The sequence below is a fragment of the Myotis yumanensis genome, unplaced genomic scaffold (genome assembly GCF_028538775.1).
Source record: "Myotis yumanensis isolate MYYU_CA2020_CCGP unplaced genomic scaffold, mMyoYum1.0.hap1 SCAF_2, whole genome shotgun sequence".
Taxonomy (NCBI): domain Eukaryota; kingdom Metazoa; phylum Chordata; class Mammalia; order Chiroptera; family Vespertilionidae; genus Myotis; species Myotis yumanensis.
In genome coordinates this window covers 87,638,681-87,710,769 of record NW_027223753.1, presented here as the reverse complement: position 1 = coordinate 87,710,769, position 72,089 = coordinate 87,638,681, and positions in this window count along the sequence as shown.

Sequence of the window (72,089 nt, the reverse complement as noted above, 5' to 3'; positions counted from 1 at the left end):
GCAAGAGTGCTAATTACCTGTAGCACACTACATCTGTGTTTTCAAACTTTAATGGGAATAAAAGTTACCTGCAATCTTGTTAAAATGGCAGATTCTGTTTTAGTAATTCTGTAGTGGAACCTGGGCTTCTGCATTTCTAAATATTTCTCAAGTTAACTTCACATGAGTAGCAAGATACATATTTTCCAATAATAGCTCTGAGTTAAATAACATCCTCAAAACCATATCTGTGGTCATAATTTGGAAAGGGGAAGAAAAGCATTTTGTTTCTCATACTATAGCATAATTATCACAATTTCATGAATAATCATTCCTTTTTAAGTTTGTCATCATAGTAAGCACAGGTTTTATTTTCTAATGCCTACCAACAAAAGTTATTACTCTTGTAATATTGCTAGAAACAATATTTTACAATTTTTGAAGGAAATAATATTACTTCACTATTATTTTTATTATGTGTTTAATATTCTTTTGGGCATCATAGTCACTTAACTGTTAAGTTGTCATTGAATGCATGTCATATAAACTTATACTTATTGATAAATCTGAATATTTGGGTCTATTTTAAGTATTCGTGGTCTTTTTTAAACTCTAGAATGAATTCCCAGAAATGAGAGCTGAGAAAAGTTATGGGCATTATTGTGATTCTTAGTTCTTATTGCCAAATCAGAATAATTGGTTATTATATCTTCTAACTGCAATAAATAAGTTTGGATCCTATAATCTAAGTGTTTACTAATTTAATTGATGACAAGTTATGACCTGTTTTATTTTAATTTACCTATGATTCTTTGATTAATAAGGAGGTGAGGCAGTTTTTCATCAGCAAATGTAGTGGTAAAGAACCAATTTCATGACCATTTGAGTTCAAATCTTGACTGCCAATTACTAGATGGTATAATTAACTTCTCTGTGATTCCTTCCTGGTTTGTGAAATCCAAATATTTACAGCACCAAAGTCATATAAATATTCTGTGTATTAAATCAGATAATGCATATAAAGATCTTAGGATAGTGCTTAGCATATATAGATGGTTAATAGTTCTTATTTTTATATTTTCAGTTGTAAATTGTCTATTTGTGTTCTTTGCTTGTGCGTTTTGTTACTACTGAAAATGTCAATACTAATTAATTATTAAAAGTCAAGGATGGAAGCAATTATTTAGATTTGTACTGTCCAATACTGTAGCCATTAGTCACATTGGCAATTTAATTAAAGTGATTACAATAAAATATATAATAAAATTAAACTTTCAGTTCTTCAGCCATGCTAACCACATGTCAAGTGGTGTAGCCACATGAATCAAATGGCTATTTTGTTGGATGGTGCAGATTTAGAGAAACTTTCTTCATACCTTAATCAATAAAGAAAAAAAAAGTAAAAAAAAAAACAGAAATAAAAATTAAAAGTATCATATGGCAACTGGCTCAGATTCTAGGTGATGATGAATTTGCAAGAGCCAGCCAAAAATTCTTATTCAATTTACCTGTAGACCATGGCCATGAATATTTTGTTAATCCTCACCTGAGGACATTTTTCCATTGATTTTTAGGGAGAGTGAAAGAGAGAGGGAAAGACAGAGAGAAACATCCATGTGAGAAAAACACATTGATTGGTTGCCTCCTTCATGAGCGCTGACCAGGACCCGGGCCGGGGAGGAGGCTGCAACCAAGGTGTGTGTCCTTGACCACAATCGAACCTGGGACCCTTTGGTCCATAGGCTGACACTCTATCCACTGAGCCAAAATGGCTAGGGCATGAGTATTTTTCATAGTTGCCAAAAATTTTGGTATACTCTATGGTCATGAAAGATAAAAAGGGAACTGTCCTTGTTAGAGACTGAATATGAAAACTCAGAAGCATGCTGTCTTATCCACCAGGCTGTTTTCAATGGAAAGTAGGAAGGAATTAGGATCACATTTCAACCACTCTTGAATATGTCAACCAGAATCATAATTTAGCTGATACACAATTCCCAATTTAATTAATTAAAATATACTTATTTTATAAATCATATACCCCAGAGAAAGCGTCCTGGAACATTCTTCTTGATGTGAGGTTTAAACTTAACCATCTGAGAAATGGCTGTCTCCAATTAGGTTAAAATATTTACCTATCCAGTTAGAGTGCATAGTTCATTTGGTAAGAATGGAAATGCTAGGAAATATTCACATGAACAAAAATTATCTTGTATTCTCCTTAGATTCAACTTTCCAATATACTAGAGGTTTCTCACTTTGTGAGAGAGAAAAGCTCTTCTTATTGTGTTTCCTTTTCTGCTGGTGCAATTATCTGTATCTCAAGAGAATCCTGGTATCAGCAATTACTCATTGGAAAGACAAAGTTGGATAAGTTTTCTCGAGCAGATATTTAAAATTCATTGAGAAAGATGATGATCCCGGACACTTTTTAAATTGTCTGGTAATCTATAGGCACTCACAAAGGATATAAAAATAAAAGCCTGAATAGAACAGTCTTCTTCCACTCACTGTGCTCACTTCTTCTTTAGCCAAGTTTAGCTGAAGTTGCTGGTGGGGTTAACTCCTTGACTGTTCTGTCAAATGTTAGGCTTCAGTACACATACGTGTGTATATATGAACAACTGTTTTTTAATAACCTGCCAAGAAGCTATAATCTTCCATTGTGGCTCCCCTGGGATTTAATTAGAATAGTTTTCCACAGCCTGACATGTTTATGAGGCATAGGTAAAGAGACAGTTCATAAAACTGTCAATTTTCTAAGAAATTAAAGAAAAATTGGACTGCTTAGTGCCTTGGCAATTCTGTGCTGCTTATACTAGTATTGCAAACAATGAAATCAAAGGAAACATAACAAGATACTGATGCATTAGATATGGGCAGGTTAAAAATAATGTACAAGGACATTTGTCAATTTGAATGCATAAGGAGGCAAGGGGAGAAAGCAAGACATAATATGGGAGTAGCCTGACTTACTTTGGGGTATTTAGGAATAAGGAGGTGAACACTGAGTAACAGTTTATTTGCATCTGGAAGATTTATAACTTTGTTGAATAGGCAAGATCAATAGGAGAGTTCTCAGACAAGATCAATAGATGAATTCTTAGGAGGATATAGAGTCTCCTGAGGGGAATGGTAAGGTGATGAGCAGTGCTTTCATTTGGAGATTCCTCATTTAAACTATCTTTTCCTCCTTAAGGTAAGGATTATTAATCTAACATAGACTTTGTATTGAGACTCAAGTTTGTTGAAACAGATGAAGCAATTGTGCCCTGGTCAGGCCTCTCTCTGAACTCTGTCTTTAATAAATGTACTCACTGTCTTTTCCTGGGCCTGATCTTCGGCAGCTGCTCATGATCATGTCACTAAATTTGCTCATGTTCTGCACCTGGCTGACAGTAGGAAACAGAGCACTGTGGTGCACCACATAATTTAAATTATGAAACACAGCCTGGGAAGGGTCTTAAGATTACTAGGGAAGAGTTAATATTTAAGAAGGGTCTACTTTACCTTTGGAGCTATATTGGGCAATTTTTATGCATTTTTCCATAGAATTCTCCTAACTACCCTCTAAAGTATGTACTGTTACTCTCATTTTACACTGAGAAAAAGGACACATAGAAATGTTAAGCAACCTATTGAAGGCTATTCAGCCAGTGAGGGGCAGAGTTAGGATGAAGGAATCATTATTAATACTTTTTTCATAACTTCATATTAACTTTAGAAAAACTATAAAGTGGTGGAATATGTGCAAAAATATGTAAGTTTGGAAGAAGAGGAGTCCAATATGGAGGGCTGTCGAAGTGGCAGTGGCTTGAGGAACAATAATCATCACCCTGTCCTGAGTCTCCTGGAGAAGGGTGACATCCGGGGAATGCTAACACTCAGTACAGGGCTGGACTGGTTAAAAGCAGAGCTTGGGACCTGGATATCACTATGGTCTTCTCACTTGTTCCTGGAGACCTCCAAGCGTACCATGTTGGTAGTCTAGCTCATGTTCTAGGAATTTATTTACCCATCCATCTTCTCTGTTATCTAGTGTTATTTTCTAGGCATTGTGCAAAGGACTTGGGGTTCAAAATGAACTAGAGGCAATCATATTTGTACAGTGGAAGGTCATAAAGTGGGGAGTCAGATGAACTTGAATTCAAGATTCTGACTCTGGTACCTACTAGCTATGTGATGTTGCTCATTACTGGACTTCATGTCATTCAGTTTCATCCCAGGAAAAAGAGAAATATACAACTTATTTCAAAGTTAGTTAGGTACTTAACATGATTAGTTTTATCCTTCTTTCTTGTTCCACAAGACATCCTAAATTAAGAGTAGATGCAGACATAATAGGAAATGAATATAAGGTTATAATATCCTATCTAATAATAGACAAACATGGTAATTAACCGTACCTCCAACACGCTTCCCATTGGCTAATAAGGGCGATATGCAAATTAACTGCCAACCAAGATGGCGGCCGGCAGCCAGGCAGCTGAAGCAAACAGGAGGCTTGCTTGCTCCAGTAATGGAGGAAGACAAGGTTCCACGCCTGCCGCAGCCCGGCTCTGAGCTTCACTCTAAGAAACAATGTTGCAATTATAGAAGCTAAACAAATCCCCAAAACCTGCTTTCAGCCAGCCAGGCCTCAGAGCTGGAGCTGTAACGGTGTTTCAATTATAGAAGCCAAACAAACCCAGATACCTGCTTTCAGCAGCCAAGGTCTCAGAGCTGGAGCCGAGCCTCAGAGCTAAAGCCAGCTCTCAGTTCCAGTGACAGCCATAGAAGGTAAATAAATCTCAGAATAAAAAAAAAAGAAAAAAAGGAGAGGTTGGGAGCTTCAGTCACCTGCCAGCCTGAAAATGGCCCTCAGCCCCTCACCCAGACTGGCCAGGCACCCCAGTGGGGACCCCCACCCTGAAGGGGGTGTGACCAGCTGCAAGCAGCCATCATCCCCTCATCCAGGCTGGCCAGGCACCCAAGCGGGACCCCCACCCTGGTCCGGGACACCCTTCAGGGCAAACCAGCCTGCCCAAACCTGTGCACCAGGCCTCTATCCTATATAGTAAAAGGGTAATATGCAAACTGACCCTAACAGCAGAAGGACTGGGAATGACTGGTCACTATGACACACACTGACCACCAGGGGGCAGACGCTCAATGCAGGAGCTGCCCTCTGGTGGTCAGGGCGCTCTCACATGGGAGGAGCTCTGCTCAGCCACAAGCCAGGCTGATGGCTGCCAGTACAGTGGTGGTGGTGGGAGCCTCTCCTGCATCCTCAGCAGCGCTAAAGATGTCTGACTGCAGTTTAGGACTGCTCCCTGCTGGCAAGTGGGCATCCCCCAAGGGCTACCGGGCTGCCAGAGGGATGTCTGATTGCCATCTTAGGCCCAATCCCCCGAGGAGTGGGCCTAAGCCAGCAGGTGGTCATCCCCTGAGGGGTCCCAGACTTCGAGAGGGCACAGGCCGGGCTGAGGGACCCCTCTTACCCCCCGAGTGCACAAATTTTTGTGCACAGGGTCTCTAGTCTATAATTAAAGTGTAATAGGCTAATTAGACCAGATGTCCTTCTGGACAATCTTCCAGATGAAGCTGGTGCTGTGAGGGCTGAGGCAAGCCTCCACAGCTGCAAGGCCGAGCCCCTTGCATGAATTTCATGCATCGGGCCTCTAGTTAATTTATAACTGCTTGACAGAGGTGTAAACTGGACTTTATAAGAAAGAACAATGGATGGATTCTGCTTGGGATGTTGAGGAAGTCTTTGTAAAAGAGAAGATATTATGGAGACTAAGGAGAAGGAAATTTATGAGTAATCAAGGGAACATGGGTCATCTCATATTCTTGAAACATTTGTGTGTGTGTGTGTGTGTGTGTGTGTGTGTGTGTGTGTGTGTGCATACCTGTACTCATACACTTATGCAGTGGAGGTTGAAGAAGTGATAAAATGGAGAAACACCAGAAATTGAAGATAGGTTGGGTCCCAAGGTTAAAAGCTCTTTTATTTTAACACTTTATTCTACTGGAATGAAAAGCCACTAAATCAATAAAATTGGAAGAAGATATTTGTATAGCTTAAATATTACTTGAGTGGGTATTTTTATCCTATATAATAAAAGCGTAGTATGTAAATTGTCCCTTTGACTGGGATTTCCTTCGGGAGTTCGACCAGGGGGCGGGGCTGGCCAGGGAGAAGGGAGGGAGGCCCCGGCTGGCAGCCAGAAGCCACTATGGATCCTACCAGTGCATGGATTTCATGCACTGGGCCTCTAGTATGATGATAATAGCATTGTTCTGAGCCACTTAAATTATGTGTTGATGCCATCAACCCTGTAGGTGAAACAAAACCCAACAAAAAAGCCAACACTGCGAATTTCAAGTATAAGAAACATAAAACAGTGCTGGCAAAAGATATAAAACCAATGAGGTAATTTAATTAATTCTAGAGTTACTTCCCATGACAGAACCCCATTGAGTTGTTGAGAGAAAGAATTTGGGAGAAAAAAGTTTATAGCAGAACATTATCTTGGTTTAAAAAGACATTAGGAATTTATATCAAATCAGAGACACTAAGGATTAATAAAGACCATAGTATAGCATTTCTAGCAACAACAATTGTGTATGAATTCACAAATTAAGAGGCCTGCCAACATTGAAATTATCTCCAGAGTTAAATGCCTTTTAATTATAGTCTATGTAAAAACTATACTTAATGCAATGTTATACTTACAATTTTGTAATGATGATAATAATTTAGATGTTGTACCTTCTTCCATGTAAGGGTCTAAAAAGGATTCATTATTATTAATAAACTAGAGGCCCAGTGCATGAAATTCATACACTTGGGGGGGGTGCAGCCTGGCCTGTGCCCTGTCACAGTGCAGGAGCCCTGCGATAGATCACCCCAAAGAGGTAGGCCCCACCCCCCCATCTGGGGCTCCTTGATGGATTGCCCCAAAGAGGTAGGCCGGAGCCGGGGGTCTTGCCTCCGCACCATGCAGAGCTGGGAGGAGGCGGGACTCCCAGGCAGGACTCCCAGGCAGGCTCCGTGCAGCACACGCAGCGTCAAGCCCAGCTCCGTTCACCTGTGTGCACAGCCATCTTGTGACTGAATGAGGGCATCACAACATGACAACTACTTAGGCTTTTATTAGTAAGGATTAAAATTCTTAACAGCATCCCAAGGATAAGCTAAATGAACTATTCAAAACTCAACGTTCACTGTAAAGCCATTTTAGGTTTCATTTAAAACTACTGAAAAGTAAATAAGTGATGGGGAGGAGGAAAATAAAATGTGTTTAGTTGGAATTGATCAGATTACTCATATTAACTTATTGTATATGTATCATTTCCAGCAAGTTTGCCAGAGCAAAGTTGTCCTGATTTAAAAAGAATAATGATCTCACAGAATAGTGACTATATTATGAGTATTAGGTGTCATCTATCTACATATGGCAAATAATGGAGTCCTTTTTTTTTTTTTAAAAAAAAGGATATTTTAAACTTTATTGAATAATGTGATAATACCTAACAGTTTTTAAAATTTTTTACTGGTACAATATTACAGATGCCCCCCCACCCCCACCCCAATGCCCCTGTCTTTGCCCACCTTAAATGAAATGTTTTGACATCAATATGTGATATGAAGATAGGGACAATGACATCTTTTGTTTTAACTCCTGACCAAATTATAACTTAGTTCTGGATGTACATTTATTATCTGACTATTATACAAATAACTCATTTGCAGTTGTAAACTTTTAACACAGTTTACTGTTTTTAGTGTAATACTTGGCCAAAAGTGAATTACATTTGTACTGTTTATAACTTATTCCTGCATGCAGAAAATATGGAAACATGTATTCAAAGACTGTTACTGTTCTGAGTTTATTTAAAACAGAAATTTATTCTCCCCCTCCAAAAAAATTATTTAGCTTTTAAGAATGATTTTAAAACAAGATGAAAACCAGTTAAAACTTTTAACCTGGTCATGTATTTTCACTGTTTTGAAAAAAAAGTTTCAAAAAACAGTTCTTGCTATTCTTAGATATGCTTTTAACCCACAATACTAGTATAAGATACAAATGTATTACTCATTGATTTATATTATTTTTAAGCAATGGGTTGCATAAAATTGATATTAAATGTAACAATAAAATATTTAACATACTATAACTGCTAATTTGTCATACTGTAATAAATGATACTGTTCTTACAATTCTCAGCCATTCTTAGGGATTAAATAGCAGAATCCACTTGTAGAGTGTTTTCTCCTTTTTTCTTTTTTGGTTTATGTATAACCTTTTTATTTCTATTTTCCACAGAGCGCTGTATTTATTTTCAATATCCTCTGTTGTGTCCCTCTATGGCTTTTTTAATCAATTTTTCTGAAGGTTTAGAATCATTGCTACTCCTAGGAAAAGTCTAAGTCATTAGATACACATTTTGGTGATTTTCTGTTATAAACCATTAAGGGGAGACGACTCAGGACATTATATTTTTATTTCTTGTATCTTTATCATTTTTCAAGTTATTAAACCACTTATTTGTTTTTATTTATTCAGAAAATAAAACCAACTAAATAATGGATCAGTCTCTCTAGTTCTCTCTCTCAGTGAAAATGAACGTTTATAGGCAGAAATAGAATAACATAGAAAAGACTAGAAGTTAAGGAGAGATGTGTTAGGGGTCACCAAAGTAATATAGAGAATTCATTCAGATCAAAGGAAGTTGGGAGTTATTTGACAGTGCTTAATATGAAGCAGCTGCTTTGGGAAGTCTTCTATAATAATTTATTCCTCTTTTGACTTGCAGAGTACTGAGCTGTCGCCGAAGAATTCAGATCATTGAATGTGGCCACCCTTTCCTGATTTCCTTCGCCTATTTAGTTCAGGAGATGTGATGCAATGTGATGTGTCAACGTTTGCATGATCAAAGTGTCAGTCTCTATAAGGACTCCACTCCTGAATCCTGAGGTAAAATACTACAACATATATTTTTGGTGGCGCAGGAATAGTGTTGCCTTTGCTGCATTTCCCACGGCTATTGTAGATGGAAAGCAATGAATTCAGAGTTTTCAGGTTGGTCAGGCTGTCTTCTCAGTGAGTTTTGCCTCAGGTGTCCTGGAAATGCCACATGAAAATTATACTTCATTTGTTCTCGATGTTTGCAGGTAAAGGGCCTTGTTATAGGGCTGAAATCTCTGCCACAAAACCAACCTTACCAGTTTCTACTAACCATAAAAAATATCCATCAGAATTTTCTAGAAGTTATTTCAAGGATGGCCTTCTGTTTCATGAATTACCAATGATGGGAAGCCTGGTTTTTATCAACTATCCAAGTAAAGTAATAAATTCAAGTCATTATCTAATAGTAAACAAAAATCAGTAACAGGTCAATGAACAAACTTTCAATCACCAAAAGATGATTCTCAGAGAATATTCATGATAACTCCTACTAGATATTGTGAGAAATAGGGGGGAAATGATGTAGTTTACAGTGAAAGTAATCACTGGCCTTCAAAGTAATTACAAAAATGTCTGAAATTCAAAAGGTAGGAGTTCTATTCTCTGTCACTGACATCAGAGACTCAAATGTGATAGACTTGTAGGAAGAGACTTGCAGATCATCTGGTCAACCCCTTTTCCTCATTTACCTCCCTTTTCTCAGATTCAAAGAGGTGAGGTGAATTGCTCAAGGCATCCAAGCTTCCCACATCCCCTCTCTTTCCCCAACAAATAGATATGTTAGTATCCTCACAAGTTATTCTTTTCTTCTCTCCCATTTCAAGAAAGAAGTGTTCTTCCTCAAGTGTAAAGTGCAAGGTTAACCCTCCCATGGAGCCCTGGTCCTATCCTCTCCTTCTTATTCTGGGGTCTTCCACTATCAACGACCTTTTCTCCTTTATTTAACTTCTCATCTACTTCCCCTTAAAAAAATCAAATTGCATCTCATTTAAATTGCCATCAGCTTTGTGATCTTTGGAAAATATTTTTTTAACATCTTATTATGGGAAATTTTATGTATATACAAAAGTGGGGAGAATAAAATAATGATCCCCATTTATGCAACACTCAACTTTAACAGTCACTAACTCAGCCAATTTTGTCTCATCTATACTTCCACTGATTGCCTCATGTCAGATTATTTTGAAACAAATCCCAAATATTATATCATTCCTAGTACTTATCACAAAAATAAGAGACTCTTTTATTAAACATAACAACAGAGTTATCGTCATCCTATAAAATTAACAATATGCTTTAATAACCATTAAATGTATAGGTACTATTCAAATTTTCTCAATTGTCTCAGATAATTTCTAGAGTGTTTGAATCAATATTAAAATAAGATTATACCTAATTATTTAATATATCAATTATTTAATATATCTCAAGTCTCTCCCTTCTCTCTTTTTTTCTCTCTGTCTCTCCCTTTCTGTCACTCATCAATTAATTTATTAAAAGTCTGTATCATTTGTTATTTGAAGTTCCTCATAGTTTGAATTTTGGCAATTGTCTCTTATGATGCCATTTAGCAGGTTCTGAACCCTATGCTTCCTACAAATTGATAGCTGGGTCTGTAAGCTTGAATAGATGCAAGTTTTTTTTTTCCCCCAAGAAATACTATTAACTAGTGTTCTATACTTTAATTGGGAGATTATAATATCCAGTTGTCTCTTGTGTGGGATTGCAGCCAGTTTACCAGTTAGAGTGTTATACCACTGGGGATATAGTCAGGGGGTGCAGCCTCTTCTAGGGTGCAGAAAATAAGGGGTGCATTGACTATAGAAGTTTGAATCCTAAAGAGGATTTAAAATCAACAATAGCCAGCCGACATGGGTCAGTGATTGAGTGTTGACCTATGAACCAGGAGATGACTGCTCAATTCCCAGTCAGGGCACATGTCCAGGTTTCAGGCTCCATCCCCAGTATGGGACATGCAGGAGGCAGCTGATCAATGATTCTCTCTCATCATTGATGTTTCTATCTCTCTCTCCCTTTCCCTTCCTCTCTGAAATCAATAGAATATATATATATATATATTTTTAAAAATTCATCTGAAAGCTAGGTAAACAAGGTATACTATTTATTTTCCTCTTTTATTTACATTGAAATCAGGAGACACATAATAGAAATGTGATCATTTCATCCATCCATCCATTTTTTCATCCCCCAATCCATCCATCAATCCAATTCATCCATCCATCAATTTATTCAATTATCGCTTTACCAAGCACTCAGAATTGTTCCACACAGTGGAAAGAAAATCAAATCAGCCTTGGAATTACATATCTAATATTAAAATGATGTTTTGCTACTTGTGTGCTCTTGGAAAACATACTAACCCCTCTAAACTTCAATATTCTCAAGTGAACAATTAGATTAATAATACCTTCTTTTAGGTTGGTTGAACACAAATGTATGGAGGACAACAGATTTTTTTTTTTCCTCCCAGAATAAGGTATGAGTATAGCCAAACACAAGTTTGTCTGGGTCTCTATTCAGCTCCTTCTGGTTTGGCTTATGAATTGGTACTGTCTAGAATAGGGGCATTACAGACTATAGAGCTGGAAAAGGCCTTAGATCTTAACCTGTCCAACTTTCTTATTTAATAGATGAGAACATTTTGGTCCAGACACAGTAAAATAGACTTGCCTTAAAATCAAATCTGCTAAACTATAATGTATTTTATTGTTTGCACTTTTATTTTTCACTTTATCCATTTCTCCTTATTTCACAATAAAAATGAGTACCTTTACTTATCTGTCTTTAGAAAATTACCTTTCTTTGACATTCAATACTCAAGAAAGGTATACTTTTTTATAATCCACTTTATTCTTTTTACAGTATCTTAGGATATTGAAAATATCCCATTTTTACAAATAAATCAATAAATTTAAAGAAATGCCAATCTAAATATCCAAAATACACTTTATGAAATTTTATAAGTAAATTGTAATGATTATTTAGAGGAAAGAAGGCATAGAAATATGCCAAAAAAATTTTAAAGGACAAATGAGGGGGAGCTTTTTCTACACATCCAAAAATACAATATAAAACTGCAGCAAATAAAATAATGTGGTTTTAGCATAAAATTGAATAATAAATAGATCTGTATAATAGACTAGATTTCAGAGACTATGTCTATGATATAAAGAATAAAGCAAAAATTGGTCCTATGCATATGTGATGAATATTGCAATCCAATGTGCATTTAATGTAGCGTGTGTGTGTGTGTGTATGTTTGTGTGTGCATAATGTCAAGGAAGGACATCTTCAGAGTGAAGGAAAGAAGTTTAGAGACACTTTTATTCTTTTTGCTCTCTATGGATCTTAATTTTTAATATTTTAAATTTTCTATTGTGTTTGTAATTATATAAGAAATAGTCCAAAGCATCACCACTGAATTGCACAGTTTTAAATTTTTTTTGGCAAATTGTATGTTTATGTGTGCATTTTTGCAAGCCAAATCACATTATAAACTAAGTATGGGAATTTTGGGGTTTTGAAAAATGTGTGGTTCTTTTTAAAAAAAGTACAAAGCATTCCCTTATCTCTCCAGTTCTCAGTTTTAGGATTTGGTACATTTGGTTTTCTTTAATCGTGCTTATTTCTGATAGTTGGGTGACCTAATGTAGGTTAACCACATAATGCTGACTTATGAAAGATGAGGCCTGACATGGAATCTGTTACCTGCTTCTACTTAAGCTTTTGTTGAAGAAGGTTTTCTGAAGCTGAAATGAATGTTGAAGCCTTGAAGACCCAGTGGAGCAGGAAATGATGAAGTTAAGATGTATAAATATTTTTTTCTGTCACGTTGTGTGGATAAAACTGGTATGGATAAATAACAAAACTAGTTAAAAAGTATAATATTTTAAAAGAATGAAAATTATATGTGGAAGACCTATTCCTCAAATAACACTATGAAATTATTTTAGACATGAGGAAACTATAACACAAAGACATTGGTAACTTGCCTAAATTCATAGAGCTAGTAAGTATTGATACCAGGATTATAGCCCTAGGCAATCTCATTGCCTCATTTACTCTCTAATTATAGCCAATAATGCAATAAATATTCTTAGGTATGTTTTCTTATATCCACATCCAAGGCTTCTCTGGTGCTTGGATGTGGTCCTAGCATTAGGGAAGCCTTGGTTCTAAGGCTGGTTTGAAATCTTGGGAGTTTCCAAGGTGAAATTTAAAACCAGTCTCTACGTAAGGAGAGCAAGAAGAGATTGAAGATAGAGGCTCTAGTTTGGTAGTTGGCAGTTTCAAAAAAATAAGAAAATTTACATGCAAGGCTTGTAAGTTGGATCAACTGTAAGACAAACAGATATCTGCACCCACCCACCAGAATCTTAAGAGTTTATATAGAGGTTTTAACAGGGCTCAGTCACGTATTTAGTCCAGATGTTCTGAACAACATATTGCTCTCTCAAAGATGTGTCCTTGGAATGGTTCTTAATGCAGAACTGTAGGTGGAAAGTAACATTCTAAGGGCAGGGGAGAAATGAGGGGCCTCCTATGGCCCAGGCTGAGCTTAAGAGTCAACCAGAGGTCATGTCCTCTTGATGACCTCCTCCACTATGAGGGTTATACCCTTTTGCAACTCTCCTAGATTTCTACTATTTCTTCATATCCTTTTTTAACTTTTTAAAACAACTTTTAATGTTGGCCAGTCTGATTAGTGTGGAAAGGTATTTTTAATTTTTATTTCACTTACAACTAGAGAGGGTTTCTTTTGAGCCATTTCTGTAGATTTTATTTTTATATTATGAATACTAAACCAGATATTCCATGTAAAAATTGCTGGGTTCTTTGTTCTGTTCCTTTGGTCTATTTTCCTAGCCCTAAATAAGCACACATTTTCGGTTACATAAGCGTTTTTTTCCTTCTTCTGCTTCTTTCCTCTTCCTCCTTCTCCTGGAACATCTTGTTTCTGATAGGTCAAATTCCTCACCACTTTCTTTTTCAAAATAGTATTGACCATTGGTGGCCTTTTAGTTCTTTCATATAAACATTAAGAGAAAGTTATCAAGTTCCAGAAAATAAATTTCTTTCATTGAATATACAAATTAATTTGGGATAATGCTAGCCTGTACTTTCTGCAAATGTTGGAAGCTATAATTAAATTTCTTACTGTATCTTAATAGTTGGTGGATTTCACTGTGTGGTGTGTTTTTTGTTTTGTTTTTTGTTTTCAGTAGCTGGTTGCCAAAAGGTTAATAACTTTTAAAGTAATTACATATGTGCATAGCATAGCCTCTGTCAGATGTCAAGTGCTGTGGCTAAAGTTTAAAAAAAATTATTGTTGTTTTAACAAATATTGAGACATTTATATGTTGATGCTATTGTTGGTATTTCTCTAGAAGGATATAAATGTAGACACCAGGAAGCCACATTTGGGCACTGATAACCACCATTATTTTACTCAGGGCCAGGTGCTTGAGCTTATCTGCTAAGTTACTTGGCACCGATCAGTACACCTTTGGTGATCATGAGCAAAGGCTCTGCTGAGCTGGAGCTAGATGTTGTAATGCATATTTTAAGCATTTGCTGATGTTGAATGATTCCAACTTAGTGATTAGAATTGCATTTTGTTGTATATATTTCAAAGTTATTTACATTTAATATATAACCCAACGTTATGTCAATTCAAGTGTATATTATTTCAGATAAACAGGCTGAAAAACCACACAAAAACTCTGCAAGTTTATATAGATTGGCTTTGCTACTTTCAAACCCAAATAGAGAAGAAACATAATTCTGGAGTTGGATCCTTTTTTTTCAGACTTATGAACATCCTGCTGTTGGAAAATCAGAGGTTACCATACACATGTCAATTATCCTATATAAAAAAATTTGAATATGCAAATCAACTGAACAGTGGAACGACCGATTGCTATGATGTGCACTGACCAACAGGGGACAGACACTCAATGCACAGGATCGGACTCCCTCCTGTCTGAATCAGGTCTGCAGAGATCGGGCCAAACTGGCTATCTGACATCCCATGAGGGGTCCCAGATTATGAGAGGGCACAGGCCAGGCTGAGGGACCCCACCGGTTCATGAATCCATGCACTGAACCTCTAGTTTAGGTTATAAATGCTACCACTCCTTTTAAAATGAATCTTGGGTCATGGCTTTCAGACACTTTCTACCACATGCCAAATACTGTGTTTGACCATTTCATATCAATTACCTTATTTCTCCTCCACAGAAATCGCATACATTAGGTATTTATCTCTAATTTATGGATGAGGAAACTGAGACTTAGAAAAGTTTCCTAAGTCCTGTAGCTGGGAGCAACAAAATTGGGGTTTCAAACACAGTTCTATTAAATTCAATTCTGTGTTATTTCATATTATCCCATGTGTTATTCCATTGGCTAGGAATTGAATTATAAAAAGCAAGAAATATATATATATATATATATATATATATATATATATATATATATATTTATGTCAGGTGCTGATTCTTGAATTAAGTCCTAACTTCTAAAATTTAAGAGCCCTGTCTTTTAGCCAGCCAATGATGGTCCAACACAATGCTTATTACTCTGTGGATTTTGTTACTTAACTTGCTGAGACACCTAAATTATAAAGCAACTAGAGGCCCAGTGCACGAATTTTGTGTGAGGGTCTCTAGGCCTGGCCTGCAATCAGGGCCATCCTTCCCGGCTGCCCACAGCCGGCCCCAAAACCTGCTGCCACCCACCTCCCACCACCACCCACCCCTGGCTCCGCTTTTGCCATAGGGTGATCAGTGTCTGACAGCTGGGGGATGGGACTGAGAGGTCGGCTGTTACTGCCAGCTCACCTGCCCTGCCCCTGCTGTGGGTTGCCCTCTGTGTGTGGGGCGACCGGCGGGGTGGGGGCCTTGGCCTGGCACGGCCCACATCCCGTGCCACCCACTCCCGGTTCCTTGTTCATCACCAGGCAATCAGAGCACGCTGGCCAGGGAAAGGAACCGAGAGGTGGTCAGTGCACCTCATAGTGACTGGTCCAGCAGTCATTCTGATCGTTCCACCTTTAAGGTCAATTTGCATATTATCCTTTTTTTATATAGGATAATATCAGACAATTGAACAATTCTAATGTTAGTTGCATTTTAAGGTTATCTCATTTCTCCAAACATTACAGATTTAGCTGCCAGTTTTGGAGGCTTTAGAAAATTCTAACTTTTAACACTTGTCTTTATTTATTTTTCCCATCACCATTTATCCCCTCTATGCCCTTTTCCACCTCCACCCCCCCCTCACAATTACCACATGGTTTTCCATATCCACAAGTTTTATCTCTCTCTCTCTCTCTCTCTCTCTCTTTATTTATTTATTTTTTGCTCAATCCCTCCATTCCCCACCCAACATCACCCACTCCCAATAAGTTCTAAATGCAGGGTGGAACAAAAGTAGATTTACAGTTGTTTATATGGAAAACAATACAATAATTAATAAATAATAATAATACAAGAATAAACTCTGTGTTTCACATACTCACAACTGTAAACCTCCTTTTGCCAAACCCTGTATAGACAGATTAGCCATGCACAGGGTTGATACTGGCAAACAGGAACCCTTTAATTAGTGTTTTCACTTTATATCCTATTTGACTTTGAGACTGAAGTAAATAGATTTGAAAATGAGATAATTTTGAGATAGAATATTCCAAATTTCTGTATTAAATTCTAAATTTTAAAACAAAGCCTATAGCACCAAGAGATTTTAAAATGTTTTTTTTTCACCTTTAGTAGTAGAAGAGTACAATTAAAGACCAATGCTCTTTTGAGAATTGATATAATACTAAAGTGAAAGAACCAGAGGAAATATTGAAAAGGATGGATCAATTCATGAGGTTTAAAGAACAAACTTTCTTTTTTTAAATGTATCTTTATTGTTGAAAGTATTAAAGATGTCTCCCCTTTTCTTTCCCCATTGCCCCCCGTCCCGGGCCTTCACTACACAATTGTCAGTGTCTATGGGCTGTGCATATACCCATATAAGTTCTCGTGGTTAATCTTTGACCCCCACCCCCACCTTCCCTCTGAGAATCCTAAATCTGTTCCATGCTTCTATGTCTCTGTATCTATTATGTTCATTAGTTTATTTTTGTTTTTTAAATCTTTATTTTTCAAAGTATTACATATGTCCCTTTTTCATCAGTTTATGTTGTTCATTAGATTCCACATATGAGTGAGATCATGTGATACTTACCTTTCTCTGACTGGCTTATTCTTTTCATATAGCAACTTTCTTGTGGTTGACTGTAAGAATAATACCAAAGGACAAAGGGAGTTACAGCAAGTCCATGCTGGCACCTTCTGCATCCAGTACAGGAGCTACGGGGTTAGGGTCACTTTAATGCACATTATTGTCAATTTTACAACTTTATTTTCACTTTGCAAATATAAACTGATAAATGAAATGTCAAGCCCCAGACTAAGAAGTCTGCTTTAGAGTCAGAAAAGAGCTGTGCTGGAAATCAGTGGCAGAATTGCTCTCTGGACTCTGTGACTTGCTGTGTGACATGGGCATGCATGTGCCTTGATTTCCTCTGTGTTGTTTTCTTAGGAAAGACTCCTTATGGAATTGCTTTACATGCCATAACATGACCATTCATGTGCTCTCTCAGGTTTTCTCAACTCCAAACTCTGTGATTCTGGGTCTGACTTGACACTAGGGTACAAGAGATAAGAAATGAATGGCCCTGACTCCTAGTTTCAAATTGGAAAACAATAAAACTTTTCTTTTAAGTGAACCTAACCGGATGTTATGTATCTTGCAAAAACACTAGAAAGAATAATAATTGTCTTGCCCTTTTCCCTTAAAAAAGGGACAGATTTTAATGGACTAGAGAACTTTGGATACAAATACTAAATACTAAATATCTGGGTTCAAGTTCTGCTTCTGTTACATACATATGACTTTATTTTTTACTAGAGGCCCGGTGCATGAATTCATGCACAGGTGGAGTCCCTCAGAGTGGCCTTCAGGGATCGGGCCCCAGCCTCACAGCCCTGCAGCCCCTCCTGGCACCCCATCTTGGCCTGGTGCCGCCTGCTCACCTGCTCCACCATCCCGCCATGGTCCCGCTCTCATAGGGGCCCATCGGAGCCGGCTGGCACCTGCTGCCAGCACTGCATCACCAACACTCACCATGTTCCGTGCTGCCCCCTGGTGGTCAGCACACGTCATAGGGAGTGGTGGAACTCCCAGTCTCCCTGTCAAACTCTTAGTCGAACGACCGCCCAAGGGGACAATTTGCATATTAGGCTTTTATTATATAGGATTTTTCAGCAATATAGTTGTTTATTATCATTATCAAGTATTATGTACTGTATATAATTGTATGTGCTATACTGTTTTTTAAATTTAACTTTATTGTTGAAAGTATCACAGATGTCTCTTCCCCCCCACCCCTATTGGCCCCATATCCCTCCTCAGGCCTTCCCTGCCCTATTGTCTATTATTGTCTGTACCTGTGCTATGCATATATGGATATAAATTCATTGGTTAAACTCTTCCTACCCCCCAACATAACTCAGTCTGTTGCATGTTTCAATGTCTCTCAATCTTTTTTGTTCATCAGTTTATTTTGTTCGTTAGATTCCACATATAAGTGAGATCATGTAATATCTTTTTATTTGGTTTCTATCTGGAAACCAAAGGAATTATATTATATGACTTAAACTCAATAACCAAAATCTAAAAACAATTTATTTTAAATTCTCAGTTATTTTGTATGAATTGCAAATAAAAGTTGGTAGAACACTAGGGTTAGCTGGTGAGATGGGGGTAAGATATATCTATATTGAGAAAATCAAGAAATACTAAAGATTATAATTTAAGCAAGTTGTCAGATAATTTACCATATGTTTGGGCACCAGTCTTTGAGCCATCCTCAGACTGCAAAAATATATCTTAAATTCTTAGGATTATAACAGATGTTTAGAAAATCAATTTGTTCAAGAGCCTTTCAATGTTATTGCTTAGATTTGCTGGGACATTTTAAATATATATACTTCACATGGAAATTATTTAAAATCATAGGGTAGACCCTTGTCAGCCTGAAATAGTTTGTAGCTCTGCTTGGAAGCTGGGGTATGGATTGTGAGTCCTTTAGTCTCCTGAATGTCCCAGGGTTATATAGGTAATTGTTTTAAACCATGCTTGAACAGCACATGGTTTGAGTATAGAGTAGGCAGAATTTGACCCTGGGAAGACAGACATAATGTTAATTTTTTTTTAAAAAAAAATAAGAGCACTTGAAGAAAGCCAGAAATAAATTTAGAGTTACTATAAACAAGGCAGAGTCTTACTCATCACAGGGAAAAGTCAGGCTCATTAAGGAAGGTAATTATTACCTCTGACATACAGAACTGTGCGCTGCTTTAAATTAAGGTTCTTAACGAGGCATTTCATTGTATGTCCCTAAATGAGGGGTTTAAAGAGTCATCCTTTCTTCCAAAGTCAGTGTAAATGGGAGTTCTACATTCAGTAGTTTTTCTGGAGAAGAATATTTCAGGAAAGAAAATTTGGGAATATTAACTACACAAACATGCACACAATTTTAGGACAGATTGCTGATGAAAACCATCCAAACCACGCGATTGCAAGGAAAGATGTAAACTTTCCCATGTGCTAATGATATGCTAATGATATTTATGTTAGACAGATAACTACAGCAATGTCTTTGTTCCTTTTCCATTAAAGAAACGAAGCAGCTTGAATAAGCAGTTTCACGGGAAAGTTGTAAATGTTTATATTTTTCCCCATTTTAATTAGTTTCTGTTTATTTTACTTCCCTTGCTCAAAAAGCATTTTTCTTTTTTCCCTCCTCCTTTTCTGTTCTGTATTGCTTACAGGATTTGGGATGGACTGACTGAATTTTATTTGAAATCTTAACATACTCTAATCTTCTCATAAGATAAGAAATTGTCTCAATCACCATAAAAGAAGCTATACCTGGCTTTAAGCAGTCCCTTTATCAAAAAATCTATATTGAACACCAATGACAAGAAAAATAAATTGCTTTCAGTTGAATACATTTATTTTAAAAAAGATGTACTTTCTGGCTCTGCTTTTCAAAATTTAAAGGTATCTCACCAAACCACAATGCCATGATAGGAAATGGAAAGGGGGTGTTTTTCAAATCTAAAGTTTGCATTCTACTCTTTTTCCAAGCATATAGCTAAATTCTAGAAAACCTGTAACCCATGAACATGATTTCCCTAAGGATTTTTACCTGTTCCATCTAAGAGTAAGTGATAGTATAGCAATTTTGTAACCTCATTTTCCCTATCAGAAAAGTAGCAATGTCTACTGAACACCCAGGAGATATACCAGTCTAAGATAGAATCTATGATCTGTACCTACTATACAGAAAAAAGCTTAAATCGCTGTAAACTTCAGCATGCAAGAGCATTTGAGTGGGACCCATAATATTACTACCTGGTTAAAATACATTTCCAGTTAAATTACAAAGTCCTATTGTTATTCACACATACCTTATCATGGGACTTTTAAAGTTAGTTCATGTCCTTGGTAAGTATTCCAAATGTTCTCCAAAGTCTTATATCCTGTGACATGAACTATTATGTCAATGTTTGATGCTATCCTAGCCTTAATCAGATTCCATAATGATGTCATGCTTAGAATATGTTTAGTCTGTTTTAAAAATAAATACATCATTTTCTGATGTTTTACATGCTATCTTTCCAATCTTGACAATTGGTAGTCTTTATTCTTCTTTGTGGTCCTCTTTGCCTTATTTGTAGATTATAGGAGAGATGTCCTTCCATTGGCCATTTTAATTAACCCAGTTTCTCTAATCATTAAAAATTGAAATTCAAAATATAAAATTTGTGTTAAATGTCATAATTATCAGGGAATTTGAAGTAGTGATGAATATATTCAGAATATTTTAAAATATAGATAAATGCATAAGCACATGATCTATGTCCAATATCTCAGTTATTTGATTTTTAATTGAGTTTACCTCTATTTCCGTATAATCTATTCATTTAAAGGTACTCATTACTTTAATCACTGGCCACATCTTCAGTTCTAAATTTGGGAGGGCACCTAAAAACCAGAAGTTCAGGGAAAGCATGCCTCAGATATATATCTTCAAGAATATTTCAGTCAACTGCATATTAATAATAATTTCATTCAATTTCAATATTCAGTCATTGAGAGATTTTATTGATCTCTCCCATTCTCCCCACAGTTATCACATCCTTAATCTAAATCATATCCTTGTCTAAATCATATGCCTACATTCCTTTATAGGTTACATTTCTCACCTGTGAGCTGAAAGTGTTGTAAGTGCCCTTATTATATTTTGGGATTATTGAAGGATTTCTTTGATGATGTCCATTTATAGTCATAGTTATGGCTGTAAAAGCTAATAGCTCAGGGGGTTCTAATTTACAGATGAGATTATGAAAATTCTAAAGAGTTTAAGATGAATCCCAAATGAATATCAAATTTTATTAATAGTTTACATGAAAGAAGAAAAGCATGATTAAATTTCATGATTCTCTATCTTCTGATTTGTAGCAATAAAATACATCTGCATTTATGACAAAGTATCTAAATTATTGAATATAATCTAATGTGCTTTTTCAAAGCAGACTGCCTTACAGTTATCAAACCTGATAGTGAAAGCTCATTTCCATGTTTTTGGAATTTTCATTTCTTAACAGTTTCTAAGGCTATTTTGGCAGCTACATTTTAGAGCCATTCCACGAACATTAGTTTTTGAGATTTAAAAAAAACACACCTGTATTTTATATTTTTCTCACTTCCCAAGCACAGTTGGTGAAGCTTGAGAAAATCTAAAGTAAACTCTCCCAAAGACCTTTGATCACCCTCACATGTAACTGTCCTTATATTGGGCAACTGCCATATCACTTGTCCCTTCACTTTTGCTCTGCGTCTGTCTCTTAAGTGCTTTCAGGACCTCACCTACAACTGCATCTCAACCATCTATGGAAGCCCTTCTCTCTTTAACATAATCAGCATTCATTCTCCTGAAAATCAAACAAAATCTCATTACTTAATATTGCTATTACTCATTACTACTCTCATGGCACCATCATTTTCCTTCTTTCTTTTCTTGCCAAATTAAAAAAATATTCCTTAAATCATTGGTGTATTGATTCATTTTTGTTTTGTTTTGTTTTTATTTTATTTTTGCATATATATATTTTAAGTTATCTTTGTTGTTGAAAGTATTTCAGATTTCCCCTCCACACCCCCCATTGACTCCTTCTTCCTGCTCTTGCACCTCCCCAAGTCTTCACCACACTATTGTTTGTGTCCATGGGTTATGCATATGTGCATATAAGTTCTTGGTTCATCTTTTCCTCACCTCCCCTCTACCTCCCCTCACCCCCTTAAATACGATGCTTCACTAAGATGTCTATTCAACATCTGACACTATGCTAATGCACTGGAGAAAAACCTGTGTGTATGCCGTTGTCCCTGCCACCAACATACACTTAGCAGAGTGCTTAGCATATATTTAGCATATAGCCAATATTAAACAAGCATGCCTTCTTCTGTTCACTACCCCCTCCTATTTTCTCTCCATATTCACCAAGTCTTTTTGCTGTTTATTTAAATTTGTTTTATTGGGGCAAAGCCATTCTTTCTTTGTGTAAATGTCACATATGCAAATTATAGGCAGATTTTAAAAAATACTATTTATAATCATACTATCTTAATACAACTGTTTATTTTTTATCATTCTTTCCAGGAGTTGCTTAGATGTATACATACTCTCATATCATAGCTTATATTGAAATCATTGTTGCCTTATACTCATGTATGCTAACTTTTGCTTTATCCTTTCCAAAAAAAACACAATAGAGAATAGTGAAAACAGAGTAAATATTAAGTGAACTTTACCATGAGACAGCATCTCAGTATTTTTTTAAAATATACTTTATTGATTTTTTTAACAGAGAGGAAGGAAGAGGGATAGAGAGTTAGAAACATTGATGAGAGAGAAACATCGATCAGCTGCCTCCTGTACACCCCCCACTGGGGATGTGCCCACAACCGAGGTACATGCCCTTGACCGGAATCGAACCTGGGACCCTTCAGTCCGCAGGCTGACGCTCTATCCACTAAGCCAAACCGGCCAGGGCACACCTCAGTATTTTAAAGACCATGATTTTATATGTTTCCTTATGCACATACACATATAGTTTCATATGCACTGAATATTATTTAAAATCTTCAAATATTTAAAAATCATACTTATGATATTCAAAATCATTGTGAAAATAAAAAAATGTCAAGTAATCAAACCTATATTGAGTTAAATCAAAATTCCTCCCATTGGGTCACCATCCCAGCTTGATGTGGCTCCTTCTAAGCCATTTTCAAGGCAAAAACATATACATAAATAAATATCTAAATATATAATTTTAACAAGGAAACTGGGATTATACAACTATATTTTTCTGTAACTCACTTAATATAACTTAATATCTTAAATATAGTACGACATCAATGAATTTCTATATACTTTATTCAATGTTTTCAATTTTTTTATTTAGCTAATATATATATATGTTACCCACTACCATAAGGGCTTAAAAATAAAAATAGCAGTTTATGGCCCCATCCCACCCTAAAATGCTCTTCAGAAATTCTTTTGGACATTCCTTTTGAACTAAAATCTGTTTTTCAAAATAACACTTATTACTGCTATTTTTAGACTTCCTTATTTGAAAGACTGTCTATTGATTTCTTACAACAGAAGAATGCAATTTATTGTTTCAAAGAAGCTTCCTAACCCCTGTCATCTTCTATTTCCCAATCTGCTATATTTCAATTGCAATTTTTGTGATATTCACTAGTCACTGTTTACACCATTATGACTATATGCATATTTTTCCAGTTAAGTAATGCAGAGTACTACAATTACACCCTTTCTTATGCTGCTCTGAAAGTTAATAATTGCCTTATTTTGTATTGTTTCCTTAATATATATATATGATTTATCTTCAGATTCTCTGACAGGACTATCACATACCTATTAATATACTGAGGTTTCCTTTGAAGACATCCACCTGTGAACATTCAAGATCTTTTTCCTCTGGTGGCCTAAACATTTGTAATGATAGATTTTAGTTGCATTCTTTTTCATTTATTATTTCACAGACCCTTCAATCTGGTAATCAATGTTTTGGGTTATTTTTAGTTCTGAGAAATTTACTTGAATTATATTTTAAAGAATTTCTTCCTTCCGTTTGTTGTTTTCTTGTCCTGTAACTCCTAGATTGATTCTTTTCTTATACATTTTTTAATTTTCATACATGTCTGTTCTATCTTCTAAGAGAGTTCTTCCATTTTATCTCCCAGTGCTTACATTTATTTTTTAGCTTCTCTTGTGCTAGTTATTAATTTCCAAGAGTTATTGTCTTATGCATATTTTAAAATAGTATCTGGTCCTCCTTTGTTTAATAAATCATCTCTCACTTTATTAGTTTTTTTTTTCCTAGCTCATCAATTCCAAGGATTTTTTTATTATTTGTTTTTTTTTTTTCAGTTTTCCTTCTTTCTTCATGGTCTTATTTTCTCTGTTTCATTATTGTTGTCTTTCATGTTGGAAGCTTTAAAAATGTCTTTTATCTCTGGCTCTCTGTTCATATTTCAAATGCTACAGTGATATACTAACAGGAAGTTCTAGGTGGGTGAATGGGTAGGTTTGTTGAATGTATGGGAACTCAGCCTATTGGTTGGAGGCTTCCAAATACTAGTCTGTATTGGTATTACCTATTGGACTGGGATATATTCCCAGAAAAATAAAATCCCTTCTCTAGCCTAAGAGGTTAGGGTAAGGGTGACTAGAGGAGAGAGTGTAATTTTGGCTCGGCTGCCAGGGTTCTGAGTGCTAGACAAGGGAAAGAGGGGGGAGGGGTAAGTTCATAGTTTAACGCTATCATTTATTCTCCCTCTTCTTGGTATTTTATTATTATGCTCAACTGTGTCTGTTAGCCCAGAGCTTTTCAAGTTCAAAATATTTCCACTTCCATTTGTAGGGTGGCAGAGATGTAGGAATCATATGGAGGAGGGCACCTGGGGTGTGGTTACTGTTTATATTAGTAAAAACCAATCTCCCTTTACTTCTTCCCATCTTATGTCCTTGACTTTATTTTATTTTGTTTTTAAAATTTTCCCCCATTAATGCTCACTTGAGGATATGGGTGGGTTTTGTTGTTGTTGTTGGTGGTGGTGGTGGTGGTGGTGGTGGTGGGTGTGTGTGTGTGTGTGTGTGTGTGTTATTGTTGTTGTTGTTTTTAGAGAGAGAAGAAGGGAGAGAGAAACATGGATGTGAAAGAGATATTAATTGGTTACCTCCTGCACGCACCCCCACAGGGATCCAACTGAAACCTGGGTATGTGCCCTGACGGGGAATCAAACCTGCCACCCTTTGGTCTACAGGGCAATGCTCCAACCAACTGAGCCACATGGGCCAAGGGTGTCCTTGCCTTTATATGTATCAGCTGCCTCAAGTTTTTGAGATATTTTGGATTTGCTTGGTAAGAATTAACTTGGTTCCACTTGAAACCCTTAATAGAGTGGAGAATAGTAATACTTACAATGCTTACCACACAGCTACTGATTTTCAACTTTCTGAAATTCTTAAAATTTCTCATTTATTATGTTTTCCCCAATTTTTTATTTTGTGGTGTTTTTAATTTTTATAGTCATTTTAATACAATTTTATGAGAGCAAAGATAAATATCTCTGTTTACCTTGCCATGATTAATCAAATGTCTCCATTCCATTCCTTTCTCAAAGGTTAACACATGGCTTCTTTCCCCTCAAATCATTGCTTCACTGCCTTTTTATTGATTTCAGAGAGGAAGGGAGAGAGTGAGAGATAAAAATATCAGTGATGAGAGAGAATCATTGATCGACTGCCTCCTGTCCGCCCCCTACTGGGGATCGAGCTGGAAACCTGGGTTTGTGACCGGGAATCGAACCAGAGACCTCCTGGTTCATAGGCCAATGCTCAACCACTGAGGCGCGCCAGCCGGGCTTCACTGCCTTTTGAATTTCTGATCTTTCCACAGCCCTTGATATCACTTATTTTGCCAACAGAAGTTCATTGCCACCAAGCTAAAGCCCTGGTCTGAGGTGCAGAAAAAGGAGAGACTTTATTCAGGTAAAAAGTTTGCAAACTAGGGAAATGCAGCTCCTAGAGGAAGCCAAAAGTGTGCTCCCCTTAGAGAAAGAGGAGGCCCACTTCTTTTATAGAGGAAGTGGCTGCCCTGGTTCCCTGATTAGCCCTTTTAAATGAAAATATGGAATCCACATTTGCACCGTTTGATTGTTTGCTATAGGGCACGGCTACTGTGTTTTGGCCAGGTTCAAGCCTCGGACTAATGAAAGGACAGGGTCCTCTCATTGCCACGTGCAAGTCCCAGCTGGAAGGGCAGGGCCCTCCCAGCACAATTATAGCCAATGGCTGTGGTTGTAAGCTTGAACCTATGGTCAGAACACGTGGCCCCACGTGCCTTGTGCTAGAGTTCAGGTGCATGTAGTTGAGTAGGGTTGGAGCTCACGAGAATGCTATAAACAACTTGATCATGCCCCTACTTTGCCTTGTGGCATCTGCTATAAAATAAAGACACGGCTTGTGGGCGCTGGCATTGTCTCCTCATCAGGGAGCAGCATCCCACCGAGACCCAGCTTTCATTCTCTTGTCTGTTTTTCTCAATCCTTTCACCCGCCCCCCCCCCCCCCCCAGCCCCACTCAGAATCACCTTTGTCCGGAACAGTTTACAATTGCACTGTCCTGATTGGTTGGAATCGTGTGTTCTGATTGCTCACTATGCAGCTACTCTGATTGATTGGTAAATTTGCAAATCTGTATATCGCTGTGCAACTTTTATTGGACAGGGAAGGTCTCAGCCCATTAGTTGAAATAGATTCCAGAAACTCTCTTTTAAGGATTGACTCTCAGCAGGAACACAGTGCAGGAGGCTGGCAGCTTAGTCTGTGGATTTTTCCTGAAATGAAGAGTGCATAGGGGTCTCTACCAGCAATAGCTGAGAGACTGTGATTATGAATTTGAGCTCAAATAAGTAAAAGGAGTAATTCTTGGAACGTATATTCCTTTTCAGGGCCAATGCCATTTACCTTTGAGTTGCATGACTTCTAGTTCTCCCTCCATGTCAATTCATTCTTGGTCTCTTTTGCAGGCTTCTCTTCAACTATGGTAGCGTTTCCAAAGGCCCTCTTTGAAAGGGCCTTCCTTCTTCTCACTATGTCCTTCTTACTTTTAAGGATTAAATTGTATAACATAAAAACCACTGATTGTACTGTGTATCTTAAAACAGGAGCTCAGTAAACAATCCTTGGGACTTACCTTACATAAACTTTTACTTATTTTTATTATAATAATTAGCAAACTGAGCTATAATTTCTTTGAGTTCCAGCTCTATGTTTAATTTGCCTTTGTGTTTTCAACATCTAGAACCATGACTAACATGTTTGTGCATAAAAACATATAACACATTCTGTGAAGAAAAAGAGTATCAAAAAAGCAAAAGAAGAAATTGATATCATTTGCTAAATTTATAATTTAACCATGCAACATTTAGAAATAACTATGATGTTTCTTTGGTTTGATAATGAATGTAAATTATAAGAAAACACAAACATACATTTTTGGGGACTCTGTTACAGATATGGGAGAAAATCTTACCAGATTGTTTTTATTTAAATTCTTTTTTGGTTGAAAGTATTACATATGTCTTCTTTTCCCCCATTGACATCTCCCCAGCTACCCCCACCCCCCAGCACCTGTCCCTGCCCACTACTGTCAGTGCCCTTTGGTTATGCTTATATGCATGCATACAAGTCCTTTGGTTGATCTCTTATCCTCCCCTGCCTTCCCTTCAAGGCTCGGTGGTCTGTTTGATACTTCTATGTATCTGGTTCTATTTTAGTTAATCAGTTTATGGTGTTCATTATATTCCACAAATGAGTGAGATCATGTGATTTTTATCTTTCTCTGACTAGCTTATTTCACTTAGCATAATGCTCTCCAGGTCCATCCATGCTGTTGCAAATAGCATGGATAGACCTTTCTTTCTTACAGCAGCACAGTACTTGGAAAACTACAGGACTTTGAAAAAAGAGATAGAGGAAGATATAAACAAGTGGAAGAATATACCATGTTCATGGATTGGTATACCCAAAGCAATCTATAGGTTTAATGCAGTCCCCATTAAAATACCAATGGCATATTTCACAGACTTAGAACGAACTCTCCAAAAACTTATATAGAATAAAAAAAAAAAAAGACCCCAAATAGCTACAGCAATCCTGAGAAAGAAGAACAAAGTTGGACGGATCACAATATCAGATATCAAGCTATATTACAAAGCCACTGTTCTCAAAACTGCCTGGTACTGGCACAAGGACAGACATATAGACCAATGGAACAAAACAGAGAACCCAGAAATCAACCCAAGTCATTATGCTCGATTAATAGAAAGGAGGCAAGAACCTACAATGGAGTCTAGACAGTCTCTTCAATAAATGGTGTTGTGAAAATTGGACAGATCCATGCAAAAAAATAAAAATAAAACTAGACCACCAACTTACACCATACACAAAAATAAACTCAAATGGATAAAGGACTTAAATGTAAGGTGAGAAACCATAAAAATCTTAGAAGGATCCCTAGGCAGCAAAATACCAGAATTTTTATAATGACTTATAGAGAAGCATTTGAAGTTTTAATCAGATTTTAGACAGTCTCACTGCTGCAATTGGTTTTACTCTTCTATATATGTAGCACAAAGTATGTCACAAAAACATACACACACACACATATGCACACACAACACCACCACTACCATCACCCACAAAATAAAACTTTACAAAATAACTACAACCTATTAGGAATAATCCTTCTGCCTTGATTTGAACAACATGGCTGGGCCTCTGGGCACCTCAGATTAGCCATTTAATGAGGCCTCCTCCATGAAAACGGCATGCCATTGGGTGAGGCAGCTCCCATTGGGCCAGATACATTCACAGAGGGGATGGATACCCTGGTGTTTCCAGTGCAGAGATGATCAATGGTGCAGTTCAGTACTCTTCGCGGGAAGCATGTGACTTGTGTCCATCTGACAGAAGCAGATCTTGGAAGAGATCTTTTCATCCTGGGGATCATTTTCATCTAGTGAACTTTCCTTTGCCATCAGCAAAGCAGTGTTTCAATTAGTCAAATGTGTGAGAAATAAAAAGTGATTATATAAATAAAGTTTATCATTTTAAAATTGCATTAAAATGGCTTACCAAAGAAGAAATCACATAGAGAGCAGGCTGACAGCTGTGGAGTAGAGAGACTGAGAAAAATAAGAAAAAAAGAGCCCTAGCTGGTTTGTTTCAGGGGATAGAGCATTGGCCTCTGATGAAGAGTCCCAGGTTTGATTCCAGTCAAGGGCACATGCCCAGGTTGTGGGCTCAGACCCCAGTAAGGGGTGTGCAGGAGGCAGCCAGTCGATGATTCTCTCACATCATTGATGTTTCTATCTCTCCCTCTCCCTTCCTCTCTGAAATAAAAAAAAATAAAAAAAATAATAAAAACAGAGAGAGAGGAAGGACTCTGACATGAACAACAGTGGTGATTGTGGATAGATGTGGAAGAGGGTATGAGGGTGGAATAAATGATGATGAGAAATTAAATTAAAAAAATAAATTCCACATATAAGTGATACTATACCAAGAAGAAGAAGAAGAAGAAGAAGAAGAAGAAGAAGAAGAAGAAGAAGAAGAAGAAAGATAATACCTCCCCACTGTCCCCCAGGAAGAAGCCATGGAAATCACTCCTAGAGGGTAAGGATGGCCAGCTCAGGTTCCTCAGTGCTGTGAACAGTAAGTTGTAGATCTCATGAAGCAAACCTACTATTGGATTTATTAAAATGTCAACATCAGGAAAACAAATATAGGACACATTTCCCATCTATATCTACTGAAAGCATTTGAGTGCACTTTTTAGTTATTTCTCATCCAGGCATCTTTTCTCTTTGAGGTGTTTTGCCATCGCTTCTTAGAGACAAAACAAATACTTAATAACCTAATAAAGACACCTTTAAATATGCTTCCTCCCCTGTTAGTGGGAATGGCCTGGGTAGTTTGGCAGAAAACTTCTGGGAAAGGGCAAGTTCATAATAATCTGTTAGAGCAAGTGAGTTCTGTGAAAGGAGATAATTAGAAAAATCTTTAAAATTCCTGCAATGTGAGTTTATTCCCAGACCAAATCATACTCATCTCTCAGGCTAACCAACTTGCTACAAGCCTGGGGAAGGTTTTCTCAGGATGACGTGGTGGGTCTTCCTCGATGACTCTGGAGCCATTGCATAGAGAACATTTAGCGGCCTCCGAGGGCAGTCAGTCTTACTGACCCTGGTCATTTCACTTTACAATTTTGCAACCAAATCATTCTGCATATACATTATTCCCAGGGTATTATTTTTCTTAGCCAGGTCAGGGTAGTGAGGATTAGCTTTAGGATAGGTCCTGAACAGTCTTACTTTTTAAAGATTTATTTCTGAAAAGAAGTCCTAGACTAAACTAAGGCCCTGATCTTTCAAACAGTTTGCTCAAAAATGTAAAGAAACATTTTTACTTTTGCTTTCTCTGCATATAGCCCTCTATGCAACATTCATAGGTATTAAGAGACATCAGTGAGAAATGGCTATGACCAAGAAAAGAGAGGCATTTATACTAATTTTTATGATTATTAATTTGTCAAATTTTTTTTGGATTAGTAGGGAAGCCATGGGTTTAAAGGTGGGCAGTATATTCTGTCTCCTGTTTTTCCACTGGCATAGTCTATAATTTGGGAGTTGAATCAGCACCAACAGGTTGTTAGAGTTAGCATTCAACACTGACCGGTACATCCATGTGGAATATTTAGTAGAAGACCACATATATCTGAGGAAGGGGCTCAGAACACTCTCTCCTGAGGAATTCAACTTCATATCAGCAGCGGAAAGTGGATATAAGAAAAATGCCATGTGTGTGGAGAGCATTAGGAAAGGTCATATATTTCAAAAAAGAATATTGTTTACAAGGAGTGTTAATAGGTTTCAGGGGAAATGTTAATTTTTTTTTTCCTGGATGAAATAGCTACTGTAAGTTTTTAATGGTTAATCATTCATTCCTGATTTTTTATATTAAGCATTTTATATTACTTTATTGACTTAACTTTTATGCTCTTCTTCATTTTGACAGTAAAGAATGACCAGGCAATACTCTTTGAAAATTGGAGACCATTTGCAGCTGCTCTGTGTTGAGGAAAGTGAATAATAGGGTGCCCTCAAGGAATTTCAAAGGTATCACTCAACAGAAACTTTTGTGTCTGAAGAAAACTAGATCATTTTATCATGGTAGGCATGCTGATATGTTTGCTTTAATAAAATGCCATATTTCTGCCTTTAATCTCTTGTCAACCAGCTATTAAAAAGCCCCAAAGTGCATGCGTGCAGCACATGTAAACACTTGTGGTTTTGAGGTTACCACAGAACACACTAATAAAGCATGTAATTTGTGTTTTGTGCACAGACTGTAATAATTTATTGAGTGATAGAAAGAAGCTAGGAAAGGATTTGCTCTAACTTTAGCCAGCAAGTCAATTTAAATTTAGGGCTCTATGCAGAGACGCATGTGTACACATGTTCATACAATGAAATCATGTTTAAAGAGCATCAGTGGGGGGAAATGTAAATTAATTTCACACACCAAACACATTCTATCAAGTATTCTAATGATGCTCCTTTAAGCTAATCAGCTAGGCAGATGTGATGCAAATTCTTTCCAGAAGGAATGTGTGTGTATATGTGTATCCCACACTGACAACACATTGGCAAAGTGTAACTTAATTCAAGTAAATGAAGACAAATTATGATAGCAATTACTCTTTGAAAGGTTATGAACATTATCTCTGTAGCCCCTGGAAAGAGGACAGGAAACAGTTTTGTTCCTGTTTTTATATGGAATAACAAGTTGTGGAAAGGTTGAGCTACTTCTACAGAAGAGCTCCTTGTCCAACTAGCCTCTACCTTGCTTATTTGAGTTGCTGACATCTATTTATGCAAGATCCTAACGGGGAAGGATTGTATGTTACTCAGCTTCATAGTTCCGCTGTTTCCTCCAACAGAGAGTCAGTGCAGACCATTTGAACAGAACGGTCCTGAGTGTATGGAAGAAATGAGAACCTTACTGTATACATGCCAATTTCTGGGAAACTTAGGGAAATTCTGTAGTTTGGAAATAAAGCTACACTTCATTTACTCCGACAAACAAAAACATGCTTAGTTTAGAGAGAATGTCTATTCTCAGAAAAAAATGTGTGTTAGGAATTCTAAATATGTTTATTCCAAAAATATTCAAGACTTCTCTCCTGGAAAACAATTCAACTTATTTTATGATTTTTAGAAAATTGTATGTATGAATATATATATATATATATATATATATATATATATATATATATTTAAATTTGAGGGCCAATTAAAACAAATTATTTTGTCACCTTTAAGAAATAACCCAATTCTTCATTTTTTATATTTACTTACCTAATCAACCAGTTCTGACTTAAAACTAGGGTCTGAAGAGCTTCCTTTGGCTAATGGAGGACAGAGAGGCATTTTGAAAATCTCTAAGAAGACAACATATAAAGAGCCATGTGTGCCTGAGGGTCCCCGTGTTTGAAGTAGAATTGAAATTGCACCCAGTTATGCAAAGCCAGTCAAACCTAGAAAGGAGTTTCTATAAGGGACTAAGCCAGTGTTCCAGTCTTCTGAGAAGTAAACCTGAACCCAGTGGTCATTCTATCATTTCTGTGGTCTGAGCTACTCTACTGTGTAATCATTTGCTCAATAACAGGGACATGCAGTGAGAGGAGGCAGAAAGAAGAGGGGAGGGGGGAGCTCAATAGAAGGAAAAAGATAACAGAAAGAAGAACTGGAAAGCCACATCATTCAAATGTTCACTTGTGCATGTGAAGTAGTATTTCATTGTAGTAACAGAGGTACTGGAGTCAATGTTAATAAAAAGTTAGGAACAAATATTTTTAGATTGATAACAGTTATAATTTGGAAGATTTTTTGATTGGTATAAAATGTGACAGATATAAAAAAAAGTGAGATTAGCTATTTAAGTAGCTAAATCAAATCAAGCTTAATTGGGACTCTTTTGCTTGATATCCTCTTTTAGTATTTATCTTAGATTTCTGTAGATGTCAGATCATCTTTCACTCAGTGTCTTTTAACTGAGCCAATTTCACACACAAGGAAGGGCGAGTAGATAGAAAAGATTCACAGTCAAAACAAAGACATTTCCCCAAGTCACATTTAAATCTGCAACTCTGTAAGGCTGCAAAGACTCCTGCATATTAAAACTTACTTTAGTTTAATATGATCACCAAAGCAGCTATTGAAACGTTTTATATTATATGAAAATGGGCAGCTTTGAAGAATAAAGACAAAAGTGAATCAATATAGAACATTAAGTATAAGATATATTTTAAATTAAAATTATTTAATAATCAAGTCAGCATTCATTTTCTTATTTAGAATTTTCATCATTGTTTTTAACAAAAATGTCTCACATAAATGCTATAATTTCTTTTTAAAATGGTTAATTTAACATTACCCCATGATTGCAATAGAACGGCAAATGAAACCAAAATGCAGCATTGCTATCACAGAACAATATTCAAGTTGTAAGTCTACTAATGCCACATAAACGTAAGACTTGTCAAAACCAGATTTTTCCTTAGTAAGACGAATAAAGGAAAGACAATGTCTTTAATTTTTTATTCGCACTGAGCATTCATGCACGTATATTTTACAATCAGAGCTAGAACTAACGGAAGAATGAAAATCCAGAGTTAAGGTAGAGTGCCGCATGTCCACGTTCTAAGACAGTTCGATAATGTCATTCGTTTGTCAATATCTTGTAGTAATCATTGATTTTTTAATAAGAACTTGTGCATTTGATATTTTTGGATCACAATCTTTCAAGATTTGAAATTAAATAGATGTTAAATATTTAGGTTTGGTTTCTGACACATATGACCTATATCTTGCTGGATGCAACCTCTGAAATACAATTACTAACTGCATTTGTTACTTTCTTTAGTGTTTACCTTTTCTATTTGAAATAATCATTATCTCTGAATGAGCATTTACAAAAATCACTCTAGGGTCCTAAATTTTGAGGCCAAACTGGTTCAAAATATTAATAAACTCATGTGTAAAACTTTCTGAATTCAGTATTTAAAAACTTCATTCATTCATTCACTTAATTCATTTATTCTTCTATGTTCTTTTGTTAGGTTCTAAATAAATACTTGCTGAATGCAGAAGAATAAGTGAGTATGAGTGGAATTATATACACCTGGAATATACCTCATATATGATAATATCATTAGCTCTAAATAAACAAAAATAATCAGTCTAGATGTTGGCAATTATGTAGTAAGCATAATAGATTAACTTCTTGCCCTCGTGGGAATCACATTGTAATGGTGAAATTTTGACAAAAATATGCATTTCAAACTAAACTTCAAGGTAATTGAGAAGATAATCTTTTTCTCTTTTAGATGCTCATGGTTTCCTTTGCCCTTTGCCAGGAACAAGCTGTGGATGCCTGCAAGATTAATATTGGCTCATGCTCAGCTTTCTAGGTGAGGGCTCTGCTGTTTTGGCAACAACTTAGCACATGCCAATGACCGTCTGTGTATAGATGTCAGTACAAGGCATGTGTTATTCTTCTCTGAGATTAGACTGAAGTTGACCATATGAAAAGGGGAGAAAACAATCTTTTTCTGTAACATCTACCATGGCTTCCTCTACATTTTTTTATATTAGTAGTAGGTACACTGGCTGCTTCTGGAAATGGTATTTTATTTTTCTAATAAGGATATTTGTGCCCCAGACGCCTGCTTGGGATTTCACTGACTTGCATCACAAGAGCAACATCACGTATATGGGGGCTCAGGACTCAGACATGTGGGGCCAACCTAAAGTAGCTTTATTTGCAGGAAATAATAAAGAGTCTTCCTAACAAAGCTCGCCCTCAGGATGGGGAAAATCAAAGCACAGAAGTTGAAGCCAAGGAAAGTGCCTCATGTTCAGAAAGGGTGATTCTGCGATTGTATGAGGGTTTGTCATCCAAATCACCCCTTGGTCCAACCCTACAGGATCATGCCTGAGTGTTAGGAAGGGAGCTATGGAAGAGGGACACAACCTCAGAAATAAATGTTTCTATGTTGCAGGAGCACAGCTGCATGGCTGTAAAGGCCTTGGAGTGGGTGACCATGTGGTAGCAACAGGCTGTCCCTAGGTAGCAGAAAGCTCAACTCATAGGCCCTAGAGGCCCATCCCTGACTTAGAGGCATCAGTGGCTACAGTCAGGTTCGCTTTGGAGAGTTTCTGGTTACACAAAGTAAGTGCAGGGAAATGTTAGCAGCATCAAAACCAAGGAAAAATCATTAAGAGGTACAAACCTCCAGTTTGTAAAACACGTCATGGGATATAGTAGGTGTACCAGTTAATAATGTGGATTTTGTAATCAAAGAAAACATGATAATTTCAAGAGAAACATCAAAAGTGCTTTATTCAAAGTAATGTCTATCGCTAGCTGCACATATCCCCCATCTTTCAGGTAATTTGTGGATGCCATCCCAATAGAACTTTCCTTGTTTTGAGGCAAACCATTCAGAGACCCAATTTTCCACTTCTTCACACATTTTGAAGTGCTGTTCAAAATGTGCATGTGCCATTGATTGGAACAGGTGGCAATCTAAAGGAGCAAGGGCTGCTGAATACGGCGGGTGGGCTAATACTTCATAGGCAAGATCTTTTAACATATCTTTAACTGGTTTTGAAGTGTGTGATGGTGTGTCATCATGAAGCAAAATTACTTTGCCATGTATTCTGGAACATTCTGGTTGTTTCACCATCAAAGCGTGGTTCAAATTGATTATTTGTTGTCGGTAGCGATCAGTATTAATGGTTTCACCTGGTTTTAGAAGCTCATAATACACCACACCTTCCTGATCCCACCAAACACAGAGCATTGTCTTCTTTCTGAAGCAATTTGGCCTTGCAGTCGATGTTGATGGTTGACCTGGATCAACCCATGATTTTATGCATTTGGGATTCTCAAAATAAATCCACTTTTCATCACCAGTCACAATTCAATGCAAAAAAGACTTTCTTTTTGCCCTTGAAGGAACAGTTTACTGATGACTTTTCAGTTTTCCATTCGTCTTTTCGTTCAGTTGATGTGGCACTCATTTTCCTTCCATTAAAATCTTTCCCATTGCTTGTAAATGTAAAATCTATAGCAAATACTCAATTATTAAATTTTTAATTCACTTGAATTAAACAACTGAGGTCCTCAGAACATCACAGAGATCCTATTCATCCATCTACAATTGCAAGGAAAGAAAATCATAATCAGTGTTGCAAGGTCCATTGTTAGCCAGAGGTTCTGACTAAATGCATCTGTGCTGCTTTTGATTAGGACAAGGACAAAGCTAAGGGGTGAACTTGACCAAATGCTCGGGAAGCACTTATGAAACCAAACTGTAACTACTTTGTACAAACTGGTAGAGTTCGTCAGAACCTCTGATGCGCAAAGCCTGCTATCAGATTCACTCATGTGGCGATTTTCTGAAATGTTTGTATTAATGCACTGGTTGCTTCTGCTATAAAAGATTTCCCTATTCCTTCTCCTTTAGCCCCCACGCTATGTTACATGTCAGGTATGACAGTGCAGAGAGCACTTCCTGATTTTAATGATTTATATTTTCAAAGTTGTTTGGGAATCAAACCCATGGTCTCAGCAGATAATGTTATAAAGATGGCTAAATTTGAAGTTAGTCCACTGAAGCGATCTGTCAGATTTAGGAAGGATACCACAGGCAGTCTGAGGAAGTGGAGAGATGAGTTTGGTGTCATGAGAACAAGGTTCTCACTAAATCATGTTTCATAAACTTCATTTGTTAATAATAGTAATGCCATTAATCATGCTCTAACTCTTTGGATGTGCCAGACATGGTTATTGGTATTTTATGCATTTTTTAATACTTACAGTTCTCTAAGGTAAGTACTACAATTTTATTTAGAGAAACATGAGACACAGAGAGGTTAAATAATTTTCTCCATGTCTCACAGCTGGTAAATGGAATTAAGATTTTTAAAATGGAAAAAAAAATTATCCATCCTCAGATTCAATTTAAAGATATGTGTGAAAGCACTCAGAAAACTCTTAAGGGTAATACATATTGTGGGGGTTATTTTGGTTTGTTTTTTAGTTCCAAGTAAAAATGCCATAATGAATAAGATGGAAAAGGAAAATTTTCTCCCTTTTTGGTGAACACAGAAACAACCCTAAACACGAAGTTGACATGAAGCTCATCTTTGGAAATTTCACTTTGCCCTGTTAGCATTTTATCTGCAAACCTCTGAGTGTCTTGGGCCCCTCCTCATGTTCCTCTTGTGCTTATGAAGATCCCCACGGAAGGCCTGCTTGAATTTCTAGGGAGGACAGAGTGATGGGAAGGGAGAGATAGAGTTCAGGTTTTCCTAATGTTCTCACATGAGTGAGAGAAAAATACCAAGTGCTAGGTCAGTGGCTGATCCTGAGTTTTCCCTGGGTAATTCCCATAACCACAGCAGCCCCATCCTGAGCAAGGCCTTGGGGAGTGGAGTCCAAGGTGCAGAGAGGTGGTCATGGGGCATAAGTTAGGAAATAGCAGAGATATTTCCAGTTATTTTTCGCCACCTGAGTTAAAATGTAAATATCTTCTGATTATTTAAGAAGTCAAATATGAAGGCTGATTTAGAGGACATTCAATTTGAGAATAAAGTTGCTCAAATTAAAAATTTAACCAATTATAGCTCATACTAACACTTGACATCCAGAGACTACATGACTACATTTTCAACTTCATAGATGCATAATATTTCTTCTCAAGAGGAAGACATAATCCTCTTCCAAAACAAGTTCAACAAACACAACATATGCTACTTAGATATTTTGAACACTGTCCCATTTCACTGTGTCACCTACTTGAATCAAGATAATTTTAAAATGGAAAAAAAAATTATCCATCCTCAGATTCAATTTAAAGGTATGTGTGAAAGCACTCAGAAAACTCTTAAGGGTAATACATATTGTGGGGGTTATTATCTACTGAAATCAAGATAATTCTCTTGGTTAGTGCCAGTTCAATGTGTGAGAGTAAAACCCATTACATGAGGAGAGAGCTTTAAGACTAAATTTAATATTTATTTTCTCAGACAATCTTAATTGCTGAAAGGAGAAAACTCAATTTTTGTCTCTGGGTGATAGATACCAATGAAATTTTTTAACGTGTGTATGAAAATGAACATTTATTACAAACCATCTTCTCTAATCTTTCCTGAGAGGAAAATGGCTCACTATAAAATATGTCTATGTTTCTTTTCTTGGATTCACTGGTAAACCTTTGAATACCTCTACTCGGTTATTTCTGAGCACCATATTAAATGTTCAAAAATAGTTGCCACAGATAAGGTAGGAAACATGGACCTAGAATGGTTTCTCCCCCACCCTCTTTTATCTTTTTGACTAAATGTTTATTTTATTACCCTAGCAATAATTAAAGAGCAAAAGACCAAAATAAAGTTGAAATAAAACAGGCAATTTTCTTCATTATGAAAGTGGTGAAAAATCCTCAAATGTAAATTAATATGTTTAAATAAATTCTGGTGTAAAATTAGTGGCTATCATTGTAACCAACAAGGTGACTAAAGGCCATATGAAAATTTATAATGCTCTATGGAGGAACACCATAAGTTATTGGTTTTTATAGTGCATTTTCAAGAATGAAGCTCTCTTAAGGATTAATAGGCATTTGAAAAACAATATTGGTTTAGCTAAGTGAAATTTCTCAGAGAACTGTTACTAGATGCCCAAGAGACATGATGGCCTGGGTCAGAGTAATCTAGTCAATTTTGGTCATCCAGACTTCCTGAGCTCAATGCTCATAACATGTTGCAACAGCTTTAAGTGAGAGGAACAAACAAGCTCATGAAACATCTATGTGTGGCCACCCGGAATACCTGAATTAAGTATTAAGGGTGCAATGGGTTAAGTGTCCAATGCTACAAATTTCTGAAAAGCTATGAGTAACATTCTCAGGATAAAGCAACAATGCCTAAGTCTTCATGGTAAACTTCAGCCTACCAAAGTCCTAGACATTTGCCTACTAATTGCTGGGCACAAATCTAGTATGACATTTTCATACAAATTTCTGAAAACGTATTATAATACTTATTTTAAATGTTTTGTTTTTTTCCTGCTACAACTTTAAGGCTACTCTTTTTCTATCAAATTTGTATGCAAAGGAAAGAGTAGATTCTTATCTTTCACCAGGGAGCCTTTTGGGTATATAAATAATAGTCGCAGCCATGTGTTTGATTGATGCTCAGACCATGGTAGCATTTTGCATGGCTATTGGTGTTCAAGGTTTAAGTGTTGCACGTCTCCTAGTGGGGCTATTATATTTTAAGTACCGTTCTTTTATTTCTCCTTCCCTCCTATATTTGATCTCAGATTATACCATAAAGGTAACCAGCTGCAAAAATGAATGAGTGCCCAAAGTCCTATGGAGTGGATAATCTGAATGGGCAGATAAGATCATCAGAGCAAGACCAGAGGGCAGTGTATGGTTTGTTTTATGCTCACCAGAGTGCTCTTTCCTTTCACACCAGCTAGTCCTGTTAAATTGAGAACACAGTGTTCTGAACGTAGAATGTAGTTATAATGTGTAAGCAAGCCTATTTTGCTTAATTATGAAAACATAATGATGCCAGAAATCTGATAAGCTATCAAGATATTAAAAATCAGGTTTGGGGCATGTCTATTTCTGATGCTTCCAATTCCATTGGAGAAAGGATGAACTGATAGGTTAATCTGGAAATCCCTCTAGGCAAATGCAGTCCTTTTCTCAGTTCCCTTCAACACCAGGATCATTTCATAGCCATGGATTATTTGTGCAATACTTTTCCTCCCTAAATGAGTTAGTGAAACTAAAGTCTCTACATTTACATCTTGCTTCTTACATTGATCCATTTATCTTTTCCCCTCTTTTTTTTTGGAGGAAGTTAATCCAGGGAATGGTGTCTTTGTCGGTGACAGCATGATTAAAATAAATCTAAATTTGGTGGGAGGGGCAGAAAATGTCTGGAGACATGTGTCCTTATCCCATCTCTGCCAATAATTAATTGTGTGATTTAGAAGAGGCAATCAAGTGTTCTCCCTCCATTTTTCTTTTTTTCAAGAAGGACTATTTTTGTGGATAAATTCTTAGGAAAGAGGATAATGCGTTACATATGGATGACAAAATATACTCAGCTGTGAAAACAACTCATTTGTTTCCACACTTATATTTTCTATTTCTCCACTCAATTCACTCATTCATCTTTCAACAAATATATATATTTGTATTCCAATTTTGTAGTAAGTTCTGTGCTAAGCACTGGAGATAAGGCATTCCATCTATCAGATAATTCTTTTTCAATAAATATAAACAAATATATGGATCAAATAATAAAATGTTAGGTGCCTTTGTAGGTTCCTTTCAGGCTACTTTAGGAGTGCATGGCAGGCCTGTCTATTCCAGTTGAGAGTATCAAGAAGTCCTGGAAAGGGGCATTTAGACAGAAACCTAAAAGAGAAGAATTAGTCAAAAGGAAGTGAAATGTCTTATACTGAGGAAACTGGTTGTGCAATAGTGTAAAGGTGAGAGAATTTCTCTTAGCTAAGAAACATAAGGTAAGAGAAATTCAGAACATGAATAATCTATATATATAAAAGCCTAAGTGACCAGTCAATTGCTCGACCTCTTGACCAGTAGCTATGATGCACACTGACCATCAGGGGGCATATGCTCAATGCAGGAGCTGTCCCCTGGTGGTCAGTGCGCTCCCACAGTAGCGGGAGCGCCGCTTGGCTGACTAATGGGCACCTGGGCTCATGGCTCCTGGTCCTAGCATTGGGACTGACTGGGCATGAGCCCACGGCAGCTTCTCCAGCACCTCAAGAGGAGCGAGGCTGCGATGACGAGTGGCTGTGAGGTCATGGGCATGCTGATATCACCCTAGACAGGTGCAGAGACCGCAGCAGAGCGGCAGCCAGTCTACTGAGTGGTGGCAGCAGCAGGCGCAGCAGGGGCCAAGATGAGTAAGAGCAGTGCAGTGCCCAGCCCTGGCTCAGGCTCCGCCCTGGCCATCTGCTGCTTTGGGCGCACTACTTTGTGCTGTGCGGGATCATCGTGGACAGCACTGGAGCCTGACAAGCTGGCGGGGAAGGCCGGGCTGCAGCAGCACGGAGGTCCACTGATCCCCACAGGTCAGGCCGAGGACCCCAACGGTGCATGAATGTGTGTACTGGGCCTCTAGTAGCATATAAAAGGGATAGTGGTGAGATGTGGAGCGTCTGATTGACCATGACAATGAGAGGACTTTGAAAGGTTGAACTAGAAGAGCTTAATTAGGTCTAAGTTTGAGAATATTATCTCTGGATGTGGAGAATAGAGGAAGTAGGTATCTTTAGGTTGCTTAATAAACATTGGTTGGTGCAAAGTACTCTTCAAAGCCTGAAGACATAAAAATCTTCATATTCTCACACAACAGTTATTGGAAATGGATTCTTGGTCTAAATTTTTAATGATATTTTTTCAGAGACGTGTATTATGGAAGCATTTTTATTTTTTCCATGACACCAATAAAAGTGCTCAAATGAGAGGCACACCTTCATGAGCACATTAGGTTATTAAATAATTTGTTCATTTGTCATTTTCACCTTATCATTATCACCATAGCAGCATAGATAGTCCCATAGATGAGTTACATAGGTAAGATGAGCTTTGGTGACACACAATGCCCATTAAGTTTATGTATAGCTCCTCCCCCTTTTCTATTACTTTAAATATTTGTATCAAGACTGTAGCTGAGATCTAACCGGTTTGGCTCAGTGGATAGAGTGTTTGCCTGTGGACTGAAGGGTCCCAGGTTCAATTCCGGTCAAGAACATGTACCTTGGTTGCAGGCACGTCCCCAGTAGGGGGTGTGCAGGAGGCAGCTGATTGATGTTTCTCTCTCATCAATGTTTCTAACTCTCTATCCCTCTCCCTTCCTCTCTGTAAAAAAAATCAAATATATATATATATATATATATATATATATATGACTGTAGCTGAGAATTACAGTTTAGAAGTCCCCATATCTTGCATAATTGGGGACTGTTCTCCTAGTTATCTTACCTTCTTTGGAAGCTGATTTATTTTCTACTGCTTTATAAGTACTACATGTGGTAATTAGTTTTGGTACACAGTATATTGCTGATTCATTCGGTATCTGCTGCAATCTATATTCCTTATTTGGCTTTCTTTAAGTCTTGGATCTGATCATTTCATATTATTTCAATTGTTTGGACAATGCTGGTCCCTGATAGGGCAGTTCAGTGTCTCATTCTCATTCATCTTCAATAAATGAGAAAATAGAAAACAAAGAGGCTGGAATGACTTGGAAGTGGTCTTTCCTCCCACCCTTATTCTTATTTTTTCTACATAAGCCCCAGTTTGTGTTTCCTGACATCCCTTTTCCCAGAGACAGAAATAGTGAAAACATGGAACCAGTATGTGACCATGTAAAAACAAAATAAAGAGAAAAGATTTAAGTGTAAATAGGACTTAGCCCTCACAAAATAATAACTTTCTATGAACCTTTCTGGAATTTTGCATATATTAATTCAGTTATTAACAACAAAAATCTTTATTTAGAAAACATTTAAAAATTTTTAATTGAAAATGGGTATAAGCTCATTTATTTTAGGTCTTGTATATACTTCAACAACAACAACAACAAAATTGTAACATAAAGTTATGTGAAATGGAAATTATAATCTTGATTTTTTATTGCTTCATTTAGTTTATTAGCCTGAATAATTCCATATAAAATATAACTAAATAACTCTATCTATCTATCTATCTATCTATCATGTTATATACAAATTACATAAAGTACTGAGGTTCAAAATAGAAAGTTAGGAGAATTTCATATACTGCAAAAGCTTTCTTTATTCAGCAATCTAGAAAATGATGGGCTGAGGGTTTTTTAAACAAAATAATAATTTTAAATAATTTAAAACATTTAATATACTTTACATAACCATTTTACACATATAAGGCCTTGGGTTTGGTAGGAAACATCAAGATTATTTAGTAGTACAATCTTACCAGATGAATGAGTACTCTCTGTAACATTCATAATAAGAGTTCACTTTATATTTCTAGTGATGAGAAATGTACCCTCTCCCTTGAAAGCCAGACATATTTTCAGACAAAATAAATTTTAGACAGTTTTCCTTTACAAGGAGTTACTAATACTATCTTTCTGCAATTTTTAACTGTTTGACTTTCATTCTGCCCTCCAAGGGTCCCAATAAATAAACCTAATGTCTGTTACACCTGATGATGCTTCAGATATTTGGAAATGTCTCTTACATTTCCATTATTTCCCATCTCCTATTAAACATCCTAAATTTTTTCAACTGTTATTCAGACTTTTGTTCGTCAAAGACCTGTTGAATCCAGACACACAGACCTGACACAATGATCCCTAGGTAGTGGAACCAGAACAGTGTAGTCATCACCTTCTTTGCTCTTGAAATAATGAGAAAACAAACAAACAAACCACAAAAAAAAATGTTTTTGTCACCTTTTCTAATTTGCAGAAAAGGTATCTGTTACATTGAAGTGTCCTTACACTTGTGGTTTTGTAGTTTCTTATTCAAGTTTTTACTTCTTTTAAAAAGATTTGCATTTTAAAAAGTATACAAAAAATGGGCAACGGACCTAAATAGATACTTTTCGAAAGAAGACAGAAGGAAGGCCAAGACACATAGGAAAGCATGCTCCAAGTCACTAATCATCTGAGAGATGCAAATCAAAATGACAATGTGGTACTGTCTCACACCTCTCAGAATGGCTATCATCAACAAATGACAAGTGCTGGCGAGGATGTGGAAGGAACCCTCATGCACTGCTGCTGGAAATGCAGACTGGTGCAGCCACTGTGGAAAACAGTATGGAGTTTCCTCAAAAAACTAAAAATGGAACTCCCATTAGACCCAGTAATCCCACTTCTAGGAATATATCTCAAGAAACTAGAAACACCAATCAGAAAGGATATATGCACCCCTATGTTCATAGCAGCACAATTCACCATAGCTAAGATTTGGAAATAGCCTAAGTGCCCATCAGCAGATGAGTGGATTAAAAAACTGTGGTACAGAGCCCGGATAGCTCAGTCGGTAGAGCATCAGACTTTTAAAAAACTGTGGTACATCTACACAATGGAATACTATGCTGTGGTAAAAGAAGAATGAGTTCTTACCATTTGCAACAGCATGGATGGAACTGGAGAGCATTAAGCTAAGTGAAATAAGCCAATCAGAGAAAGATAAATATCACATGATTTCACTCATTTATGGAATATAATAAACATAAACTGATAAACAAAAACAGATCTAGAAACAGAGAAACATCGACCAAACCGTCAAACCTTAGAGGGAAGGTAGGGGAGGGTGAGGGTAAGGGGGAGAAATCAACCAAAGGACGTGTATGCATACATATAAGCCTAACCAATGGACACAGACAACAGGTGGGTGAAGGCATGAGTCGGGGGGATCGAGGGGTAATGAGGGGATAAGGACACTTATGTAATACCTTAATCAATAAAGAAATTTTTTTTAAAAGTATGTGATAAGAAACCAGCCTAGTAAGCTTGGCTCAGTGATTGAGTATTGACCCATGAATCAAGAAGTCTTAGTTCAATTCCTGGTCAGGGCATATACTAGGCTTGTGGGCTCAATCCCCAATAGGGGGTGTGCAGGAAGCAACCAACTGATGATTCACTGTCATCATTAATGTTTCTATCTCTCCCTCTCCTCTCTTCCTCTCTCTGAAATCAATAAAAACATATTAAAAAAAACACAGAAAAAGGGAATCATATTAGGTTTTCATACAAATCATTGCTCAGATTAAAGAGCTTCTTATAGGAGTTTGTTCTTTTAGGTTATTAAGTTGAAAATAGAAACATGTAAAATGTACTTTTAAACATAATAATTTATAATATAATTTTCTTCATTTTTGCTATTTTATCTTTGAATATTTTTAGTTATTATTTTAATTTATAAGGGAGTCAGTAATTTCTTTTATTTTCTCTATTTTTCCCAACCACAATTGAATTCCTTCCTAAAGTCAATGTATATTTTTAAAACTCTGAGTTGTATTATTTTTAATCCAGCAAACTTGCCTTACTAACTTTAAATGCAATCAATCACAGATCTAGCTGTTGTTCTTAAATTCACACCTGAATATTATTTCTTCAATTGTGCTTTTCATTTCTTTCTTTATTCTCTTCCCCAACATTCTTTCACTTTCAGGATTTATCAACCCGTTGCTTAATTGTTTCAAGTTACATTCTAGTAGCTGTAACACAAATCTAATTTAATGGAATAAGAATATTCTCCATCTTATCTGACAATTAGGGAATATAGTGTCCTGCTCTCCTGGATTATACCTACTTTCTACATGGGAGAAAGAAGTGAAGAGGTATTTAAATGAGAGAGGGAATCTATTATAGGTAGACCTCTTAGTGAGAAAAATAAATATGCAAAGAATGTTGGCATGCACTGGATAAATTGGTAAGAAAATTGGTTTACTTTATTGTATAGTCTTACAAATTTTAGGTGCTTTGTATACAGGGTGTAGAAAAAATAAGTATACACATACATGCACTAATTAAAGAAAAATAGATTTTTTTTGAAATTTCTGGATACACTTTCTAATTCATTTTATGAGGCCAATATTACCTTAATAACAAAAACAGAAAAATATAAGAAAACTTGCAGACCAATATCTATCATGAACATAGAAGCAAAACCTCAATAAAATATTAGCAAATAGAATAGAACAGTGTATAAGGAATTATATACCTTGATCAAGTGAGTTTATCTTAGGTATGCACACTAGTTCAACATCTGATAATCAATTAATGCAACCTATTATATCAACAAGTTGAAGGGAAAAATCATATGACCCTATCAATAGATACAGAAAAGACATTTGACAAAATCCAATATCCATTCATAACAAAACAAAAACAAAAACAAAAACAAAAATAAAAACAAAAACAAAACAAAACAAAAAAACCTCTCAGCAAACTAGAAATAGCTAGATCTTCAACTTGATGAGTAATGCTTATTAAAAAAACCCTACAGCTAACATCAAACTTAATGATGAGAAACCAGAGGCTTTCCAGCTAAGCTCAGAAACAAGGCACGTACAAACATATGTCTCCTGTATAGGGCCTTGACTGGTGCAGTTCAAACCCATGTTTGTTAAAGGGTTGGGAATCTATGTGGAGGGCTGACTTAAATTATACATAGAGTTTTTAATGTGCAGGCAGATTGTACCCCTGTTGTTCAAGGGTCAACTCTGTATGGAAAGGCAAGAAAGAAACTAGCCAACACAATATTGAAGGAGATAAACAAAGTTGAAGAATGGACACTACCCAACTTCAATACTTACTATAAAGCTACAGTGATTAAAACAGTGTGTCATTGATCAAAGAATAGTCAAATAGATCAATGGAATGGAATAGTGAGCCCCGACATAGACCCACATAAATATAGCCAAATGATCTTTACAAAGGAGCAATGGCAATGAAATGAATAAAAGTTAGCCTTTTTAAACAAATGTATAGGGACAACAGTACATCCATATGGAAAAATATACATTTAGATACAGACCTTACATTCTTTCCAAAATTTAATCCAAAATGGATTATAGATTTAAATTTAAAATCCAACGCTATATAAATCCAAGAAGAAAACATATGAGAAAATCTAAATTACCTTGGACATGTTTCTGACTTTTTAGATACAACACTAAAAGTACTCATAAAAGAAACAATTGATAAGCTGGACCTCATTAAAATTAAAAACTGCTGTTCTGTGAAACACATTGTCAATAGAATGAGAAGACAAGCCACAGACTTGGAAAAATATGTGCAAAAGGCATATCTAATAAAGGATTGTTATCTGAAATATGCTGAGAATTGTTAAAACTCTACAATAAGAAAACCAACAATTCAATTTAAAAATGGACAAAAGACCTCAGAGACCTCATCAAGAAGATATACAGATGACAAATAAGCATATGAAAAGCTGCGCAATAGCACACATCATCAGGGGACTTCTAATTAAAACAACAATGAGATACCACTATACACATTAGAATGACCAGAATCCAGAAGATTGATTGACAACATCAAATGCTGGTGTGTATGTGGAGCAACAGGAACTCTCATTCATTGCTGGTGAGAATGCAAAATGTCAAAGCCAATTTTAAAGACAGTTTGGCTGTTCCTTACAAAACTAAGCATATTCTTACCATACAACCTAGCAATTACGCTTCTTGGTGTTTATTCAAATGAGTTGAAAAGTTATGTACACACAAAAACCTACACACAGATGTTTAGAGCAGCTTTATTCATAAGTGTCAAACTCAGAAGCAACCAAGATGTCCTTTAGTAGGTGAATACATTTTTAAAACCTAGGACATGCAATAAATGTAATATTTTTCAGCATTAAAATGAAATAAGGTAGCAAGCTTGAAAAGATAAGTAGGAAATTTACATGTTTACTACAAGATGAAAGAAGCTACACAGTGTATGATTCCAACTCTAGGATATTTTGGAAAAGGCAAAATGATGGAGACAATAAAAAAAGATCAGTGGTTATCAGGGATTAAGGGGAGGGAAGGATGAATTGGCAAAGTACATAGGATTTTGAGGGCAGTACAAACTATTCTATATGATTCTAAAATGGTGGGTACAGTTCATTACTCATTTGTCCAAATCCATAGGATGTACAAACACCAAGTGTGAACCCTGATATCAACTTTGGACTTTGGGTAATAATGATGTCGATGTAGCTTCATTGATTGTAACAAATGTATTACTTTGGTACTGATAGTGGGGTAAGTTTTGCATATGTGGGGAGCAGAGGATATTGCTCTGAAATTGCTCTAAAAATAAATCCTATCTAATAATAGACAAACATGGTAATTAACCATACCTTCGCTATGCCTCCCATTGGCTAATCAGCGTAATATGCAAATTAACCGCCAACCAAGATGGCAGCTGGCAGCCACGCAGCTGAAGCGAGCAGGAGGCTTGCTTGCTCCAGTGATGGAGGAAGCCCAGGTTCCCCGCCTGCCACAGCCCGGCTCTGAGCTCCAAAAGCAACAAAGTTTCAATTATAGAAGCTAAACAAACCCCAGATACCTGCTTTCAGCTGGCCATGGCCTCAGAGCTGGAGCAAGCAGGAGTGGCTCTCAGCTCCACTGATGGCGACAAAGTTTCAATTATAGAAAGTAAATAAATCCCAGAATTAAAAAAAAAAAAAGGAGGGGCTGGGAGCTTCAGTCACCGGCCAGCCTAAATACAGCCCTCAGCCCCTCACCCAGACTGGCCAGGCACCCCAGTGGGGACCCCCACCCTGAAGGGGGTGTGACCAGCTGCAAACAGCCATCAGCCCCTCACCCAGGCTGGCCAGGCACCCAAGCGGGACCCCCACCCTGATCCAGGACACCCTTCAGGGCAAACCAGCCGGCCCCCTCCCGTGCACCAGGACTCTATCCTATATAGTAAAAGGGTAATATGCAAACTGACCCTAACAGCAGAACGACTGGGAATGACTGGTCACTATGACACACACTGATCACCGGGGGGCAGACACTCAATGCAGGAGCTGCCCTCTGGTGGTCAGTGCGCTCCCACATGGGGGAACTCTGCTTAGCCACAAGCCAGGCTGATAGCTGCCAGTACAGCGGTGGTGGTGGGAGCCTCTCCTGCCTCCTCAGCAGTGCTAAGGATGTCTGACTGCAGCTTAGGTCTGCTCCCCGCTGGCAAGTGGACATCCACCGGGGGCTGCCGGTCTGCCAGAGGGATGTCTGATTGCCAGCTTAGGCCCAATCCCTCGGGGAGCAGGCCTAAGCCAGCAGGTGATCATCCCCTGAGGGGTCCCAGACTGCGAAAGTGCACAAGCCGGGCTGAGGGACCCCCCCCCCCCCAGTGCACAAATTTTTGTGCACCGAGCCTCTAGTTATATTTATAAGAAAAAATAAAGAATTAGTAGTAGCAACAACAGCTTGGATGGCTGTCAAAGGCATTATGCTGAATGAAACAGGTAATTATAACAGGTTATATAAATGCAGGCTCCCATTTATATAACACTAGAGGCCTGATGCATGAAAATTTGTACAAGAATGGGCCTTCCTTCCCCTGGCTTCCAGCACCACCTTTGCTCCAGCTGAAGCCGCCTTTCCACCTTCGTTTGGGCCCGGAGCCACCTTTCCGTCTTCCCATGCTGCCCAGAGGCCCAGAGAGGCTGGGGAGGTGTGGAATGCGTAGCGTCCCACCCCCGGCTGCTCGGCACCTGCATATGCAAATTAACCCACCATCTTTGTTGGGTTAATTTGCATGCTCACTCCTGATTGGCTGGTGGGTGTCATGAAGGTACGGTCAATTTGCATCTTTCTCTTTTATTAGTGTAGATTATGTAGTATTTTAAAAATGATGAAATTATAGAAATACAGATTAATGGTTGTTAAGATGTAGGGATATTGGGCAGTGGCACTGGGTATTACTATAAAGCTGTAGCATCTTCATGGTAATAGAATAGTTCTGTCTCTGGATTGCATGGTGGTTATAGGAATCTTCACATGTAGTAGAATGACAAAGAACACACACATTGATGTAAGTTTCCTGGTTTGAATATGGCACTATGCTTATGTGAGTTGTTACTATTGGCAAAAACTGGGTAAGTGTATATGGGACCTCTTTGTATTATTTTGCAACTTTGTTAAATCTATAATCAATTTGAAATCAAAAGTTAAAAAACAAAATAAAACAAAAGAGGATGCTTCAGGTCTTGGCTAGAGGTAACTTGAAAAGATTTGAGGGGCCCTTTGGAGCACTCAACAGGGGTGTTTATAGAAGAATAACCAGCATCCTACCGTGTCCCAATGAGCATAGTATCAGGGAAGGAAGCTGGCCATAGGCCTGAAGCCAATGTGTCTTTTCTGAGGAATGTAGGTAAATAAAAGCTGTAACCAGTCTCATATCCTCAAAATGCCCCTGCTGTTAGTTTATTACCTGGAATGGTTACTGGGCATAATTCTTTGCCCTATATTTTCTATTAAAATCTGCTATTTTTGTGTCCAGTCGTCCTCCTTCTCCTCTTCCTCCTTCCACTCCTTTTTCTCTCATTTTCAGATTTATTCAATTTAGAAGATTCATCTGATTGAACAACAGGATGGACTTTAGAAGATAAATTGCTTCCTGGTCAGGATTCCCAGAATGGCACAAATTTTTATATTAAACCTTTGAAAAAGAAGAAAAAAACTAAATCCCAGTATCCATTACCAGAAAGCAAGTGAAGGCATCTTAAAAATATAATTATCGCCGAAACCGGTTTGGCTCAGTGGATAGAGCATTGGCTTGGTCCCAGGTTCGATTCCGGTCAAGGGCATGTACCTGGGTTGCGGGCACATCCCCAGTAGGAGATGTGCAGGAGGCAGCTGATCGATGTTTCTAACTCTCTACCTCTCTCCCTTCCTCTCTGTAAAAAATCAATAAAATATATTTTTTTTTAAAAAAAAAATATATATATATAATTATCAATTAAACCAAGAAAGACCAGAGCAGTGCTCAAAGAATCCATGTTTGCAGGAGAGAATAATCCTATAATTGCCACTTGTCAGAAAAGGTCTCTGTATGTGTGGGAGAAAGCCATTATTTAAACTATGGAGCATTAAAGATCAAAGGTGTTCTGTCAAGGATGTTTAGTTGCTTTAAAACATATAAATATATAAAAAAAATACAAGACTTGTGACCAAGATTTTAGCAGACACTGAAGATAGTAAAAGAGAATTTCTCTCTTTGAAGAAAGAGAAACACACTTTCTTTGTATTTCTAAGTCTTTTCTATCACATAAAGAACAGTCCTTTGTGATGATTCATGATGCAAAAAGAAACATTTCCTAGCAGGAGGTAATTGTACTGCATCTGTCTCTTCATCATTTGCTTGTTTCCAATACGGGCTCCTTTATTTAGATTTGCCACATGGCTATGGACATGCAAGTAAAGTGAAAATTCCATTATTCCATTTGCCTCTAAAATCCCACAAATATCTTCATGCCATATATTTTTAAATTTTAAAGCCACTTAATATGAAATAAAAATACTGTCAAAATATCTCCTCTTATTTTCCATCTCTATTTCCTTTAAACTTGGTGCTCTGGTAATTCGATTTACTCATGGCTGTTTGAGTCACCGTGTTGTCTCATACCACCACGTAAGGGCACATTTCCCCCCTCTCTGGAGGCCATTCCTCCCTCAGCACACACACACACACACACACACACACACACACACACACACACACTGCTTCACTCCCTCTCAACCAGGTAATCTTAGTTCGTTTGGACTGCTATAACAGACTACTGTAGGCTGAATGGCTCGTAAACAACAAAGATTTATTTCTGACCATTTAGAAGGACTGGAAATCCAAGATTAAGGTGCTGGTATATTTGGTGTCTGGTGAGAGCTTCCAGTTGAAGATAGTCATCTTCCTACTGTGTTTTCACACAGCAGAAGGGGTGAGAGAGCTCTCAACCTTATGGGCTCCACCTTTATGATCTAATTATCTCCTAAGGACTCTATCTCCTATTACTATCACACTGGGCCTTAGGATTTAACATGACATTTGGGGGGACAGAAACATTCAATATAGAGTGCCAGGCTAACTTTTACTGATACTTCACACATAGTGAGCCATCCCTGAGCCCTTCTGGGTGCACCAGTGTTCCCAACACATCCCTATCAAAGACCTTCCAACAAGCAGCAAGAATTACCTATTGACTCATCAAGCACCACTCTAGATTAAGGCCCCTATGAGTCTGGCTAGTGTTGCTCAGTGGTTAAGCCTTGACCCATGAACCAGGAGGTCACAGTTGGATTCCTGGTCATGGCATATGCCCAGGTTGCAGGCTCAAACACCAGTAGGGCCAGCCAATTAATAATTCTCTCTCATCATTGATATTTCTATCTTTCTCTCTCCCTCTCCCTCCCTCTCTTTCTAAAATCAATAAAAAACATATTTGAAAAAAAATAAAGGTCCCTAAGAGAGCAAGGCCACATTATCCACATTTCTCAACAACTCAGCACACAGTAACCATTCAATAAATGAAATGAAATTAATCTTTTAAGTTATATTAGCTTCTATCTCATGCTTTATCAACTCAAAAATCAGTCCATTAGAACCCAGGACAGTTTTGGAACTGAATATATATATTTTTAGGGTTCCTGGGAAACCCTTGGATGTTACTCGTGTGATCTCTGTGATGCTCTTTTAAGCAGTAATTAAATTTTGAAACTAATTTTAGGAGGGTATTTCATAGCAGACTTTTAATCTTTCTGTTGAGAATATAGGTTCTTAGGCCATCAAGATGTCTCTGGTACAGGTGTTTGTAAACATCCCAAAGTTGTCAACAGAATTTGTGGGTATGTGCATTTTCTGGGGAGGGAAGATATAGCTTTCTTGAAATATTCTAAGTTGTCTGGAAACAAGAAAACGAAAGTACTAGAGAAATTATCAAGTCCACAAGATTTCGGAATAGGTGCATTTTCTGGAGAGAGATCCTATAGCTTTCTTGATATATCCCTGCAGGAACCATGCCAGAGTCACCAGACAGCCAAGGCTAATTAGAACATTGAGGCCTTGTTGATAGTATGCCAGATGGCCAAGGCCACTCTGAATATGAGAATCTTAATCAGAATGTTCAAGGCTAAGATGCCATACACAGGTGCAAGGACACACGATACATTGTGTCCTTCTATAAACCAAAAATATGATGCTACTATTGGCATGAGGCCTCTTTTGTCTAAGTGCTATAATACATAGCACTGACCAGCCAGCGTACTGATGCTGCTGCTGCTGTGAGAGGAGTGCAGGAAAGGCTGGGGAGAGGGGAGAGGCCAGAGAGGCAAGAACGGAGAGCTCAGGTACTGCTACTATGTGAGACAGTGAGTCTAGGGGCAGTGTGTGGCTGCACAGATAATAGCTGTGGGTACAGAGGCTAATCCTGCTTTTAAGGGAAAGATGTATTTTGTTCACCAGCTGGTGTGCGGCTGCCTGTTTTATGGACTGCTTGAAGAACTGTTTTGTCTGATGGCTATATGGCCACTGGCTCCTACAATAAAGACTCATTCTTATACACCCACAGCTTCTCATGGCTTCTCTGCCTAAGACCTGGCATCCAAGAAGATCAAGTCCATGGCAGAGGGGATTGGACTCAACAGTTAGTGTAGCCAACAGGGTTTGAGAAGGAACTTGCCCTGACAGTTGGCATAGTCATTAGTAAGATTCGGAAGGATATATGGACTCAGAGCACCAGCGCTCATGCTATACTCTTGCTGTGCCCTGACAATCCCAAACAGTCTGGAAAGAAGAAAAGAAAAAGGAGAGAGAAAATTACCAAATAGGAGGGAAGGGTAGATATTTAGAGAATGCAGGAAGGAGAAATGACACTCAAAAAGTATAAAATGATACATAAAAAGAAAATGAATAAGGCCATGGACAAATCTTGCTTAGTCAAACTTTGTCCAAACTTCAGTGGGGCATGTCATTATATACTTTTGGGGAGTATATGTGTCTGAGTGTAAATATATTACTTCTATCCCCACTAGAGTGAGAAATGCCAACAAAGGGCTTAAAATAGAACACACAGAACTTCAGTATCTTGGTAACTTATTTTTCTAAGTTACAATATCCAATGGGTCTCCATTAAGTGGCATATTATTTATAACATACTGGTTTTTGAGCAAAATGAATATAAAATATTTGGCACCTGGGCAAAATTATCTCTAGCAGAAAGATATTCTGTTAAAAAGGAACTAAAATTAACATATCAAAAGCCTTGTTTTTTTCCTCAGGTGCAATACCCATGAACAGGATGAGGACAAATTTCTATAGTCTCCCAGTGAGAGCAAAAAAGGAGTCCGTGAGCACATCCCACTGCGACCTGTGCAGACATTTATTCTGGGGAATCTCCAGATATGAAGGCTTTTGTAGCTGTGGAGGAACTGTTCATAGAATTAAAGTTCCAGAGAAAAAGGGAGAAGTGAAAAAATTGTCTAAGATGTCTGCCTTAATTAAACACAATTAATTATGAAACCAATTGATCCTGAACGAGTTGGAAATTTTAACTCACCATTGAAAACAAACCAAAAAAGATCAACAGATTTTCAAGATTCCCACCTTAAGAAGGAAAAGCACAGCATTTATAAATGAAAGCCAAGACATTTATTTAACCCCCAAACCACAATGCCTGGCTCTTTTGAGAATTCTCACAGGCCACTGTTTGGTTGAATGCAGTTTGAAGACTTTTGACCACAGGATTTAATTTACTAGATTCATGTATGTGTCAGTCACCCAAGTAAGGAGGCCAAGTAGGAGTATTTTTAGCAAACATTCCTACAGTGAGCACCTTAATTTGCTGTCTCGTAAAAATCAGGAACGGCAAGGCCTGTTTGTAAACATTCCGATTTTTCATGCATTTTTAATACAATTTCATAAAAATCTTACAGAGTGGTTACATCTTGTTAGTAATGGTCCTTCATCTCAAATCCCTGGAGGGTTTTTTATTCTGGGAAAAGAGGATCTAGACACCCCGGGGTACTATTTAGGAGAAATGACTGCATGATCATCTACTCCCATGTCAGTTCATGTTAAAATTTTTTATGGCACTGTCAACATTTGGTCAATAGCAAATAACTTATTGCCATCATCTATTGCAATAACAAGTAAATATTTGTCAATAATAATGCAAAAAATAGCTTGTCCAACCTGAGCTCCTGTGTGGGTGAAGCTAAATCATATGTGTATAAAGGGAAGAAGAGAAGAGGATGTCTACGATTAAATCTGGTTATGGAAGGTATTTGATATCTCTGTGTCTAGGGGAAGATTCATGTCCTTAAATAACATAGAAAGAGAGCTTTGAGGAATGAAGAAAAATAAGTATATGAGTAAAAATCTTCTCAAATAGAGCAAAGGAGGTTTTTCTTAAGAGTATTCAAGTTAGAAGAGTATTGAAAATCTTTTACAGAATTAACAATACTATTCTACATACATACTCTTCACAGTGCGATATTTTTTTGATGCAAATTTTAATGAAATTATAATGTTTTGTGTGCACAGTTGCCAGGGATAGAGAAACATTGTAGAGTCAGGAGCTCTTCCCTTGATTATCCATGCACGCTGCTGTCACTTTGCCTACTTCACCTTGTGATGGTCCAGGAAAAAAATGTCTGTACCTGAGCCTGTCACAGGGGCTCTGAGAAATGCATGGGATATTTGCACGCGTCCTGCCCTTAGATGTCAAATCCATTATATAGTACTGCCTCCCAAACTCGGCAAAGCACTCTAAGGCATTAATTCCCTGAAGCATGATCAGATCATAAAGTCTGAGAGTTACACTGGCATTTGGGGTCATCTAATCCCATTCCTCTCCTTAAAATAAGAGTCTCCACACCAGCCCATGTGCTGGCACGGCAGGCAATCTCCAGGAAAGGTACTGTCTCTTAGCTCTGGGGCAGACATTTTTACTGATGCTCATTCTCTCAGTGTTGAAGAGATCTCCTTCTTTCTATTGATATTAGTTCAGACTATAGTTACATCTATCTAAATTCCCATCACAGCCCTTTAAGATAGCTATTAACTCTCCCCACCCTCCTCCCCGGGCCCCCAGATTTCCTCCTATTTCTCCTTATAATGGCTCCTTATATAGTGTGGTTCCCAAACCCTTTCCCATTTTGGTGACCCTCTTCTGCACATAATTCAATTTTATGGTGCCACCTCACACTTGGAGCCTCATCTTCCATGTGTATTTTGACCATTGAGAGCTAAGCATCCCCACCTTTATTTATTCGAGCACTATAATTGCAACAGAAGTTTCCTTTATCTTATTATTAGTTATCTATGACATAGATTCAAGGGGTACTAATGATGTGAACTCTACTCTGCTTTTCTCAATAATACATTGGACATAGTGCCAGCATAGGAACTCCAGAATATGGACACAGGCACAAGCCCCATTAGGAGAAACAAAGAACAGGGCGTGAATTCGAACCCAGGAACAATGCACAACCTTATAATAGAACATTGTCTCAGAGTCTAGCTAAAATAAAACTTTATTGATTAAAGATATATAATTCTAATCATAACAATAACCAATTGCTATTTTATAACTTCATGTTTCATCTACTTGATTGCTTTTGAATACTTATTACAGTACTGAGAGGTAGGTATCATTATCCTTCATTTATAAGTGAGGAAACTGGACTTCACAGTAGTAAAGTACATGACCAAGGTCACACAGCTAGTCAAGCTGGAACCCAGGAAGGTCAACCTGTTTCTGGAGCCCTTGTTCATAACCAGAGTGCACAAAGCCTCTTAAATATGGCTTCCTCACCTTGGGATTGATCCAGGGATCTGGAAGCTGCCCTGAGTGTGAAGACAGGTGTCTGTGGATCAGAGCTGGTTAAGCAGGGAGAATGTAGGAGCTGGGGGCCTGTGGAGACTTAAGTTTAGCACTTACCAACAAGGTAATTTTACTATCACACTAGTCAATGTGACATTACTGAGCCACAAGGATGACATGGAGTGCCTTGTACAAGACAAACCATTAACACTCTTACTTCCTATCTTGTAACAACTTAGAATGTTGGCTTCAGTAGAAGAGGTTAGCATCAGTATGGTTAAAACATGGAAATATGTCAAAAGAAAATTTCTCTTCCACCCACACCAAAGGAAGGATATAATCTTTGTGATCAGAAATAGAGATATTTATTTATTTGTTTATTTATTTATTCTTCACTGGAGAATATGTTTTTCATTGATTTTAGAGAGAGGAGGTGGAGGAGGAGGAGGAGGAGGAGGAGGAGGAGGAGGAGGAGGAGGAAGAGAGAGAGAGAGAGAGAGAGAGAGAGAGAGAGAGAGACATGGATGTGAGAGAGAAACATCATTTGGTTCCTCTTGTATGTGCCCCAAGCTGGGATCCGGATCCAACCCAAAATTCAAGTATGTGCCCTGACTGGAATCAACTAGCAACCTTTTGGTGTACCAGACTACGAGCCACCTCGCCAGGACAAAATACAAAGACTTAAACAAATAAATTGTTGAAAACTTTCAGCTCATCTCTTTAGGAATAATATTTATTCTTCAAGTCAGCAGTTATTATGTGCCTTCTACTGTTCTATGTGCTTTTCATGTTTTAATGTATTCAATGCTCCTGATGACCACATGCACGAAGTACTCTTATCATTCTGGGTAAGCTGAGGCACAGACAGGCTAAGCTGCTTGCCAGAGTCATGCAGTTGGTGACCCTGGAGCTGGCACATGGACCCCGGTGTCTCCAGAGCCCCCTTTCCTTTCTCCTACATTATTGAGTCCTTCTATTCTGCATACTCGATTTTTTCAATCTCTTGATAGATATTTCCTTGGGGAAAATGCTCCTGTGAGACACCGTGATAAATCCCCACTGAACTTTGGAACTGAGCCTCCTCTACCCTCTCGTCCCCTGTCACCCACATGTAAAGAGATGGTCGAGTCTCATGAATAAACATGTGATTTGGGGATCCTAGTTTTAAACTCTGGACGTAACTAAATTATCCCCTTGCTATCTTATCTTTTTTAAATATACAGTTTCTTTATGAAGAAATAGCTGATGCCCAAATGGTCTTACACATTTCTCCAAGAAGTCTGTTCTGTGGTAGTTATCAATGCTATAGCTATTTTAGGATTTTTTTCTAAGTTAACTTACATCCACCTTTTGTTAATTTTATTGACTTCAATTTCCATTAAAAATAATTCAGCCACTTATTTTGATTTTTTATTATTTAAAGAGTACTTAAAAATTATTGCAATAATAAATTTCAGAAGAAATGAGTAGGTAAATAGCTTTAACTGTGGTCTATTTTGCTATTTTCCTTTCTCCTTCTGTGCTGAGGCCTATGTTTATTGAACTCCATAGAATGCCAAGACAGCATTTGTAAAGGGAATTTATTTAACTCTGGGTGAGTTGTACAAATGCAATAATGTGGCCCAACTCTTGTTTAATTTTGAAGGCTTTCTCCTAGACAACACTGCTCATAATGGACAGTTCAAGCTAAATTATCCATTATTGTTCCCAAAGTTTACAATTAAACTATCGATCAAAACTGGCAGCGATTCCTCCAGCAGCCTGAGCAAAGAGGCACTGTACTGCCTCAGAACCTGAGTGTGTGCAGCCAGGAGAAGGTGCCGCAGACAGACAGGTAACAGACTGACAGACAGACACACCCTCCCGCAGTCATCCTGGGATGCAGCCTGTGGGAATTTTCCTTGAGCCAAGGAGCAGGCTGCAACCAGGAATATGTAGTGTGTGTGTGTGCAGTTTCAATAGCCAGAGGTCCCCGCAATTTGTGACCCCTATCCCAGGCTGTAAAAATTGGAGTTTAACAGGTTCGGCTCCATAGGGAACCAACCTCAGCTTTTAGGCTCCTTCAGATACTGCAGAATGCATCTTTTCTGGGGAATTCCACAATAAAATGACTGTTATTTATCATTACAAACCTCTTTATCATTTAGTCAATAAAAGGCCTCTCTCTCTCTCACTTTTTTTCCTGTGGCGTGCTCAGAGTCAGAAATCGGTATTAGTCTCTCCTGGCCTGAAGGCAGGAGATGTCAAAAGCTAAATCATGATCTACCCTGGCTTCCTAGCTAAATTGTGTATGAAGGCCTGAGGCAAAAAGGTGCTATGCTCATTATTTGAAACAGAGAATTTTTTCTCTCTCTTTTAGTTTTTCTTTCTTTTTCTCTTTCCTCTTTTTTATGTATTGAGACATGATAAATACATGTATGACTCAGAAGACAGTGGACGTGAGACAAGGCAACAAGAGCTTAATGTGTTGCCTTCATATATTTCCTGATCAAGAAATAAAAAGCGGATTGTCATTCAAACAGAAGAGAACAGTGGGTTTCATCTCTTGAACTTTTTGATCGGAGTGAAATAAGAAGTGCTGTTTATGACTGGATGTCAGTAATAGGTGCCTTCCAAAAGGAGAGCAGATTTTAGGTAAACATCAGTAGTATTTTTACTTGCACAGAGATCCTGCTGTGGACAGGTAAGAGGCATCCATTCCTTTGCACCTGCAAACAGATTATGCCTCCAGGATTTCTCATTTCTCATAGCACGTCCATGGTGGCCATGTGGTGTGTGGTGCCAGTGTCACACAAGGTCAGTAGGAATGTCAAGGTCAGAGTGTCTTGGGACTTAATGTATCTGGGTAGTTCATGCTAAGCCACCTATCCTGAGTAGGGACTGTAAACAACACAGTTTAACAAAAAGTACAATTTGGTGGCCTCAGATCTCCTTTTCATTCAATTGCTGTGGGTAAGTTCTCTCTCCTGATTTTTACAGATGCCAAATAAAGACAATACTCTGCAAGGGCCTGGGTTCATTCATTTCTTTAATGTCTTATGTATTCAACACATATTCTGAGCTCATCCTGTGTGCAAAATACTATGGCAATACACCTATGAACAAATAAGGGATTATTGAGCACAATGAGATGGACTCAGGAAAAACTTTTAATGATTGCAATTATATAGATCTATGTCCAATTACTTCATTTATAATAGGTCAATTTACAAATGAAGAAATGCAATTTCACAATACCTTTGTTGCTAAAAACGTGATAGTTCCTCCTGTATATCTAATTCCTGGAGGAAATAACATCTAGAAGTACGGTAACTGATATTTTTAGAGCTTAAAATACTTAGAATCATGTTCAATAATCCTATTTTATAGGGGAAGAAATCAAGGCTTAAAAAGATAAACCAGGAAAAGAAACCCCAACAAAATCATATGAGCATTCAACTAACAATAGCAGCATAAGAGCTGAAACTACATCTGGATCATTTCCTATATATGTTCACTCTTACCTTTTTTGTATAGCATTTACTGAAGATGCATTCAAGGTTTGCTGACAATGACCAAAAGACAGAGTAAGAGGTTGTCTCACTGATATCAAATACTTAGATTTATTGCCATCATTCGCTCATCTGTGTTCTTAAGGATGAGCAAGAATGTAAACGTCTAATATGGCTCAGTTGGAGAATTCAGTTTAGCTACAGACTATATTTATATTTGACATATAAATTTAATTAATTAATAATAATTATTCTTTGCTTTGCTATTGGGCAGGTCCCTAAAAATATTGATACTCACATATTATCCCTGACATAACATGGACTGAGATTTAAAATATTTGCTCTCATTGTGGCCTGCCAACCTCGTTTTATTGGCCTGTGAGCTGCTCTTGGACATAATTGTCAGGATAGAGCAATCTAATAAAATTCTATTCTGCGAGGCAGAAGAGCCAATCCCCAAATAACTTAGTTTGAAACAGATCCCTGCTAATCTTTGAGGAACAAGTCTTGGGGAGAAAACAAATGGTGTGTATGGACTCATGAAAGTGTAAAGCAGAACTTCCATTTGGTATAAAATGATGTGAAGTCAAACACTTTCTCCTGCTCCTCTGGAGACCATAGGATTTCCCAAAGGAATTCAATCATAGTTGTCAATCTTTCAGTTACTAATTTATTTGTATCTAAAATGGCCTGGAATATCTTTAAAATTTTGATTTTTTAAAAAAATATGTTTTTGTTGATTTTAGAGAAAGGGGAAGGGAGAGAGAAACATCAATCGACTGTTTCTCCTATGACTCCTACTGGTGATCAAGCCCACAACCTGCGCATGTGCCCAGACCAGAAAATGAAAGGGCAACCTTTTGGTGCCCAGAATGACACACAAACAATTAGCCCCACTGGACAGGGCCTGGAATATCTTTAAACATTTATGAAAATATTGCTTCTCCTTAAACCTTATGTTCTCATTTCAGAGTGAAATCTTATGACTGGGTATAAACCACTTAAAAATGAGATAGTTTATGATAAGAATGCAATGGAAGGCTTCAAAGCACCTCCTTGCAGCTTGACATTCCTAAAACAAAGAGGGCAACATCAGATTTGTCTGTTCTTCCTGGCATCGTATTTATTCAAAGCTTACCTTTAAATAGTGCAGGATTTCAAAAAAAGAATAAAAATTATATGTATTTTCATTCCTCTCATCTTTTTTTTTTTCTTTTTCTTTTATTCTTTGATGCAACTTTTTTCAAGGCCCTGACTTGAGTCTGCCAGCTCTAACTTGCAAATCATAACAGTTTTCACATTCTGAGTAGTTTTAAAAATATTCAAAATTATTTCCAAGTTTATAATTATGCCTCTTTTATCATTTAATTCTAAGTCCACATCTCTTAGCTATACCTGCTGCACAAGCATGAAGACATGGATCTTCCCCATATGCAGTAAATAAGAGAACTTTAAGAACATTAGTGAGTTTATTTAGGTGTTTCTCACTTTCCATTTTAACAAGTGCTTATACCTTCCTCTTATCAAACATTGCCTTCTTTGGCCTCCTGTGGCTTGGAGCTTACACACTTGTGGCCGCGTTTCCTAACAAAGCGAGCAATATGTATTTCAGGTGTCAGGCTGGATGGTGGCCTTTGAGCACCTTCCTTAAGGTTGATGAGCATATCTGTGATGGGGAGGAAAAGGCAGCACGGTGGCTTTCTCTGGTGGGGAGAGCGGCTGTTCTCTGCCATCTATGTGCTGCGGTTTCTTCAGTGGGACCTGGGCACCCAGCTCTGTCTCACTGCCATGTGTCTTCATTCCCTTTTAAGAGTGTGTACTGTTTTATTTCTATTTATTAATTTTTAGAGAGAGAAACATTGATTTGTCAGTCCACTTATTTAAGTGCTCATTGGTTGCTCCTTGTATGTGCCCTAACTGGAGATTGAACCCTCAACATTGGCACATGGAGATGATGCTCTAACCCCGTGGATGGCAAACTGCAGCTCTCGAGCCACATGCGGCTCTTTGGCCCCTTGAGTGTGGCTCTTCCTAAGCCTTAGGAGTACCCTAATTAAGTTAATAACAATGCATCTACCTATATAGTTTAAGTTTAAAAAATTTGGCTCTCAAAAGAAATTTCAATCATTGTACTGTTGATATGTGGCTCTGTTGACTAATGAGTTTGCCGACCACTGCTCTAACTAACTGAGTGAGCTAGAATTTTAGGTTTTTATTCTTGCTAGATACATTTTACATCATATTAAAAAATATATACATGCTTTTTTTTTTTTAAGTTCCCTTTATGATCAACACACTTTACTCAGTCTAGAAATTCCTTCAGAATGGAATAGTTATACTCTCTGGTAGGTGCTGTTATTTCACTCAGTATCCTTACTTTTTCCAGTACCTACTCATTGCCATGTGACATCTGTGCCCACTTTCTTGCTTCTTCTCTCTGCCATGAGGATACACGTCCCAAATAAGAAGTGCTCCATTGGTCCAGAATTTTAAGTTTCATAGAGAAGAACCACAAGAAACTCAGCTTCCAACATTTGACATGACTAAGAAATAGTAAGTAAAAGCCACTTAAAATTCTGGGGTCATTTTTCTTATAACAGAGATGACTAATATATTTATTCATATATTTTTTTATTTTAAATTAAATTTTCAAGACACAGAGATACAAAAAAATACACAAAAAGAGTTATCATTCCCCAATAAAGATGGCCTTTGTTAATGTGTATTAGAGTTTAGAAAATTGAAGCCAAACAAAAAAATAAGTATATTATAATATATAACTTAACTTTGTATGGTAATATGTATCTTCTTTTTTATTTCTTTCAATATATTATCTGACAATTATAACTCATTAGACCATTTATACTCATGTTTTAATGAATAATTTACCTGACATTCCTATGTACAGCTAATATTTGAAAGAAATAAATTATGACAAATAGGCATTTTATTATATTTATTATTTACTTTTGAAAACTGATGTGGTACCAATGTTTGTACTGTCTATATTGGGGAAACATGTTTATCTATAAAAAAGTTGAAATTTATTTTGATATTGTTTTAATTTATTTCATATAAACTAAAGTTTTCATTCTACCATGAAGGAAATGACTTTGCTTGCTTTGTTTTTGTTTTACTTTGGCAAATAATCATTTGAGATTTTGAAATTGGCCTGACCCTTTAATCCAAAAGATGGGTACCTTCCAAGAAATTTCATTACAATTCCAAACCTGACTCTTATATACAGATATTGTGATAGGTTTGCAAAGTAATGCCAGTAGAAAGCCTTTCCTTTTTTCTAATCTTTCTTTATTGACTCTTTATATCTTGCTTGTCAAAGGATTTTTAATTAATGAGGATCCATTTCATCTCCTGCATGCACGTTGCTATATGCATACAGAGTGTTATATTTATAAACCTTTTGTCTTAGAATAATTGAGTTGGAACCACTACCTGGTGTTAATGGGCAAGGGTGATTGAGGATTTTCTGAGAACTAGAAAGTGTGCATTTCAAAACTGAACCTGAATTTTAAGCATTCTACATACAAGATATAGACAGATAGATAGGTAGATAGATAAATAGGAATAAAGATAGATATATAAAATAAATAGCTACATATGTAAAAGCCTAAGCAACTGCCTGACCGTTTGACCATCTGACTGGTAGATAGGAAGTGCACTGACCACCAGGGGGCAGATGCTCAACACAGGAGCTACCAAGCAACAGCAACTTTGCAGAGTGACCTCTCACACTACAGGACCCCTTGGGGGATGTTGGACTGCCGGTTTCGGCCCAATCCCTGCAGGCTGGACTGAGGGACCCCACCTGCCAGAGGGACCCTGCTTACTCTGCATTTGCCTTTGAGCCCCAGTGCCGCCCTGCCAGCCACCTTCTAATTAATTTTCTTTCAATGTGCATGGATCTGTGCACCAGGCATCTAGTATTATATATAAGTTATATGTACTTACATATATTATAAATAAATACAGAGAGTTTAAAAAGTAAAAGTGCCTATTACATTCTCTTGGGTAATGATTATTCCAGATCTTGTACTTATTTCATGTTTGATCACAGCTGACTCTTCTCAGAGCAGGTTATTATGCTTACAAAACATTTAGTTCAGTTTTCATCATTGGTAGTATCTGGTTTTGTGTACATATACTATCACTCTAAATTCACTATAACATCTTTGAGGACAAGAGCTATGTCTTGTATAGATACTAGTAGCCTGGTGCATGAAATTCATGCACATTAAAAGGGAATTAATTGCCCTAACCAGTTTGGCTCAGTGGATAGAGCATTGGCATGCAGACTCAAGGGTCCCGGGTTCGATTCTGGTCAAGGGCATGTACCTTGGTTGCGGGCACATCCCCAGTGGGGACTGTGCAGGAGGCAGCTGATCGATGTTTCTCTCTCATCAATGTTTCTAACTCTCTATCCCTCTCCCTTCCTCTCTGTAAAAAATCAATAAAATATATTTTTTAAAAAGGGAATTAATTAGCAGAGATATTTTAATATTGCTATTTGCCCTTTCTCTATAATAGAAATGTGAAGATGAAAGGGAATTAGTAAAATGTATATGAAAATAATATATAAATTTATTAATAAATAAACAGTATCAAAAGGATATAACAACAACAGAGGCATGATATAAAAACAACAAAAACATGATATAAAAACAACAGTGATGCAAACAATGACTGATAAAGTGATTAAACTTATTCTATTATCTCCTTGTATACCACATTAAGAGTGAAAACACTTTCAGAGTGCTTGACTAATTTTCCTTCTGATGAAGTGCTTAGAACTTTAACTGTAATATCACATGCTCTTCAAACTCGAGAGAAGGAAACATATAACTGACCATCTACAAAAACAGGTTCAGGTAGGAACATGCCTACTCTGTCTAGAGTTTGTCCTTGTGATTTATTAATAGTCATCACAAATGCTGGCATCACTGGAAACCGTCGTCGAATCAAATTAAATGGCAGGTCAGTGTCAGATGGGGACAAATTAATTATTGGAATCAGAACAGCCTCTCCCTCTGCAGATCCTGTTAATACTTCAGCTTCAGTAATGTTAGGTCATAATCTTTTGATAGTAAATCTGGTACCATTACAAAGACCCCATTTACTATTGAGATTTCTCAATAGCATGATGATTGCACCCACTTTCAATTTTAATTTATGACACGGCATTCAAGAAGGAGTAATACTATTCAGAAATTCGATGGGAAAATTTTCCTTTGTTTCTTTGTTATGGGGTGGGGCCACAACATTAGTAACAAAGAAACAGAATTAAAACTTTATTGTGGGGAGCGCTATAGTGTTTTGGACAGGTTCAAGCCTTGGACTGATGAGAGGGCACAGTCCTCTCATTGCCACATACAAGTCCCAGCTTGGAGGGCAGGGCCCTCCCAGCACAATTATAGCCAACAGCTGTAGTTGTAAGCTTGAACCTATGGTCCGAACACGTGGCCCCACGTGCCTGAGTGATGTGGGCTTGATAGAGTTCAGGTGTATGTAGTTGAGCAGGATTGAAACCCAGGAGAATGTTGTAAACATCTTGGTCACGCCCTTACTTTGCCTCGTAGCATCTGCTATAAAATAAAGGCATGGCTGTGGGCATGGTCGCTGTCTCTCAGAGAAGCAGCGTCCCACCGAGACCCGGCTTTCATTCTCTTGTCTGTCTTTTCTAAGCCTTTCAGCCGCCCCACTCAGGTTCACCCCTTGCTGGCGCAGCACACTTTAGAAAGATCTGCCTCCATGCTCCCAGGGCGGGTTCCTGCCTCAAACTCCGCCCTTATAGGAAACAGCTCCGGGAAACAGCTTGGGGGAGGGCATAGCCGTTGCCAAGACAACCCCTGTAGGACTGACTTCCTTCCACTTGGTTGCTGTTATCTGTATGTGACAAACACCACCCATGGTTTTTATATAAGTAGATATGACTACATAGCTATGCTACATGTCTTAGCACAGTTCTTGGCTTGTAGTGGGGTTCAATTAAAAATTACTGATAATATGGTGTATTTTTTATCACATTGGCTCAATCAGAATTATAAAGAAATCCAGAAGCATAATTGCAGGGCCCAGTAGTTTTCTGCTTTGAATCATTAAAGGAAAGAGAAGAATAAAGTGCTTACATTTATGATTTGTAGTTTCAGGAGGTAGAACAACAACAAAGAAGAATTCAGCACAGGATGAAACAGAGATTTCTAATATGAAGACTTCCCAAGTTACTCTTCATTGGTCATGCCCAAGCAAAATTAAGATGCCCGTTCATTAGGGGCATCAGAAAGTGAATTTCTATGTTATGCTTCAGGTTAAACTAAGTGACTTGTACAGTTTCCTCCAAGCATTTTGAGTTGTTGTTTCTAACTCAGTTGATTATACTATATATTTGTTGAGTATAAAGATCATGTTTTATATCGGTTGGTATCAGTAGTCTCTAAACTCTGCCCCACATAGCAGCTGGTCAGTAAGTTTTATGAAATGAAATTATAGAAGACTCCTCAAAGATAAGGCAAAATTAGGAATAGCATGTGGCTCCCTTGTAGGACTGGGAAGATCTGAACACAAGAAGGAACACATGAAAGGTGGTACTGTTACTGGAGAAAGTGGGGCAATGAGTGATTTTCACTTGCCTGAAATTACATCAATGGGCTTCTAAAGTCCCATTTCTCTTAGTCCAGTCATAGATGAAGTGTAGCTGGGGTTTCAGTAAAGCCAGAAGCAAAGTCAGAGTCCAGAGTTTCTGTTCCATGTTGCAATTGGGTGCAGTACAGCATCAGGGTGGTTGCATCCATTATTCCATTGTGTGTGTGGGGGGGTCTGCATGGCCGTGGGCCACACAGAAGAATACAGGAGAGCACAGCCCATGTAGCAAAAGTCCCAGAGGGTCCCAAAAGCACAAGAGAGTGAATTGCTTCGTTCAAGGGATTGAATATCCCAAATCTATGAGTGCTTGCAGTGGCCACACCCATCTGGCCAATGACCTTTGTTCCCATGTGTGATTGACAAAAAAGTATTGCAGGGAATATGTCTATAATATCTGGCCTTCTCTTTGTTCCTTTCCTGTTATAAATAACTAGGTTAATTATAATGGTAACAGTACCTTTCAAAGGGATAGGCAGTGTGAGGTCTCTTGCAAAGGATACAGTTCTAGAGAGGAGATTATGGATTTTATTTTGGACTTGTTGAGATTGCTATGCCTGAGGAAGATGGACAGTAGGGTTCTGTGTAAATATTATGGAATTTAGGAGGAAACACTCATTTGGTAGGCCTGAGGTCCAGTCCTGGTTCCAACACTGATTAGTTCTGTGTCTTTAGGCAAGTTATCTCATTATTTTAGGTCTCATTTGTAAAAGGAAGTAAAATTTTTTGCCTACTTTTTAGAGCTGCTATGGAGACATTTTCATGGTACTTCCCACATAGTATAATTTATTGCTGGCTTCTTTACCATTGTAATTATTGTCATTATTAGTTTTTATTCTAGTGATAATCATTTCAGTAAGTTGAGTGCAGAACCCATAATGCAGTTTCTGAAACAACCAAGATTGTCCACTAGTCCTTCTGAAAAAATTGAAAAATGGAGTGATTATAATAGATGCAAGCAAAACAAACTTTTTATTTTTTTAGATGAGAGTAATAAGCATTTTTATATGCTGAAAAGGAGTAAGAAGAGAGGAAAAAATTGAAGAAAAGAATGAATTAAGGGAGAAAGATCTGTTGAATCTATATATATATATAAAAGCTTAAGCGACTGTCTCAACCGAAACAACCAAACGGACAACTGAACAGGCTGCGTGAAGTGACCAGGCCGGCAGGGGGCTTAGTGAGGGATGATCAAACGACTGAACAGCAGGCTGTGTGGGGCAACCAGGCCAGTGGGGGGGGAGGGGGGGTCATGAGGGGTGACCAGGCCAGCAGGGGGGGCAATTGGAGGTGACCAGGCCAGCAGGGAGGCAGTTAATGTCAACCAGGCTGGCATGGAGGGGTCAGTTGGGGGCAACCAGGCAGGCAGGTGAGCGATTAGGAGCCAGTGGTCCAGGATTGTGAGAGGGATGGACAACTGCCGGTTTAGGCCCGATCCCTGTGGGATCCCTGTGGGATTGGGCCTAAACTGGCAGTCAAACATCCTTCGAGGGGTCCTGGATTGGAGAGGGTGTAGGCTGGGCTGAGGGCCCCCATCCCCCCCCCCCCCCCCGCACAAATTTTGTGCACTGGGCCTCTAGCTAAGGAATAAGTGAATAAGGGGCATGATCCTCAGTAAATCTAGATTGATGGGCTTTGTCTAGGAGGAAAGGGGCCACATTTTGGTGATGGAAAGTCAAGGGGTGGGTGACAGGGAGTGAGGAGGTAAAGGATTTTTAGCTTATAATGTGTTCAATAATTAAAAATAATCAAACTGTCATATTCACCTTTTGAATTAGAATTATCATTAGTCCTTTTATAGGAAATTCCTTACTCTTTACTTTTTAAGAGACTTGTTTTCTAAATAACTATGGAGTGAAAAAGAGGGCAGTTGATATTTTGTTCTTTTATTAGTGAAGAAACTGAGACCCAGAGGAAAATGTGACTTATCCTAGATGATGAGGGTCCCTGCTAGCCCTGGAACTGCAAGCAAATTAAACCCATTTCTGAACTACACACCTGTCATTTCATTCCCTCATCAGTTGGTTCTGATCTAACTTTGGGACTTTACCTCCTACCGCTGACTTCTAGGTTTGGCATCTGACTTTGCCTCCTCGCACTGTCTGGTTCTCTCCCCTCACCCCCCACACCTCTTCCCCACCTTGCAGTCTTTTCCTGGCCTGCCTTCTGGATTTTACTTCTTACTTGTCTGGCAGAATTACCTTGGATTCAGCCCTCTAAAACCTAAACCCAGAACCTGATCAGGCCAACTGTGAGCCTCTCTCTGCTTGATAGAGTAAGTATGATTTTAATTTACAACTTACCTAGGTTCCCTAAACCCACTAGGAGCTGGGACATACATCATTTTAATATATATTTGTAGGTATTTGTATCAGCCAAGTTTAGGGGGGCAAGTACTAATGGAAAGCTTTGCCATTTAAAGCTTCTACAATTTGAATAGGACTTGGCTGCTTCCATGTAGACAGTGAGCCAATGGCTAGCTGATCTTTCCTGCATTCATTTGTAACTTCCTATTTCTAAAGATAAAGACTCTCTACCTGCTTGGATAGAGGGGTTGCTTTTCTTTTGCCTTCTTTCCTGACATCACCTATCCTGCTCTCTGAGAAGTTTGGATTTATTGAAATTAGGTGCTGCTCTGGAAAGTGTTTAAAAGAAGACTCTCCTGTCCATACTTGAGCAACACTTCTAACCAACTCACATGCTCCCATGTACAAATTGGCATCATTTAAATTCTCATCTTGATATCCTCTATGTGCCTAGGAACCGTCTGCTAAGTCAGGTTGTATTAAAATTATAACATTAAGATACTACTTGAGTTTAGCAGTGACCAATTTATTAGGCACCATGAGAAATATGCAGAGAAGTAAAAAGACCCCAGAGTAAGATTTACATCATCATCGGCAAGCATGAGAAAATTTCCTATTCTAAAGTAACTATGAAACTTTTACAACTTCAGAGTATCATATAACTGCAAAATTAAAGTTTCTTAGTTTTAGTACTTGTGAATGACTGAGGTCCCAATTGCTCTAATTCTACTTTTCCAAGCCTATAGCATGATTAAATTCATTTCTTTATTTGATGAAATTCATAAAGTAAATATAAGATTTTTTCTGACTAGCAAAGTATATTGTAAAAAATTTAAAAGCATGAACAACAAGTTAAAAATAACTAATAGTTCCACTTTTTAGATATAACATTTTCATTTAAATAATTACAAATAATTATGATAAACTTTTCTCTTACCATTGAAATGATCTGAGTTAGTTGAATTTCATCTTTCTTTCTTCTTAGTTGTCTTTATTTTTGAAAGTATTAGAGATATCCCTCTTTCTCCCCCATTGACCTGCTCCACCCCAGTCCTGCCCACCCCCCAGGCCTTCTCCACACTATCATCTGTGTCTATGGGTTATGTATATATGCATATAAGTTCTTTGGTTATTAATCTCTACCCCCCTTCCCTCTGAGATTCATCAGTCTATTCCATGCTTTCATGCCTCTGCACCTGTTTTGTTCATTAATTTATGTTGTTCATTAGATTCCACATGTAAGTGGGATCATCAGTGGCTGAGTGTTGACCTATGAACCAGAAGGTCACGGTTCGATTCCTGGTCAGGGCATATACACGATTGCAGGCTCAATACCCAATGTGGGGAGTGCAGGAGGCAGCTGATCAATGATCAATGGTTCTCTCTCATTATTGATATTTCTCTCTCTCTCTCTCTCTCTCTCTCTTTCTCTGTTCTGTTCTGAAATCAATTAAAAATACATATTTTTAAAAGTTTCATCTTTCTATACATAACTTTTAATGATAACATAGTATTTTTTCAAGTTGTGATCTTCAGTTTCTTGAACTAATTTATTATTGGTAACCATTTTATTTTTTTATGTTTCAGATACAAAGAAATAATTTTTAAAGCATAAATATGTCTCATAAAATATTTAGGACTTACTGAAATTATTTTATTTTAATTTGAAATTCAAATATAAGTGGACATCCTTCATTTTATATGACAATCCTAATTGGTGAATTTATATCTCACCTCTGCAGAAAGTTGGACTTTCTTAATGTAGCCCCAGAGGTATGTTGTGCCTGGTTCAGATGAGCCATAGGGATGGCAGTTCTTGAGCCTTGTAGCAGGTGGCAGGGCGCCTCAATTACTACCTCCACTTCACACCATGAGTTATGCACATCTCATTTTCTGAGCCTCAATTTCCTTATTATTATTATTTTTGTAAGTGAGACTGGTGCACTAGATGGCATCTACTTGCCCTTCCTGTTCTAGAACTCTTACCCCTTTACCTCATCATTCTATACAATGAACCTATGTTGATGAACTTTATGAACCCATCTTCAAATAGAAAACATTTAAAAGGAACAATCAATTAAAATGTTTATGTCCCTATCCCTATCTCTATCATTATATCTACACCAATAACACCCAAAATAATATGATGAGAAGAAACAAAACAAAAAACTGAGATCCCTTCCCCAGGATGATCAGAATGATGAGAGAACAAGACATTTTAAAAGAGTGTGTGGTCAGATTTTAGTCATCACTTGTCCTGGCTTGATTAAAGGAGTGAGATATGCAGAACTGCACCAGATAGTACTCACTTTCTCAATATGCACTTTAATACCAGGGCCACATCTTTTGCTAGCATAGCAAGACTCACTGTAAAAAATGTAGCTCCTATTAAATCTCAACACGTTTTTCCCCAATATATTTCCCATATGCAGGTTGAACTCTTCCAGATTACAGGCAAGAAGCAACTGGGAGTTCAGGAGTCGTGTTGCTTACACAGCATTTGCAATAAATAAGACCCATGCCCTACTATCTGAGTCTAGGAAATAATTTAAATACAAATGCCACTGCTGCTTTTGTCAGTTACTCCTTGGTTGTTGTCATGCAATAAATATTTTGCCTTGGAACTAGAAATTCTTGCTTCCACCTTAAAGACTTTTCTCCTTTCATCCAGGACATAGCATACAGCTCTTAGTTCAATGGAAACTAAGGAGAAAAATAAACAAATGGGGCTACATCAAAATAAAAAGCTTCTTCACAGCAAAAGAAACCATCAACAAAACAACAAGAAAGCCCACTGCATGGGAGAACATATTTGCCAATGTTATATCTGATAAGGGTTTAATCTCCAACATTTACAGGAACTCCTACAATTCAATCAAAAAATGGGCAAAGGACCTAAATAGACACTTTTCGAAAGAGGACATAAAGAAGGCCGAGAGACATATGAA